The following is a 68,561-nucleotide window of genomic DNA, read 5'->3' on the forward strand; positions in this document are numbered from 1 at the left end:
CAGTTCAAATAAGAAATCAATTAAGATTTGAAATCTATTGCAATCCATTGAAAATATAATGGAAAATATACTCAATTTATGTTAATATAGGAAGGAAAGTGCTAGAAAGATAGAATCATAAATTAGAGAACAAGGAAGGCAAAGAAATAGACAAGCTGGAAATAATTTGGAAGAAGAGGGAATAGAAACTATGTGAAAAAGTTTCCAGAATTGAATTGAATTGCAAGTTTCCAGAAGAATGAAGGAAACCCTGCTTTATGACAATACAACATTATATTTTAGATTAATTAGTAAGCCTTTACATTTTTTATATTAATTTCATATCCGCTTTCAAATGTTTCAAGATTGTACAGTGTGAAAAACTGTTCATTATTTTTATCAACCATTTCCACTAGAATTCTTTAGAACTATAATTTTATTCTATCTAACCACTCAACCAATTTATCATGGTGATATACATAAATTTTAATACTTCTTTTTAAGAAAATTATAGGTAATAATATATATTGACTGAAAAAGACTCCATCTTATTTTAAATTATAAACAGTTTTAATAATTGTAATTACTAGGACATTACCTTATTCCTTTTGCAGCCTATTTTTTTTTAACGCATTCTTAGTTTTCAAATAACTTTTTATGTTTCAGCTATTTCTTAGTTTAAATAATAAAATAAATATAAATAATATACCAAGTGTAAATATGGTTACCAAGTATAAATCTGGTTAATATGTATATTCAAGCACTATACATTCCTTGTATTTAATGTTATGTATAAGTAGAAATAGTTATTGCTTATTTTATAAGAATCTAAACCATTTATTGTAGATTGAAAATACAAAATAAATTTATTTCTAACAATAGCATTTTATGATACAATACTAAAAACAGAATTATTATCTTTCATTTTGATGTCATTTTAATGTAACACTAATATCCTAACACTTTTGTACATTCTATTACTTAGTAATTCTGAACGATTACTTTAAGAGCAAAATAGCTTTGCTCTATGTCTAAACTACTAAAGTATAAATTTTCTTTAGTAGAAAGTTATATTTCAGAGTCTTAACATCTAAAATTTGATACAAAAAAGAGAGAATTGTTTTTACAAAATACAATTTGCAATTTATCATAAAGATAGTAATGAAAGAGATAACAGTTATAAATATTACTAAAACGTATAAAAAAGAAGACCAGATTGAATTTAAAGAACCATCTCAAAGTCTGAAAGACTTTCACAAGAAATGAAAGGGGAAAAAGAATAATAATGTAGAAAATGACAAAACAGCTGCATGTAAATACTTCACACAATTAGCTTCAAAAATCCATCATGAAAATGAGGGAAAAACAGGGCTTAAAACAATGCACAGAGTAATAAGAAAAATGGATTTAATGAATTAAATGATGCAAAATCAAATGGCAAAAAGAAAGTTATAAATAAACGAAATAAATAGAAGAAAAGGGTCGTTTTTTGCCAAAGAGTTTGTTAAAAAATCTCAAGATTGATGGGAAGATATTACTTTGCTAACAAGAGAGAAATTTTTGGTTCATAAAGGAAAAGTATAATAGTATAGAGGCAAATAAATGAAGGTCTATAGTTAATAAAAGCAAAATCTACTTTAAGATACAAAGGAGGTTGTGCAATTGTGTGGGTATCCGTTTAGCCTATCAAAATTGGGAAATTTGTATTTATCAAAGACATTTAAGAACAAACTAGGTATCTCAGCCTTCTAGAAAACAATTGTTGGAAATGTTTAATTTATTATGCCATCGGGTATATGTAGTCATGTCCTCTACTGAGTCATAATTCCATCCAAGAACTGTATATACATCTCTGCCAAGTCTGTGTCTTTGTACTCCTCAAAATAAATTTTGTCCTGTTTCTAAGCACAAGTGAAGTCATTTCTTTAATTATTCCAATGTGTTACCAGAAATTACAGTGAAAACACTCAAAATAACCAATAGCAATATACTAAAAATTTTATAGGAATAAATGCGAATAACATAAGAATCCAAAATATATTCAAATTTTATCAACATAATGATCCTAAACAAGAAACAAGAATTATGCAGAAATATTTATACTACGATTGTTTGAAAGTCTTACATCCATTTCCAAATTTAAATCCTATAGAAAACACATAGGTCAAATTAGAAAAATGGAAATAAATTCCAAAATTGAATTGCAAATAAAGCTGAAAGAAGACTGCAGCTCTATTTCTTCAAAATATAAAAAAAAATTATTCTTAAGGTGCTTAAATGATGTAAGATTATTAATCCATTCACATTATATGACTACCTATAATTGCACATGTTCTATATAAATTATATGATGAGTTCAGCTTTATATTCAAATGAATGTAATTTCTTTCATAGCTCATAAATAACTCATAAATGTATTCTATAGCAATGTACAGACGTAAACCCTTCTCAGAACTATCTTTTCTCTGCATCTTACATGGTTTGCTTTAAGGAAAAATGATTTCATTTTCTTCATACCTTAAAAAGCAAGTTGCTTCTAGTACTACACATTCAAAGTTTCAGACAAAAATATTTATTAGTTGCTTTTATATAACATTTTAGGTATAGCTATGCTACTATCCTTCTTGCTAAGACATTTCTATCAGATTTCACAGGATACTACAAGGTATTTAAATGCATTACCATTGGGTTAAATCAAGAAAATTTGCAATAAAATTTTAAAATCATAATTTTTTATAAAATTTATGTACAAAATATTTATTTCCCAAAAAAATACTATATATTATCCTATTAGTGCCAGTCGTCCCAATATAAGGGTTTATATAAATTTTTTGTGAATTCTTCCTGTTATTGCTTAGTCTACATATACAAATGAAGTGGTATGTTGCTTCAATTTGTATTAGTTGAAGTACTTTAGTGTTTTATACATGTATGTTACATATGTATTTTGTGTTTAGTTACACAATTTTCATTTGTCAGTTTCTCTATCTGCATTAGTGGGCTATTGAGACAACTTTTTGTCTAAAATGTATTCTACCCCTAAATGTTATTGTTAGAAAAATTTGTTCTGAATTTCAAACTACTACTTTTTTATCAAATAAGTAACTTAGTATTTAAATTATTCTTACTTACATATAGCAATAAATGCAAGCAATGTATAGTGTCTGTAATTAATGTGAGTGACTGTATGTACATATGTATATACAGAAACGTTTACCATGTTCTAAATCACTTTTCGTGCAACGTATAACACTACAATTCTACATAAACTGTTTCACTAACCTTAAAACAATCGGTAGGTCTTCGTGCGTGTCCCCAGCAACAGAAATACATCAATCAACTTACGTTAAGCGTCTCGAAACGACTACGGCAGTTTCCAATTCAAATGCTTCGATGTAATAATCATAAACGTAACAGGTTTTGTACTAGATAGCTCTTAGCTCTAGATAGCTCTGTAACAGATACTTCACTATAGAAGAATACAGGGCGAAGAAGTACCTTGAAAAGAATGTTCTCATAAATTTTCGTTCTAATATCAATAAAAATTTTTCGCGGCAAATGTGAGAGAATCTTTTGTTCCTACCGGTTTTATTAACACCACCTTAAACTACACTTAACCTAGAGCGTAACCTACTTTACAGGATTAGTTGTTTACTTTACAAGGATTTACCCTAGGGATTTTGGTGCTATAGTTTGGTACTGTTGTATGGGAAGACTATCGCTATATTACCGTCACGGTTCAACATGAGTTTTATGCTTATTAATTTCTACTGGTTTTATATTATTTGCTATCAGTCGAAGTCGTTTGGAAATAACTCGTCGAACGTAAAACTTGCCCTTTCAGTATTATCGTTTCTGTCGTTCTGTTTTTCTCCTTGCATACGTATTCACTACTTTTTTTTTTTGCGCATTCATTCTTTACTTCCTGTTTACATTCTATTATACAATTTTTCTATGAAAACTCTATAATACTCCTTTTTTTAATGTTTATGTTATATGTGCTATATGTAGTGCGAGTGTGAGTACAAATATAAGTATTGGATGTAAATGATACGTGTATTTTGTTTAGTGGTACGCACAGCTGTTCTTTATGACGCAAACATGGATGCATCCTCTTCGCCCGTGGAGTGAAGATAAATTTGAAGCAATTTACTTCGTAAGCACGCCATAGGCGATGTCAATAAAAATTTGAGTTTGAGTTTGAGTTTTTTATTTTCCTATAATTATACACTATATGAACCTGTTTTTTTAAGTGGTATAAGTCCATTTTAGATTATATGGAGATATTTAAGGGTTTGTATTTGAATCCAGACAACCAGCGATTGTAGCGCCAATGACACCGGGTGGAACTCGGCTAACACTGTGCTAACACGGTGCTGCCTCTCAGTTCTCGTAACAGCACAGGGCTAGCACTGGAGCGACACTGCGTGTCACGGCACTATCAAAGCACGGCGATACAGCACAAAGGCGACACGGCGTGCCAATGACACTATCAGCTCACCATAGTGACACGCGTGGCAGTGGCGTAGGCTAATATATACCAATGAAGAAGCTGTTTGCATAAAAATTATAAACGAATATTAAAAATGACTAAACTAAGCAATTTATTTATTTCGATTCGAAAATAGATACACTGACACGAAAGAAAGATAGAAAAACTTCTTTTTTATTATTTTCTATAAACTATAACTTAATACAGCGATTTTTTCAGAAAAGTCGTTAATTACTTTATCGTAAAAATACATACACTTATTTTATAAATATTTTTTTCAACTCATCGTTAAAAATTCATGTAACAAAGGTATATTTTATATTTATATTTTATTTTTTATAATCCTTACAAACGATAAAACCATTTACCGCAAGAATATATGTACCAAAGGAAAACAAATAATTACGTTCAATATTTTCACTTGAAAATTGTGATACGCTAGTAAAGTAAACGTAACTTAATTAGTTCAACATTTTCTAAATAAATGTATCATTTATTACATTTCCTTAAACAATATGCTGCCATCGTATTTAATACTCTCTATTGGCATGAATTTTCCTGACGAATTGAAAAAATATATATGGCTCTCTCAGTAACCATAAATGTTGGCAAACAACTACCAAAACGTCTGTCAGTACTCGTATGCGGATATCTAAACTCTGACGTATTTAATTTGTACGGAATAACAGGTGGTTCCCCATTAACAAATGTGACGCCTACGCCAATGCAGAAAAAATTTTTGAATGGAACGATGACACGCGTGTCACGCTGGTGCTGGCGCAGTGTCATTCGCAGGCGTGCTACGCTGGTGACTAGAACGTGCTGCCACTGCGTGCCGGCATTTTAGCTAACAAATACGGACGCAGATGACTACGGATCTGCTGACACTCCTCGGAAGTGTCGCTACAGTGCCGGTATGGTGTCGCCACCATCTTATCTTGTGTTGTCTGGGAATGGTTTGAAATATATTGGTATGTTTTTTAAATATTAAAATGATTTAAGTTTACAATGCAATCGTTTTTAAAGTATTAGTTAAAAGAAATTTACACTTTTGATGATCTCGAATAGACTTACGTCATTTTCAAAGTCAACAAAATATGCAAATCATGCACTTATGAAATATTAAATATGGGATTTCAGTTGAATTGAACCAATCTTTTATTTATGAAACTCTTATTAAATATGTCAAAAAAAAAAAAAAAAAAATGAAATAGAAAGGTCTTATTTCAATATTTCTTCAGGTAATGCCATTTAAATTGCTTTAAGTACAACTTTATATTAATATGTGCCATTTTTTATTTTTGTCATTATGAGAATGTTTTTGAAAATAGTCATCATGTATTGGAAAATTGTTTCTAAATAAAAAGTTCATACCAGATTGCATTCTTTGTTACATTAACTAACTTTTATCAAAAATGGGCTTACACCACATTCAAAGACCCCAGCACCCAAAGCACCCTCCCTGATTTTTAAAACTTAGGATCTAATAGATTTAAAAAATCTAAAAGATCTTTAGAACAGGCAACGCACACAAAAAAAATAGAGAATCTAACATATCTTACATCTATGTATCACAGTAAACATGAAACATATCAGTCTTGCTTTAATATATAGTAGACTCCTCTAAGCGGGAGAAACGTACTGCGTAACAGAAAATCGCGTTATATGAGACATACATTATAGATGTACACTTTGTGTAGCTGGTACCCAAGAGTCTGAGATCGTCGAATGAGAGTCGAATTCCTCTATTTGAACGGGCAAAGTTTGCATTTACGAGCACGCGAAAAGTTGTACGTAAGCGTGTAGCTTGTAGCGAGAGAACGATTTGTATTAAAGTACGTTCTACCCGTTAACATGTTCGCTTAATTGATCCTTCCCCGAGCTCCCAGGGCGAGGAAACGCCGGAACCCCGTCACAGTTTGTATATGAAATGGATAAATAATACAAAAAGATTGTGTGTTATAGACTAATTTCAACTTGTGTAACTGTACACTTTTTATGTGATTAAAGTTGCCAAAGCAAGTGGTGCTTTCTACTATACTGTAGATATTTTACTGTACATCCCTCATTTCTCGATTTACCCTGTACTTATTAAATATGACTCCTTTCAAGTAATATGTAATCTTTGAGTTTTCCCATTTCTCAGTTTATATAATTAGAAAATTAATTACCAGTGTAAAATTTTAAAATTTTGTATACACTCATGTTCAAGATTAATCTTGAACTTGACTCTCTTCAATGGTACGATTTTCAGCAAAAAGCATGTCCATGAATTGATAGTACACAGCACTAGTGCAAAACTCCTCGATCTTGGTAAATGACGACTACAGACAATCGTGCCAGCTCAGATTTTCAGTCATCACATTTGTTGCATAGACATTGACAGCCATGTTTGTAATCCTTCTCCTTAACTAATAATATCTAAAACATAGCAACTCGCAGATTAAAGAATACAATTGCAAATGAATCATGCGTTAGCAAAACACAAATATCTTATTTAAGATATATATTATATATAGAACCCATTGTACTGATTAAAAATGGTCTTTTATATCCAATCCATCTTTGACCGAACAACGTGTTTAAATGCTCACTCTCACATTACGTATAATAAAATTAGGCTGACTCTTGATGAAATCTACCGTTGGCACTTAAATGGGGTACATTCAAAATACGGTTTATGAACACTGAAATAAGCATCGCATACGATGGAAGCAAGTAAGTTGATTATAACGCTAAAGAAAAAAACGTTTATATCTCAGAAAGTGTTAAACTCTTTCAACTATGTTTACTATGTTCTTTTTTACCGGGTACAGTCTGTTCTATATACCATGTAAATGTTGAATGATTTTTTTCTAACATCCTGTACAGAAATGATGGGTTGAAAAGTTAATAGGCAACGTGATTCGATAATAATAAAAATTGATCGATTAATTAGAAAAAGATAATTAAAATCCATGAAATACAATTTTAGTATTTAGAGAGATTTTAAAGGAATAACATTCCATTCACTTTTTTGGCTCGAAACATTGGCCGTCGACATATTCGGAGATCTTTCTCTGGCGTGCCATGATGTTCAATGCACACATATTTTTGCAGTACTTCACACGAGAAGATATAGAAACGAATTTTATTAGACAATTGAAAATAATATATATATTGTATACTTACTGTATATACATTTTCATCTCCTGTAGACTGTTAAGGATGACATCCAATTTTTCCATGATAGCGGGTGCGGATGTGTCTGTGTGATGTGCTTATGTGGATTGGCAGTTTGTAGAAATTGATACGCATGTTGATGTGTGAATTTGTGTAGTTGGAACTGTATGCGTTGCGTATGTCGGTGTGTACACTTGTATAGGAAGAACTGTATGCGTTGCGCATGTTGATGTGTGAATTTGTGTAGTTGGAACTGTATGCGTTGCGCATGTCAGTGTGTACATGTATGTGGTACGATGTGTGTGCGGTGATTGTGTACTTGTATTTTTGCAAAATTGCATTTGTTGAAACATATTGATGTCACTTTCAATATTCAATTCTATGTTCCTTGTCCTTTTTTTCCGTGGCACTTCGTCCTCCGAATCAGTTGTGAGATAGCGCGTCGGTTTTGCTACTATACGTTTTCTTCGCTCCATGCTGCTTCACTGATTTCCAAATTTTAACTGACGGGTGATCGCATTCCTCTTGATCGCGTAAGGCATTTTTTGTTTATTCACCTCCCTCTACATTGTACGGCAACCTATCCCTGATGCCGGAAAAGATGGCTAAGGAATATCTCAATTGTCACTCTATCTGCGCGCCAGATTGCGTTTTTTGAAGGGTCTTACGCTTCTACCGAGGGATGTTTATGTGAAAGACACATATAAATAAGGGGCCTTAAAAAAGAAATCCAAAGAGGTCCTCAAGAGCAGGCACTTAAAAACGAGTAAGACGTTTTTGAAAATGTAAGCAAACACGTTAGTTTGTTACTAAAGAATTATTATAGAATTAAATTTACAATAGGCTTGTAGGTTGTCTCAGTAATTCTTAGAAAGAATAGCTGTTCTTGCATGGCAATCGCGCGGTCCTCCTTCCATAATGGAGCGCAGCAGAGAAGGGCCTAATTTATCGTTTTCCCTTTTCTTCAGCTTGGCTCGAAGGTGACGAAAACCAGGCGTGTTGGATGATTTAAATTCACAGGAATTAAATTTACAGACTATTTATAATTTAAATGCAATTCCGTGCATGGGATTATCACAGAATAAAACGAAAATATTGTAGTTTTGACATTAAACCTACTACGATCGGTCTAATGACCATTTTCTAAATTTCGATTACAATTTCCTACAGAAAATGTAATTGATTCACCGATGCACCAGCTCGAGCTTTTATCTTAAATCGTCGGGGACATATTATACGTCTTACCGACTTTGCTCCAAATGCAAAGTAAGTGATGTACGTCCGAAAGGTAGATATATTTTCACTGGTGTACACCATTCTCTCAGAAATGATGAGATGTACGTTAGATGTCTTGATGAAGACCATCGCAAAGAAGGTCAAAGTCCATTATCTTTGATACCGTTTGAATGGTATCACAAGTATCTTTCGAATACGTGCATGGTGTAATGAAAAAATTATTATCAGCCTGGATAGACTGCAAATATTCTCATTCTTCCAAATTATCAAGTAAAGATATTCGGATAATATCCAGTAGGTTAATGAGATTAAAAAAATACTGCCCCTCTGATTTTACAAGGCGTCCCAGGGAAATCGAAATCTTTTCTAAATTTAAAACTACCGAATTCTGGAAATTTCTTCTATATACAGGACCATTTGTTACACATGGCCTGTGAAGTAATAATTTGTACAAACATTTCCTTTTTCTTCATGCCTCGATGATTTTAATTTTACCCATATTATTAGGGAGTTTATGCAGAACTAGCTCTGCAGAGATTTGTTATTAGAAGTGAACTTTACTATGGCTGTCTCTTCAATAGTTATAATGTTCATGGTCTACTTCATTTACCCAATGATGCAAGACACTTAAGTAATTTAGGTTCTTTTTCTGTTTTGCCCTATAAAAGCAATATGTCTCTCTTTAAAAAGTATTGCAGCAAGCCACATTTGCCACTTCCGCAAATTTTCAATAGAAAGATGGATGAAGAGCAGCATGGTACAAGACACAACCAGGATGTTAATTCTTCATTCATTCGTGTATCTCATCCATTTGGTAATGGTACTCATGGTCTTCGGTTCCAAAAGATACAATTTGCTAATATATCGTTAGGTATAGATACACGCGACAATTGTCGCATTTTATATGACGGTCGTATCTGCATCATACAAGATATTTACCATCATAATAATACTGCCACATTAGTTGCAAAAAGATTTGTGGAAACCACTGACTTTTATAACGTTGTGTGGCGGCACTCGCCACTAGAGGGACAGCACCGTTTACACTTTCCTGAAAGTACCCGATGACCCATCCTTTCCAATATATAGAAGTTCTGAACTGTCCCTAATATCCCAGCGTCTAAGGCAGGGCCTGCTAGGTAGCCTTACTGATGAGTCCACTAGCAGGCCCAGGACAAAACGTTCTTCCTCTCTCTTTTCCTTCCTTCCTTCTTTCTTCCTCCATCTTTACAGCAAACCGAAGCAGTGCAGCCGCTTCAGTTGGTATATTGTCTTCGGCGCTCGATATATATAAATGCAGTACACTTTGCACTGAAACATTCTTCATTCAGCCGCAAGAAGTACATGCAAAATGTTATAGAATGCTTCTACAGGTCACCGAAAATTTTTTTCTTCATAGTAGTCGCCATAATTTGTAGCTGGTTTCTATTGAGTGATGTATAGTATAATATTTGTTTATCGTGTATCCTCCATATTAATTTCTTTTTAGTAGCTTTTGTTGCTGTATTCTTTTTACAGGCCTTTATGGCATTCAGAACGTGGTCTATATATGCGTAGACAGGACTTTATCATAGACAGGAGCAACCAGGTGTACAAGAAGGAATTACATTTTACGTGAAGTATTATACTTTCATATTTTTCACTATTTTGTCGCAAAATATGTATATTACCAGTTGTTCCTTACTGACATTGGAATTAAAATATTTTCTCCTTTTTTCCAGCACTTTCTGCAATGGAAGAACAAAAGAGAGAACCGTACAAGACATAATACAAGGGCAAAGAGCAGGGACTTGGAAAGAAGAATTGCAAAGCAGGATGGAAATGAAAGAAGGAATTGAAGTGAATTTTCTTCATTCCATGTACTTTATATATATATATATATTTTATAATTTTTACAGACCGTAAAGCCGTGTATCGCGAGAATATATGTATCAAAAGAAAGTCATAAATGTATTGTACATTAGAATAGTAAAGGTATTGTATATTATGTTCAGTGTTTTCATCTGAAAGTTGTAATACAATAGTAAAATAAATATATATAGTTTATTCTATACATTAAATTATTTACTATACATAGATTGTTTCCATAACTCAGTTGATTATTTCATAAATATAAATATATCATTCATTGAATTTGCTTAAATAACATGCTATCATCGTATTTAATATACCCTCTATTGCATGAATTTGTAACGATGAGTTGAAATAAATATTTATAAAAGAAGTTTATATATTTTTACGATAAAGTAATTAACGACTTTGCGAAAAAAATCGCTGTATCGAGTTATAAATTATAGTAAATAATAAAAAGAAGTTTTTATATGTTTGTTTCGTGTCAGTATATCTATTTTAGAATCAAAATGAATAAACTGGTTAGTTTAGTCATTTTTAATATTCGTTTATAATTTTTATGGAAACAACTTCCTCATTAATAAATATCAGCCTATGCCACTGCCACGCGTGTCACTATGGTGAGCTGATAGTGTCATTGCCACGGCGGAGTAGCCCCTGTGCTAAACTGAGTAGCAGCACTGTGCTAGCACAGTGCTTCGTTCCACCCGGTGTCACTCGTGTACCAATCGCTGGTTGTCTGGGATGTTTTCTATTTTCAAATTTTTGATATTCGCTATATAGATGATAGAAACCGATAATATGAAAAGTTTTAATACTTCTTTTAGTAGCGTAAGTGCAAAGTTTAAGATTCTTTATATTTTCGAATTGCCAAGTTTCCTTGTAAATTGGAAACGTCTAACATATTTAATATTAAAAACCTTTTCAATAAAAAATAAAACTTTTCCAAAACCGTAAACCCTCCTATAATATAGGTTGACTGTATACTAAATTTATAAAAACAGTTGTATATAAAATAATTCTGGCAAAAATTAGAGAGGACATCCAAGTGTAAAGGTTTAACAGTACCAGCAGTTCAAGTCAAAAACCATTTTTCCACTGTTGTAACTTACTGCCTTTCATAGTAACATATACATGTGTATCATTAACTTATTTTTGAAAATAAATATCATATAGTATTCTTAATATTTTATACTATTCTATTTATTATCTCTTTCAAGTTCTTCTCCACGTAACAAATAGAAAAAGTGTGCTACCGTAACGAGAAACGAGAATTTAATACTGTAAGTAGAAATGTGGACCCATAGATTGTTGGCCCAGGAAGATGAAGCTTGAACTTGAGGTACAACGAAAAACTTTTGTTACTCCGCTAACGTTATTAACATTTGATTTATTTAGCAAGCGTAACTTTGCACTCGCAACCAACGTTCTTGTACTATTAGTACTTAATAAAGAACCTTAAATATTTAGTGGAACATTGAATATAAACACTTAGAACTTTAAATATAAGTGTACAAGACCTTGTTGTACTGAATACTTTTATCCAAACTTATTGTTATACTGAATACTTGTACTGTAACTCGTGTTATACTAAAACTTGTTGTAATTCACGTCACTTTATACAATTTACATATCTTTTTTTTTTTATTTAAAACTGGCAGGAATATTAATTCTAGTGATTCAAAGTGGCAAGTTGAATGATGAAATATTCCTCTTTCTCTCTAGGACTTTTCGAACAAACCAATATTAAGATATTCATAATCGACTGCATAATGAATTTTTTAGAAAGTATTGGTTCAAAATGGAGGATATATAATTTAATAAAATGTTTATGTACTCTATAAAAACTATATTTCATTTTCATAAAAAAAAACCGAAATGATTTTCTAAACAGACCAATGTTAAGGTGTCCATAATTGGTTGCATATCCCTTGTATTTATTGTATCCTTTTATTATTTCCTTTGATCCTTTTGCGTCGACCAAATATTTTTACTGGTCAGTATTTTAATCCCTTTGGTCGGTATTTAATTTATGCAGAAGGATTGAAAATATAAGCGTTATTTGTGAAAGGATAATTGGGATTTGCGAAAGGATGAATGCAATTTGAAGGAGAATAAATTTCATTCGAGAAACAAATCGGGGGGGGGGGGGGGGGATATATAATGTACAAATGGGGAGATTTGATTTGCAAGAAAATTATAATTAAAAAAATTATTAAATTGCCAAACGATGAATTTGATTTTCAAAGGATAAATTTAATTTGTAGAAAAATGTATTTGTTTATGTATATTTAATGTAATGTACTGTAATATAAATATAATAAAAAGATGTATTTAATTTACAAAAAACTGTATTTAACTTGTCAAAAGATGAATTGCATTTGTAAAAGCATGAATTTATTTTGCAAACGGACGAATTTGTTTGCAGAAGGATGAACGCGATTTGTAAAAGGATGAATTTAAGTTGCAGAAGGATGAATGTGATTTCTAAAAGGTAAATGTAATTTCCAAAGAATGAATTTAATTTGCAAGAGGAATTTCTATTTGCAAAAGAATAAATTTGATTTGCAAAAGGACGAATTTGATTGATTGTAAAGAATGAGTTCAATTTGCAAAAGAATAAATTTGATTTGCGAAAGGGTGAACGAGATTTGTAAGAAGGTGATTGCCACCTTCAAACGGTAAATTAAATTTGCAAAAAACTCTATTTAATTCACAAGAAACTATATCTGAGTCGCACAGGTATGAATTCAACTTGCGAAAGGATGAAACTGTTTCATTAAACGTATAAATTCGCAGATATTAAATTTGAATCGCAAAAGAATGAATATAATCCATAAAAAATTCTATTTGACTCGCACAAAGACGATAGACTTTTAATATACCTGCATTATATCACGTAGTAATGATATAATGACTTAGGCAACCTAATGGGTACATTTATAAGTAATATTTTAGTAATATTTTTAGTAAAATCTTTTTCTAAAGCAATAATATTTTTATAAGTATTAATATTTTTTTAAGTCATGAAATCCATTTTCAAGTAATAATATATTTTCTTTAACTAGTAATATTTTTTTTATGTAGTAATATTTCCTTACTTAAGGAATACCATATTTCTTCGGTAATAATCATTCATATAAGTAACGATACTACTTTTTCCCAAGTAATGGTATTCTGCTTTAAGCAATTATATATTTTTTTCAAGTAGCAATCATTTTTTTAAAGTAATAGTACTTATTTCTCGTGTAATGATATTATCTTCCCCGCAATAATATTTTCTTTCAGCTGTAATATTACTTCTTGACCTAACTCGATATTTCTTAAGTAATGTTATCCTTTTTTGAGCAATAATATATTTTTTCAAATTAGTAATAATTTTTTTGTAAGTAACAGTATTTGTTTTCGGGCAATGACATCCTTTCTCCGGTAATAATATTTTTTTTTATGTTGTAGTAATACTTTTTAACCTAACTCGACATTTCTTAAGTAATGTTATCCTCTTTTAAGCAATAATATATTTCTCTTGACTAGTAGTAATTTTTTTTGACGTAACAATATTTATTTTCTGTCTATTGGTATCCTCTTTCCCGTAATATCATTTTTTTTCAGTTGTAATATTAGTTTTTGACCTAACTCGATTTTTCTTAAGTAATGTTATACTTTTTTGAGCAATAATATATTTTTTTCAAGTTAGTAATACTTTTTTTTTTTTTAAGTGACAGTATTTGTTTTCGGGCAATGATATCCTTTCTCCCGTAATAACATTTTTTTTCAGTTGTAATATTACTTTTTGACCTAACTCGACATAGTAATTTTTTTTGACGTAACAATATTTATTTTCTGTCTATTGGTATCCTCTTTCCCGTAATATCATTTTTTTTCAGTTGTAATATTAGTTTTTGACCTAACTCGATTTTTCTTAAGTAATGTTATCCTTTTTTGAGCAATAATATATTTTTTTCAAATTAGTAATAATTTTTTTCTAAGTAATAGTATTTTTTTTCGGGCAATGATATCCTTTCTCTCGTAATATTTTTTTTATGTTGTAGTAATACTTTTTAACCTAACTCGACGTTTCTTGAGTAATGTTATACTCTTTTAAGCAATAATATATTTCTCTTGACTAGTAGTAATTTTTTTTGACGTAACAATATTTATTTTCTGTCTATTGGTATCCTCTTTCCCGTAATCTCATTTTTTTTCAGTTGCAATATTACTTTTTAACCTAACTCGACGTTTCTTAAGTAATGTTATACTCTTTTAAGCAATAATATATTTCTCTTGAGTAGTAATAATTTTTTTTGACGTAACAATATTTATTTTCTGTCTATTGGTATCCTCTTTCCCGTAATATCATTTTTTTTCAGTTGTAATATTACTTTTTGACCTAACTCGATTTTTCTTAAGTAATGTTATACTTTTTTGAGCAATAATATATTTTTTTCAAGTTAGTAATACTTTTTTTTTAAGTGACAGTATTTGTTTTCGGGCAATGATATCCTTTCTCCCGTAATAACATTTTTTTTCAGTTGTAATATTACTTTTCGACCTAACTCGATATTTCTTAAGTAATGTTATCCTTTTTTGAGCAATAATATATTTTTTTCAAGTTAGTAATACTTTTTTTTTAAGTGACAGTATTTGTTTTCGGGCAATGATATCCTTTCTCTCGTAATATTTTTTTTATGTTGTAGTATTAATTTTTAACCTAACTCGACGTTTCTTGAGTAATGTTATACTCTTTTAAGCAATAATATATTTCTCTTGAGTAGTAATAATTTTTTTTGACGTAACAATATTTATTTTCTGTCTATTGGTATCCTTTTTCCCGTAATATCATTTTTTTTCAGTTGTAATATTAGTTTTTGACCTAACTCGAAATTTCTTTCTCGTTTTCGTCCAGAGTTCCCGGTTATGGATTGTACGTGAGCGCGGGGGTCATAGGAATGGATACCGATGGAGCGGAACAGGGTGATTTGTGGGAGCAAGAGGTTCAATATTTAGCGAGCCGCAATAGCGTAAAATTAGTCAGTATTTAGCGAGCAGCAACGGAGTGTACATCGAACAGTATAGTGAAAAGCTATTGAGTATAGTGGGAGTTAAAGTTAGGAAGTACAGAGCGTTTAGTGACTAAAACTATTTGTTGACAATATACATAGTTATTTATTAACAACAGTGAAGGTTCATTTGTTCTTCTAACACCAGTGAAAGATTTTCCTACCAATTTTTGGTGCTGATCCGAGATTGTGAAATTTTTCCTACATTAACTACATACATTGAATCGAACCTATATATTTATAAAACTGGTTATCATTATCATCAACAAAGCATAACAATATCTGGTAACACTAGAATAGCCTTGTGGAATGTTAACGGCTTGCATTAACGCAAACGAGAAGTAGAATTAATCCTAAATGCAGATGTAATGAATAGGGATATCATATACATATAATGATCGCGGTAATCGCTATGAGCCGCTTACTGCAGGCGAGTCATTTAATCCATCAAATTTTCTGGTTAGCTCTATGAAACTAGTTGTAGATGCAATATAGTAAAAAAAAATAAAAAGTAAATTACATACATACAATGTGTGGAAAGCAAATCCGCGTATGGTATAACACATAGTACATGTAACCCTGCGCTTTATACTTATGGCAATTTCATTTATTTTATAGATGGAACAGTCCGAACAGAACCAACGCATGCTTCAGACGAAGTCTATAGGAGATAAAATTGAGAATTTTATTATGAAGCAAGTGATGGTCCAACAACCGTCGACTAGTTCCGCTAATAACAACGCAGCTGTTACTTACCAATCACTTATGGGTAAACGAGTAAGCGTAGCTATGACCAATGTAAAGAAACAGAAGACGGTCATAGATAGAATCATTACGGATAAATTAGAATGAAATTCTGAAAAAAATGGAAGAAATTGCATTGTCATACATAAAACAATCGATATTATCTGTATAAAAAAAAAAAAAATATATATATATATATATATATATATATATATATATATATATATATACAGTGCTGGACAAAAGTATTGGCACAGCATGATTGTTATGATAAAAATGCTTATAACTATGAAACAAATTGTTAAAAAGGAAAAATTTGTTTACACGTTTATTTATTTATTATTCTAGATTATTATTTAACAGAAACAGTAATATAAATAAAGTGATATGCGAAATAATAACAAAAACATATTTATTGAGCGTTTTAAGCATGGACAAAAGTATTGGCACATTATACAAAATTTAGTGTAGTTGTATCTCTCCGAAAAAAATCCGATTGTCACTTGATGGTATAGGTAGGGGATTCCCTGATAGTCATTTTTTCTAACAGTCATCCTTAAGTTCAGTCGATTAGCAACATAGGAAATATAACAAGCAACAATGTCAAGAAGAGGGAAAGAAACTACAAGTGAAGAGAGAAAAATAATATTAAATTTGCACAAAATGCGAAAATCTTATAGTGAAATAGCAAAAAGTGTTAATAGAAGTCGATTCACTATTAGAAGTGTCGTAAAACGATTTGAGAATCAATCAGATTTCAAAAGTAGGAATCGAAGTGGACGTCCCTCAAAGTTAACAGTTAGAGAAAAACGGAAAATTGTAAAGGAAGTGAAAATAAATTGTAAATTAAACTCATCACAACTTAGAGCAAAGTTAAATGAAGAAAATAAAAAAGAAGTAAGTTCGAAAACTATACGGAGAGTGTTAAAAGATGCGGGATATTCTGCGTGTGTCGCAAGAAGGAAACCATACATATCCAAGAAGAATCGGAAGATGAGAAAAGAATTTGCAAAAGAATTTATAAAAAAGGATCCCACATTCTGGAATAACGTATTATTTTCAGATGAAACTAAATTTAATATATTTAAATCAGATGGCAGAGTATTAGTTTGGAGAAAGCCAAATACGGAAATGGATCCACAACATTTACAAGCCACTGTGAAACATGGAGGAGGTGGAGTCATGGTATGGGGTTCCATTGCAGCGTCTGGGGTTGGCGAATTAGTATTCATAGATGAGATTATGGACAAATATGTATATTTAAATATATTAAAGGAAAATTTATTTAAAAGTGCTAATAAATTAAATCTCCCGCGTGATTTTTATTTTCAACAAGACCATGATCCAAAACATACTGCCTATATTGTACGACAATGGATCGTTTACAATACCGCACATACATTAAATACCCCACCCCAGAGTCCAGACATGAATCCCATCGAACATGTTTGGAATGAATTAGAAAAAAAAATTAGAAAATATAATATAACAAACAAAAACCAATTAAAAGCTATTATTTTACAAGAATGGAACAATATAGAGCCGGATTTTACAAAAAAATTGGTAACTTCAATGCCAAAACGATTGAAGGAAGTTATCATGAGGAATGGAGGGCCAACCAAATATTAATTTTTAATTTCTAAGTACTTTCAATCATTTGTGCCAATACTTTTGTCCATGCTTAAAACGCTCAATAAATATGTTTTTGTTATTATTTCGCATATCACTTTATTTATATTACTGTTTCTGTTAAATAATAATCTAGAATAATAAATAAATAAACGTGTAAACAAATTTTTCCTTTTTAACAATTTGTTTCATAGTTATAAGCATTTTTATCATAACAATCATGCTGTGCCAATACTTTTGTCCAGCACTGTATATATATATATATATATATATATATATATATATATATATATATATATTCCGAGGCTCTGGAAATAGATGCTATTCGTATCAACAAACGGAAATTCAGAAATAAATTTGTTGCAATTGATTCAAATAATATGGAAAAAGTTTAAGGAGACGATAGTTCAAAATACAGAATATAAATATTTGGGCTATTTGAGCTTTATCGAAGAACTGCTGAACCGAAGCAAAAGACAACGAATCATCAAAGCTAACAGTAGCAAATCTATTACAGCCCTTAAGAATAATGAACTAAGAGACAAAAACAAAGAAGAGTGATGTTACAACTAACTCTGGAATGCATAAACGAAATCGAAATTGCAAACATCGCTGTTGAATTTTCAAAAGAAGCGTTAAAGTGCTTTCTTGCCACATATTCAGGGTTTATCATGCTTAACGATTTAATAGAAGATTTAATAGATTGAAACGAATGAAAAACGTGACAGAAGTAATACCCCATTGCCGCCTGATGGTATACTATTGGAATATACCAAAGATTTGGAATCGTTTCCCAGCAAGATCAGTCGTGCCGACAAAGCCGACATACAAGCTTTACACATCATCGTGCAACGTGAAATTAAATTACTCTATGACCATTTACTACGAGCTGAAAAACATTAGACACCGTATGCCAGACTGATAAAAAAAATGTTGACGATGTCAATTACGTCAAAATTCAAGTGTCGAAATTCAAACGAACGGTTGTACTCGTCACGCGTTGCGTTATACTGGTACACGATGGTCGTCAATTTGTTATCTTACTGTTAACCATCGAGAAGGATATGTAGCGGCTAGCAGTATGGTACAATAGAAGACCTTTCGCTACAAACGGCTAGCACGGTTTAGGGTATGCGCAGCAATAAAGCCATTTTTGAGGAACCGTTTTAAACTTTTAACATTTTCCAGACATGCAGTAATTAACTTTCTCTAACGGCCTCGATGGCACATGCGGAAGCTATAAACCGGGGATTTCCGAAGGGCCCACTGCCCGTGGCCAGGCTACCCTTGGTCACCCGGCGCAGGTATTAGGCCCAGCGGAAATCTCGCTACATAACCAAATATGGTAACATACAAAGTAAGCCCCCACCAGAAACACCACCACTCTCCTCTAAGAAGGCGGTGGCTTAAGATAGGGAATATCCAATCAACAGGCGCGAGGTATGTAACGCGCCTACGAGGAAAATAGGAAAACTGCAAGACAGAAGTCTCCGCAGAGAATTCCTCGAGAAAACAAGTAATAAAAAAGCTCTTCAAAAGATTCTTGACTTCTACACTTTGTTCGTAACCTCCTGAACACGCATACATAGTACACATATTCCTTCAAGACAGTCAAAATCCTCTGTTACAAACTGCTGATTCGCCCCATATTAACATACGCAAGCCAGATCTGGTTTAACATAAACGCAAACACCGCGGAAAAACTTAGAAAATTCGACAGAAGATGCCTAAGAGCGTGCTTGAACATGTACCGATCGGCTAAAACAAACTATACCAAATACATAAACAACAAAATCCTATACGAACACGCAAAAATTGAAAGAATAGACATCTTTATAATCAGACTAATCAGAAATCACTGGGCAAACATCCCACTCATTACAGAGAACAGCCTTATATACAGCTCCACCTATCCAAATCCACTTTACTACGATAGAATTATACTTACAGGACTATCCCCACCACAGGCATTCATACATCTGGACAGCTTAGAACTAATACAAAACAGAAACAACCTACCCCTAATATACCATTACAACAGAAAAATCAGCGACAAATCAATAAAATACGACAAAAACATTCCTCACACGCACAAAGATTTACGGTTCGTAAGCAGGCTCACAAGTTACGACACAAAAACAAACACAGATCCAACGCTAAAAAATATTGGTGGCTCCAATAAAAGGACCATCTCATTAGTCTACCTCGGCTAATCTCAATTAACACACAGCTCTACACAAAAACATATGTAATCGACCTTTTGTACGACTCCCGTGCTGAAATCTACAAAAAAAAAAATCCCAAGAAACCCTTACCAAACAGGTCACAACCAACAGATAGAAAATAAGCGGCATTAAGTGCAATTACGAAATCCCAAGTTACCGATCAGATTACGAGTGCTTTAGACCAACAAAGCCATTAATCTAGTTGTAAGTTATAGATAGGGAACTGTTGTGCGTTTCTGTTTATTGTACTCATTGTAAATACTGTTAATTTTGGCACAATAAACGCATTATTAAAAAAAAAAAAAAAAAAAACGCATAACTCACCGGTTCTCGTCCGATCACCGAAGTTAAGATGCGTTGGGCGTGGATAGTACTTAGATGGGTGACCGCTTGGGAACTCCACGTGTTGTTGGCTTACACCTTTTTTTTTCTTGCCTCTTATTACATTTTTGTCCGTTCTGAGAATTATTTTCTCTGCGATTTCCTCTGTTTTCGGTATCGAAGGGCGAAAAGGTGTTAGAAGCGTTCGCTGCGTCCACGACAAAGAGGCACGCCAGCATTGGTGCACTAATTTTATTTCATCCCTTCGTCTTGTACCTGACTGAAAAGGATTCGCGTTCTGCCGCGATCCACTCGAAACCAGGAGAACGTCACAAGTGCGCGCAACAAGGAGACAACGCACCACAAACAACACGTTGGCAGCTTTACATAACAAAAGCAACATCTGTAGCTTCACATTCGTCAACGATCATACCACGCATAACTCACCGGTTCTCGTCCGATCATCGAATTTAAGATGCGTTGGGCGTGGATAGTACTTAGATGGGTGACCGCTTTTGAACTCCACGTGTTGTTGGCTTACACCTTTTTTTTTCTTGCCTCTTATTACATTTTTGTCCGTTCTGAGAATTATTTTCTCTGCGATTTCCTCTGTTTTCGGTATCAAAGGGCGAAAAGGTGTTAGAAGCGTTCGCTGCGTCCACGACAAAGAGGCACGCCAGCGTTGGCGCACTAATTTTATTTCATCGCTTCGTCTTGTACCTGACTGAAAAGGATTCGCGTCCTGCCGTGATCCACTCGAAACCAGGAGAACGTCACAAGTGCGCGCAACAAGGAGACAACGCACCACAAACAACACGTTGGCAGCTTTACATAACAAAAGCAACATCTGTAGCTTCACATTCGTCAACGATCATACCACGCATAACTCACCGGTTCTCGTCCGATCACCGAAGTTAAGATGCGTTGGGCGTGGATAGTACTTAGATGGGTGACCGCTTGGGAACTCCACGTGTTGTTGGCTTACACCTTTTTTTTTCTTGCCTCTTATTACATTTTTGTCCGTTCTGAGAATTATTTTATCTGCGATTTCCTCTGTTTTCGGTATCGAAGGGCGAAAAGGTGTTAGAAGCGTTCGCTGCGTCCACGACAAAGAGGCACGCCAGCATTGGCGCACTAATTTTGTTTCATCGCTTCGTCTTGTACCTGACTGAAAAGGATTCGCGTCCTGCCGTGATCCACTCGAAACCAGGAGAACGTCACAAGTGCGCGCAACAAGGAGACAACGCACCACAAACAACACGTTGGCAGCTTTACATAACAAAAGCAACATCTGCAGCTTCACCATCGTCAACGATCATACCACGCATAACTCACCGGTTCTCGTCCGATCACCGAAGTTAAGATGCGTTGGGCGTGGATAGTACTTAGATGGGTGACCGCTTTTGAACTCCACGTGTTGTTGGCTTACACCTTTTTTTTTCTTGCCTCTTATTACATTTTTGTCCGTTCTGAGAATTATTTTCTCTGCGATTTCCTCTGTTTTCGGTATCAAAGGGCGAAAAGGTGTTAGAAGCGTTCGCTGCGTCCACGACAAAGAGGCACGCCAGCGTTGGCGCACTAATTTTATTTCATCGCTTCGTCTTGTACCTGACTGAAAAGGATTCGCGTCCTGCCGTGATCCACTCGAAACCAGGAGAACGTCACAAGTGCGCGCAACAAGGAGACAACGCACCACAAACAACACGTTGGCAGCTTTACATAACAAAAGCAACATCTGTAGCTTCACATTCGTCAACGATCATACCACGCATAACTCACCGGTTCTCGTCCGATCACCGAAGTTAAGATGCGTTGGGCGTGGATAGTACTTAGATGGGTGACCGCTTGGGAACTCCACGTGTTGTTGGCTTACACCTTTTTTTTTCTTGCCTCTTATTACATTTTTGTCCGTTCTGAGAATTATTTTCTCTGCGATTTCCTCTGTTTTCGGTATCGAAGGGCGAAAAGGTGTTAGAAGCGTTCGCTGCGTCCACGACAAAGAGGAACGTCGGCATTGGCGCACTAATTTTATTTCATCGCTTCGTCTTGTACCTGACTGAAAAGGATACGCGTCCTGCCGTGATCCACTCGAAACCAGAAGAACGTCACAAGTGCGCGCAACAAGGAGACAACGCACCACAAACAACACGTTGGCAGCTTTACATAACAAAAGCAACATCTGTAGCTTCACATTCGTCAACGATCATACCACGCATAACTCACCGGTTCTCGTCCGATCACCGAAGTTAAGATGCGTTGGGCGTGGATAGTACTTAGATGGGTGACCGCTTGGGAACTCCACGTGTTGTTGGCTTACACCTTTTTTTTTCTTGCCTCTTATTACATTTTTGTCCGTTCTGAGAATTATTTTCTCTGCGATTTCCTCTGTTTTCGGTATCGAAGGGCGAAAAGGTGTTAGAAGCGTTCGCTGCGTCCACGACAAAGAGGCACGCCAGCATTGGTGCACTAATTTTATTTCATCCCTTCGTCTTGTACCTGACTGAAAAGGATTCGCGTTCTGCCGCGATCCACTCGAAACCAGGAGAACGTCACAAGTGCGCGCAACAAGGAGACAACGCACCACAAACAACACGTTGGCAGCTTTACATAACAAAAGCAACATCTGTAGCTTCACATTCGTCAACGATCATACCACGCATAACTCACCGGTTCTCGTCCGATCATCGAATTTAAGATGCGTTGGGCGTGGATAGTACTTAGATGGGTGACCGCTTTTGAACTCCACGTGTTGTTGGCTTACACCTTTTTTTTTCTTGCCTCTTATTACATTTTTGTCCGTTCTGAGAATTATTTTCTCTGCGATTTCCTCTGTTTTCGGTATCGAAGGGCGAAAAGGTGTTAGAAGCGTTCGCTGCGTCCACGACAAAGAGGCACGCCAGCATTGGTGCACTAATTTTATTTCATCCCTTCGTCTTGTACCTGACTGAAAAGGATTCGCGTTCTGCCGCGATCCACTCGAAACCAGGAGAACGTCACAAGTGCGCGCAACAAGGAGACAACGCACCACAAACAACACGTTGGCAGCTTTACATAACAAAAGCAACATCTGTAGCTTCACATTCGTCAACGATCATACCACGCATAACTCACCGGTTCTCGTCCGATCATCGAATTTAAGATGCGTTGGGCGTGGATAGTACTTAGATGGGTGACCGCTTTTGAACTCCACGTGTTGTTGGCTTACACCTTTTTTTTTCTTGCCTCTTATTACATTTTTGTCCGTTCTGAGAATTATTTTCTCTGCGATTTCCTCTGTTTTCGGTATCAAAGGGCGAAAAGGTGTTAGAAGCGTTCGCTGCGTCCACGACAAAGAGGCACGCCAGCGTTGGCGCACTAATTTTATTTCATCGCTTCGTCTTGTACCTGACTGAAAAGGATTCGCGTCCTGCCGTGATCCACTCGAAACCAGGAGAACGTCACAAGTGCGCGCAACAAGGAGACAACGCACCACAAACAACACGTTGGCAGCTTTACATAACAAAAGCAACATCTGTAGCTTCACATTCGTCAACGATCATACCACGCATAACTCACCGGTTCTCGTCCGATCACCGAAGTTAAGATGCGTTGGGCGTGGATAGTACTTAGATGGGTGACCGCTTGGGAACTCCACGTGTTGTTGGCTTACACCTTTTTTTTTCTTGCCTCTTATTACATTTTTGTCCGTTCTGAGAATTATTTTCTCTGCGATTTCCTCTGTTTTCGGTATCGAAGGGCGAAAAGGTGTTAGAAGCGTTCGCTGCGTCCACGACAAAGAGGCACGCCAGCATTGGCGCACTAATTTTGTTTCATCGCTTCGTCTTGTACCTGACTGAAAAGGATTCGCGTCCTGCCGTGATCCACTCGAAACCAGGAGAACGTCACAAGTGCGCGCAACAAGGAGACAACGCACCACAAACAACACGTTGGCAGCTTTACATAACAAAAGCAACATCTGCAGCTTCACCATCGTCAACGATCATACCACGCATAACTCACCGGTTCTCGTCCGATCACCGAAGTTAAGATGCGTTGGGCGTGGATAGTACTTAGATGGGTGACCGCTTTTGAACTCCACGTGTTGTTGGCTTACACCTTTTTTTTTCTTGCCTCTTATTACATTTTTGTCCGTTCTGAGAATTATTTTCTCTGCGATTTCCTCTGTTTTCGGTATCAAAGGGCGAAAAGGTGTTAGAAGCGTTCGCTGCGTCCACGACAAAGAGGCACGCCAGCGTTGGCGCACTAATTTTATTTCATCGCTTCGTCTTGTACCTGACTGAAAAGGATTCGCGTCCTGCCGTGATCCACTCGAAACCAGGAGAACGTCACAAGTGCGCGCAACAAGGAGACAACGCACCACAAACAACACGTTGGCAGCTTTACATAACAAAAGCAACATCTGTAGCTTCACATTCGTCAACGATCATACCACGCATAACTCACCGGTTCTCGTCCGATCACCGAAGTTAAGATGCGTTGGGCGTGGATAGTACTTAGATGGGTGACCGCTTGGGAACTCCACGTGTTGTTGGCTTACACCTTTTTTTTTCTTGCCTCTTATTACATTTTTGTCCGTTCTGAGAATTATTTTCTCTGCGATTTCCTCTGTTTTCGGTATCGAAGGGCGAAAAGGTGTTAGAAGCGTTCGCTGCGTCCACGACAAAGAGGAACGTCGGCATTGGCGCACTAATTTTATTTCATCGCTTCGTCTTGTACCTGACTGAAAAGGATACGCGTCCTGCCGTGATCCACTCGAAACCAGAAGAACGTCACAAGTGCGCGCAACAAGGAGACAACGCACCACAAACAACACGTTGGCAGCTTTACATAACAAAAGCAACATCTGTAGCTTCACATTCGTCAACGATCATACCACGCATAACTCACCGGTTCTCGTCCGATCACCGAAGTTAAGATGCGTTGGGCGTGGATAGTACTTAGATGGGTGACCGCTTGGGAACTCCACGTGTTGTTGGCTTACACCTTTTTTTTTCTTGCCTCTTATTACATTTTTGTCCGTTCTGAGAATTATTTTCTCTGCGATTTCCTCTGTTTTCGGTATCGAAGGGCGAAAAGGTGTTAGAAGCGTTCGCTGCGTCCACGACAAAGAGGCACGCCAGCATTGGTGCACTAATTTTATTTCATCCCTTCGTCTTGTACCTGACTGAAAAGGATTCGCGTTCTGCCGCGATCCACTCGAAACCAGGAGAACGTCACAAGTGCGCGCAACAAGGAGACAACGCACCACAAACAACACGTTGGCAGCTTTACATAACAAAAGCAACATCTGTAGCTTCACATTCGTCAACGATCATACCACGCATAACTCACCGGTTCTCGTCCGATCATCGAATTTAAGATGCGTTGGGCGTGGATAGTACTTAGATGGGTGACCGCTTTTGAACTCCACGTGTTGTTGGCTTACACCTTTTTTTTTCTTGCCTCTTATTACATTTTTGTCCGTTCTGAGAATTATTTTCTCTGCGATTTCCTCTGTTTTCGGTATCGAAGGGCGAAAAGGTGTTAGAAGCGTTCGCTGCGTCCACGACAAAGAGGCACGCCAGCATTGGTGCACTAATTTTATTTCATCCCTTCGTCTTGTACCTGACTGAAAAGGATTCGCGTTCTGCCGCGATCCACTCGAAACCAGGAGAACGTCACAAGTGCGCGCAACAAGGAGACAACGCACCACAAACAACACGTTGGCAGCTTTACATAACAAAAGCAACATCTGTAGCTTCACATTCGTCAACGATCATACCACGCATAACTCACCGGTTCTCGTCCGATCATCGAATTTAAGATGCGTTGGGCGTGGATAGTACTTAGATGGGTGACCGCTTTTGAACTCCACGTGTTGTTGGCTTACACCTTTTTTTTTCTTGCCTCTTATTACATTTTTGTCCGTTCTGAGAATTATTTTCTCTGCGATTTCCTCTGTTTTCGGTATCAAAGGGCGAAAAGGTGTTAGAAGCGTTCGCTGCGTCCACGACAAAGAGGCACGCCAGCGTTGGCGCACTAATTTTATTTCATCGCTTCGTCTTGTACCTGACTGAAAAGGATTCGCGTCCTGCCGTGATCCACTCGAAACCAGGAGAACGTCACAAGTGCGCGCAACAAGGAGACAACGCACCACAAACAACACGTTGGCAGCTTTACATAACAAAAGCAACATCTGTAGCTTCACATTCGTCAACGATCATACCACGCATAACTCACCGGTTCTCGTCCGATCACCGAAGTTAAGATGCGTTGGGCGTGGATAGTACTTAGATGGGTGACCGCTTGGGAACTCCACGTGTTGTTGGCTTACACCTTTTTTTTTCTTGCCTCTTATTACATTTTTGTCCGTTCTGAGAATTATTTTCTCTGCGATTTCCTCTGTTTTCGGTATCGAAGGGCGAAAAGGTGTTAGAAGCGTTCGCTGCGTCCACGACAAAGAGGCACGCCAGCATTGGCGCACTAATTTTGTTTCATCGCTTCGTCTTGTACCTGACTGAAAAGGATTCGCGTCCTGCCGTGATCCACTCGAAACCAGGAGAACGTCACAAGTGCGCGCAACAAGGAGACAACGCACCACAAACAACACGTTGGCAGCTTTACATAACAAAAGCAACATCTGTAGCTTCACATTCGTCAACGATCATACCACGCATAACTCACCGGTTCTCGTCCGATCACCGAAGTTAAGATGCGTTGGGCGTGGATAGTACTTAGATGGGTGACCGCTTGGGAACTCCACGTGTTGTTGGCTTACACCTTTTTTTTTCTTGCCTCTTATTACATTTTTGTCCGTTCTGAGAATTATTTTCTCTGCGATTTCCTCTGTTTTCGGTATCGAAGGGCGAAAAGGTGTTAGAAGCGTTCGCTGCGTCCACGACAAAGAGGAACGTCGGCATTGGCGCACTAATTTTATTTCATCGCTTCGTCTTGTACCTGACTGAAAAGGATACGCGTCCTGCCGTGATCCACTCGAAACCAGGAGAACGTCACAAGTGCGCGCAACAAGGAGACAACGCACCACAAACAACACGTTGGCAGCTTTACATAACAAAAGCAACATCTGTAGCTTCACCTTCGTCAACGATCATACCACGCATAACTCACCGGTTCTCGTCCGATCACCGAAGTTAAGATGCGTTGGGCGTGGATAGTACTTAGATGGGTGACCGCTTGGGAACTCCACGTGTTGTTGGCTTACACCTTTTTTTTTCTTGCCTCTTATTACCTTTTTGTCCGTTCTGAGAATTATTTTCTCTGCGATTTCCTCTGTTTTCGGTATCAAAGGGCGAAAAGGGGTTAGCAGCGTTCGCTGCGTCCACGACAAAGAGGCACGCCAGCATTGGCGCACTAATTTTATTTCATCGCTTCGTCTTGTACCTGACTGAAAAGCATTCGCGTCCTGCCGTGATCCACTCGAAACCAGGAGAACGTCACAAGTGCGCGCAACAAGGAGACAACGCACCACAAACAACACGTTGGCAGCTTTACATAACAAAAGCAACATCTGTAGCTTCACCTTCGTCAACGATCATACCACGCATAACTCACCGGTTCTCGTCCGATCACCGAAGTTAAGATGCGTTGGGCGTGGATAGTACTTAGATGGGTGACCGCTTGGGAACTCCACGTGTTGTTGGCTTACACCTTTTTTTTTCTTGCCTCTTATTACCTTTTTGTCCGTTCTGAGAATTATTTTCTCTGCGATTTCCTCTGTTTTCGGTATCAAAGGGCGAAAAGGGGTTAGCAGCGTTCGCTGCGTCCACGACAAAGAGGCACGCCAGCATTGGCGCACTAATTTTATTTCATCGCTTCGTCTTGTACCTGACTGAAAAGCATTCGCGTCCTGCCGTGATCCACTCGAAACCAGGAGAACGTCACAAGTGCGCGCAACAAGGAGACAACGCACCACAAACAACACGTTGGCAGCTTTACATAACAAAAGCAACATCTGTAGCTTCACCTTCGTCAACGATCATACCACGCATAACTCACCGGTTCTCGTCCGATCACCGAAGTTAAGATGCGTTGGGCGTGGATAGTACTTAGATGGGTGACCGCTTGGGAACTCGACGTGTTGTTGGCTTACACCTTTTTTTTTCTTGCCTCTTATTACCTTTTTGTCCGTTCTGAGAATTATTTTCTCTGCGATTTCCTCTGTTTTCGGTATCGAAGGGCGAAAAGGGGTTAGCAGCGTTCGCTGCGTCCACGACAAAGAGGCACGCCAGCATTGGCGCACTAATTTTATTTCATCGCTTCGTCTTGTACCTGACTGAAAAGCATTCGCGTCCTGCCGTGATCCACTCGAAACCAGGAGAACGTCACAAGTGCGCGCAACAAGGAGACAACGCACCACAAACAACACGTTGGCAGCTTTACATAACAAAAGCAACATCTGTAGCTTCACCTTCGTCAACGATCATACCACGCATAACTCACCGGTTCTCGTCCGATCACCGAAGTTAAGATGCGTTGGGCGTGGATAGTACTTAGATGGGTGACCGCTTGGGAACTCCACGTGTTGTTGGCTTACACCTTTTTTTTTCTTGCCTCTTATTACCTTTTTGTCCGTTCTGAGAATTATTTTCTCTGCGATTTCCTCTGTTTTCGGTATCGAAGGGCGAAAAGGGGTTAGCAGCGTTCGCTGCGTCCACGACAAAGAGGCACGCCAGCATTGGCGCACTAATTTTATTTCATCGCTTCGTCTTGTACCTGACTGAAAAGCATTCGCGTCCTGCCGTGATCCACTCGAAACCAGGAGAACGTCACAAGTGCGCGCAACAAGGAGACAACGCACCACAAACAACACGTTGGCAGCTTTACATAACAAAAGCAACATCTGTAGCTTCACCTTCGTCAACGATCATACCACGCATAACTCACCGGTTCTCGTCCGATCACCGAAGTTAAGATGCGTTGGGCGTGGATAGTACTTAGATGGGTGACCGCTTGGGAACTCGACGTGTTGTTGGCTTACACCTTTTTTTTTCTTGCCTCTTATTACCTTTTTGTCCGTTCTGAGAATTATTTTCTCTGCGATTTCCTCTGTTTTCGGTATCGAAGGGCGAAAAGGGGTTAGCAGCGTTCGCTGCGTCCACGACAAAGAGGCACGCCAGCATTGGCGCACTAATTTTATTTCATCGCTTCGTCTTGTACCTGACTGAAAAGCATTCGCGTCCTGCCGTGATCCACTCGAAACCAGGAGAACGTCACAAGTGCGCGCAACAAGGAGACAACGCACCACAAACAACACGTTGGCAGCTTTACATAACAAAAGCAACATCTGTAGCTTCACCTTCGTCAACGATCATACCACGCATAACTCACCGGTTCTCGTCCGATCACCGAAGTTAAGATGCGTTGGGCGTGGATAGTACTTAGATGGGTGACCGCTTGGGAACTCCACGTGTTGTTGGCTTACACCTTTTTTTTTCTTGCCTCTTATTACCTTTTTGTCCGTTCTGAGAATTATTTTCTCTGCGATTTCCTCTGTTTTCGGTATCAAAGGGCGAAAAGGGGTTAGCAGCGTTCGCTGCGTCCACGACAAAGAGGCACGCCAGCATTGGCGCACTAATTTTATTTCATCGCTTCGTCTTGTACCTGACTGAAAAGCATTCGCGTCCTGCCGTGATCCACTCGAAACCAGGAGAACGTCACAAGTGCGCGCAACAAGGAGACAACGCACCACAAACAACACGTTGGCAGCTTTACATAACAAAAGCAACATCTGTAGCTTCACCTTCGTCAACGATCATACCACGCATAACTCACCGGTTCTCGTCCGATCACCGAAGTTAAGATGCGTTGGGCGTGGATAGTACTTAGATGGGTGACCGCTTGGGAACTCCACGTGTTGTTGGCTTACACCTTTTTTTTTCTTGCCTCTTATTACCTTTTTGTCCGTTCTGAGAATTATTTTCTCTGCGATTTCCTCTGTTTTCGGTATCAAAGGGCGAAAAGGGGTTAGCAGCGTTCGCTGCGTCCACGACAAAGAGGCACGCCAGCATTGGCGCACTAATTTTATTTCATCGCTTCGTCTTGTACCTGACTGAAAAGCATTCGCGTCCTGCCGTGATCCACTCGAAACCAGGAGAACGTCACAAGTGCGCGCAACAAGGAGACAACGCACCACAAACAACACGTTGGCAGCTTTACATAACAAAAGCAACATCTGTAGCTTCACCTTCGTCAACGATCATACCACGCATAACTCACCGGTTCTCGTCCGATCACCGAAGTTAAGATGCGTTGGGCGTGGATAGTACTTAGATGGGTGACCGCTTGGGAACTCGACGTGTTGTTGGCTTACACCTTTTTTTTTCTTGCCTCTTATTACCTTTTTGTCCGTTCTGAGAATTATTTTCTCTGCGATTTCCTCTGTTTTCGGTATCGAAGGGCGAAAAGGGGTTAGCAGCGTTCGCTGCGTCCACGACAAAGAGGCACGCCAGCATTGGCGCACTAATTTTATTTCATCGCTTCGTCTTGTACCTGACTGAAAAGCATTCGCGTCCTGCCGTGATCCACTCGAAACCAGGAGAACGTCACAAGTGCGCGCAACAAGGAGACAACGCACCACAAACAACACGTTGGCAGCTTTACATAACAAAAGCAACATCTGTAGCTTCACCTTCGTCAACGATCATACCACGCATAACTCACCGGTTCTCGTCCGATCACCGAAGTTAAGATGCGTTGGGCGTGGATAGTACTTAGATGGGTGACCGCTTGGGAACTCCACGTGTTGTTGGCTTACACCTTTTTTTTTCTTGCCTCTTATTACCTTTTTGTCCGTTCTGAGAATTATTTTCTCTGCGATTTCCTCTGTTTTCGGTATCGAAGGGCGAAAAGGGGTTAGCAGCGTTCGCTGCGTCCACGACAAAGAGGCACGCCAGCATTGGCGCACTAATTTTATTTCATCGCTTCGTCTTGTACCTGACTGAAAAGCATTCGCGTCCTGCCGTGATCCACTCGAAACCAGGAGAACGTCACAAGTGCGCGCAACAAGGAGACAACGCACCACAAACAACACGTTGGCAGCTTTACATAACAAAAGCAACATCTGTAGCTTCACCTTCGTCAACGATCATACCACGCATAACTCACCGGTTCTCGTCCGATCACCGAAGTTAAGATGCGTTGGGCGTGGATAGTACTTAGATGGGTGACCGCTTGGGAACTCCACGTGTTGTTGGCTTACACCTTTTTTTTTCTTGCCTCTTATTACCTTTTTGTCCGTTCTGAGAATTATTTTCTCTGCGATTTCCTCTGTTTTCGGTATCAAAGGGCGAAAAGGGGTTAGCAGCGTTCGCTGCGTCCACGACAAAGAGGCACGCCAGCATTGGCGCACTAATTTTATTTCATCGCTTCGTCTTGTACCTGACTGAAAAGCATTCGCGTCCTGCCGTGATCCACTCGAAACCAGGAGAACGTCACAAGTGCGCGCAACAAGGAGACAACGCACCACAAACAACACGTTGGCAGCTTTACATAACAAAAGCAACATCTGTAGCTTCACCTTCGTCAACGATCATACCACGCATAACTCACCGGTTCTCGTCCGATCACCGAAGTTAAGATGCGTTGGGCGTGGATAGTACTTAGATGGGTGACCGCTTGGGAACTCCACGTGTTGTTGGCTTACACCTTTTTTTTTCTTGCCTCTTATTACCTTTTTGTCCGTTCTGAGAATTATTTTCTCTGCGATTTCCTCTGTTTTCGGTATCAAAGGGCGAAAAGGGGTTAGCAGCGTTCGCTGCGTCCACGACAAAGAGGCACGCCAGCATTGGCGCACTAATTTTATTTCATCGCTTCGTCTTGTACCTGACTGAAAAGCATTCGCGTCCTGCCGTGATCCACTCGAAACCAGGAGAACGTCACAAGTGCGCGCAACAAGGAGACAACGCACCACAAACAACACGTTGGCAGCTTTACATAACAAAAGCAACATCTGTAGCTTCACCTTCGTCAACGATCATACCACGCATAACTCACCGGTTCTCGTCCGATCACCGAAGTTAAGATGCGTTGGGCGTGGATAGTACTTAGATGGGTGACCGCTTGGGAACTCGACGTGTTGTTGGCTTACACCTTTTTTTTTCTTGCCTCTTATTACCTTTTTGTCCGTTCTGAGAATTATTTTCTCTGCGATTTCCTCTGTTTTCGGTATCGAAGGGCGAAAAGGGGTTAGCAGCGTTCGCTGCGTCCACGACAAAGAGGCACGCCAGCATTGGCGCACTAATTTTATTTCATCGCTTCGTCTTGTACCTGACTGAAAAGCATTCGCGTCCTGCCGTGATCCACTCGAAACCAGGAGAACGTCACAAGTGCGCGCAACAAGGAGACAACGCACCACAAACAACACGTTGGCAGCTTTACATAACAAAAGCAACATCTGTAGCTTCACCTTCGTCAACGATCATACCACGCATAACTCACCGGTTCTCGTCCGATCACCGAAGTTAAGATGCGTTGGGCGTGGATAGTACTTAGATGGGTGACCGCTTGGGAACTCCACGTGTTGTTGGCTTACACCTTTTTTTTTCTTGCCTCTTATTACCTTTTTGTCCGTTCTGAGAATTATTTTCTCTGCGATTTCCTCTGTTTTCGGTATCGAAGGGCGAAAAGGGGTTAGCAGCGTTCGCTGCGTCCACGACAAAGAGGCACGCCAGCATTGGCGCACTAATTTTATTTCATCGCTTCGTCTTGTACCTGACTGAAAAGCATTCGCGTCCTGCCGTGATCCACTCGAAACCAGGAGAACGTCACAAGTGCGCGCAACAAGGAGACAACGCACCACAAACAACACGTTGGCAGCTTTACATAACAAAAGCAACATCTGTAGCTTCACCTTCGTCAACGATCATACCACGCATAACTCACCGGTTCTCGTCCGATCACCGAAGTTAAGATGCGTTGGGCGTGGATAGTACTTAGATGGGTGACCGCTTGGGAACTCGACGTGTTGTTGGCTTACACCTTTTTTTTTCTTGCCTCTTATTACCTTTTTGTCCGTTCTGAGAATTATTTTCTCTGCGATTTCCTCTGTTTTCGGTATCGAAGGGCGAAAAGGGGTTAGCAGCGTTCGCTGCGTCCACGACAAAGAGGCACGCCAGCATTGGCGCACTAATTTTATTTCATCGCTTCGTCTTGTACCTGACTGAAAAGCATTCGCGTCCTGCCGTGATCCACTCGAAACCAGGAGAACGTCACAAGTGCGCGCAACAAGGAGACAACGCACCACAAACAACACGTTGGCAGCTTTACATAACAAAAGCAACATCTGTAGCTTCACCTTCGTCAACGATCATACCACGCATAACTCACCGGTTCTCGTCCGATCACCGAAGTTAAGATGCGTTGGGCGTGGATAGTACTTAGATGGGTGACCGCTTGGGAACTCCACGTGTTGTTGGCTTACACCTTTTTTTTTCTTGCCTCTTATTACCTTTTTGTCCGTTCTGAGAATTATTTTCTCTGCGATTTCCTCTGTTTTCGGTATCAAAGGGCGAAAAGGGGTTAGCAGCGTTCGCTGCGTCCACGACAAAGAGGCACGCCAGCATTGGCGCACTAATTTTATTTCATCGCTTCGTCTTGTACCTGACTGAAAAGCATTCGCGTCCTGCCGTGATCCACTCGAAACCAGGAGAACGTCACAAGTGCGCGCAACAAGGAGACAACGCACCACAAACAACACGTTGGCAGCTTTACATAACAAAAGCAACATCTGTAGCTTCACCTTCGTCAACGATCATACCACGCATAACTCACCGGTTCTCGTCCGATCACCGAAGTTAAGATGCGTTGGGCGTGGATAGTACTTAGATGGGTGACCGCTTGGGAACTCCACGTGTTGTTGGCTTACACCTTTTTTTTTCTTGCCTCTTATTACCTTTTTGTCCGTTCTGAGAATTATTTTCTCTGCGATTTCCTCTGTTTTCGGTATCAAAGGGCGAAAAGGGGTTAGCAGCGTTCGCTGCGTCCACGACAAAGAGGCACGCCAGCATTGGCGCACTAATTTTATTTCATCGCTTCGTCTTGTACCTGACTGAAAAGCATTCGCGTCCTGCCGTGATCCACTCGAAACCAGGAGAACGTCACAAGTGCGCGCAACAAGGAGACAACGCACCACAAACAACACGTTGGCAGCTTTACATAACAAAAGCAACATCTGTAGCTTCACCTTCGTCAACGATCATACCACGCATAACTCACCGGTTCTCGTCCGATCACCGAAGTTAAGATGCGTTGGGCGTGGATAGTACTTAGATGGGTGACCGCTTGGGAACTCGACGTGTTGTTGGCTTACACCTTTTTTTTTCTTGCCTCTTATTACCTTTTTGTCCGTTCTGAGAATTATTTTCTCTGCGATTTCCTCTGTTTTCGGTATCGAAGGGCGAAAAGGGGTTAGCAGCGTTCGCTGCGTCCACGACAAAGAGGCACGCCAGCATTGGCGCACTAATTTTATTTCATCGCTTCGTCTTGTACCTGACTGAAAAGCATTCGCGTCCTGCCGTGATCCACTCGAAACCAGGAGAACGTCACAAGTGCGCGCAACAAGGAGACAACGCACCACAAACAACACGTTGGCAGCTTTACATAACAAAAGCAACATCTGTAGCTTCACCTTCGTCAACGATCATACCACGCATAACTCACCGGTTCTCGTCCGATCACCGAAGTTAAGATGCGTTGGGCGTGGATAGTACTTAGATGGGTGACCGCTTGGGAACTCCACGTGTTGTTGGCTTACACCTTTTTTTTTCTTGCCTCTTATTACCTTTTTGTCCGTTCTGAGAATTATTTTCTCTGCGATTTCCTCTGTTTTCGGTATCGAAGGGCGAAAAGGGGTTAGCAGCGTTCGCTGCGTCCACGACAAAGAGGCACGCCAGCATTGGCGCACTAATTTTATTTCATCGCTTCGTCTTGTACCTGACTGAAAAGCATTCGCGTCCTGCCGTGATCCACTCGAAACCAGGAGAACGTCACAAGTGCGCGCAACAAGGAGACAACGCACCACAAACAACACGTTGGCAGCTTTACATAACAAAAGCAACATCTGTAGCTTCACCTTCGTCAACGATCATACCACGCATAACTCACCGGTTCTCGTCCGATCACCGAAGTTAAGATGCGTTGGGCGTGGATAGTACTTAGATGGGTGACCGCTTGGGAACTCCACGTGTTGTTGGCTTACACCTTTTTTTTTCTTGCCTCTTATTACCTTTTTGTCCGTTCTGAGAATTATTTTCTCTGCGATTTCCTCTGTTTTCGGTATCAAAGGGCGAAAAGGGGTTAGCAGCGTTCGCTGCGTCCACGACAAAGAGGCACGCCAGCATTGGCGCACTAATTTTATTTCATCGCTTCGTCTTGTACCTGACTGAAAAGCATTCGCGTCCTGCCGTGATCCACTCGAAACCAGGAGAACGTCACAAGTGCGCGCAACAAGGAGACAACGCACCACAAACAACACGTTGGCAGCTTTACATAACAAAAGCAACATCTGTAGCTTCACCTTCGTCAACGATCATACCACGCATAACTCACCGGTTCTCGTCCGATCACCGAAGTTAAGATGCGTTGGGCGTGGATAGTACTTAGATGGGTGACCGCTTGGGAACTCGACGTGTTGTTGGCTTACACCTTTTTTTTTCTTGCCTCTTATTACCTTTTTGTCCGTTCTGAGAATTATTTTCTCTGCGATTTCCTCTGTTTTCGGTATCGAAGGGCGAAAAGGGGTTAGCAGCGTTCGCTGCGTCCACGACAAAGAGGCACGCCAGCATTGGCGCACTAATTTTATTTCATCGCTTCGTCTTGTACCTGACTGAAAAGCATTCGCGTCCTGCCGTGATCCACTCGAAACCAGGAGAACGTCACAAGTGCGCGCAACAAGGAGACAACGCACCACAAACAACACGTTGGCAGCTTTACATAACAAAAGCAACATCTGTAGCTTCACCTTCGTCAACGATCATACCACGCATAACTCACCGGTTCTCGTCCGATCACCGAAGTTAAGATGCGTTGGGCGTGGATAGTACTTAGATGGGTGACCGCTTGGGAACTCCACGTGTTGTTGGCTTACACCTTTTTTTTTCTTGCCTCTTATTACCTTTTTGTCCGTTCTGAGAATTATTTTCTCTGCGATTTCCTCTGTTTTCGGTATCAAAGGGCGAAAAGGGGTTAGCAGCGTTCGCTGCGTCCACGACAAAGAGGCACGCCAGCATTGGCGCACTAATTTTATTTCATCGCTTCGTCTTGTACCTGACTGAAAAGCATTCGCGTCCTGCCGTGATCCACTCGAAACCAGGAGAACGTCACAAGTGCGCGCAACAAGGAGACAACGCACCACAAACAACACGTTGGCAGCTTTACATAACAAAAGCAACATCTGTAGCTTCACCTTCGTCAACGATCATACCACGCATAACTCACCGGTTCTCGTCCGATCACCGAAGTTAAGATGCGTTGGGCGTGGATAGTACTTAGATGGGTGACCGCTTGGGAACTCGACGTGTTGTTGGCTTACACCTTTTTTTTTCTTGCCTCTTATTACCTTTTTGTCCGTTCTGAGAATTATTTTCTCTGCGATTTCCTCTGTTTTCGGTATCGAAGGGCGAAAAGGGGTTAGCAGCGTTCGCTGCGTCCACGACAAAGAGGCACGCCAGCATTGGCGCACTAATTTTATTTCATCGCTTCGTCTTGTACCTGACTGAAAAGCATTCGCGTCCTGCCGTGATCCACTCGAAACCAGGAGAACGTCACAAGTGCGCGCAACAAGGAGACAACGCACCACAAACAACACGTTGGCAGCTTTACATAACAAAAGCAACATCTGTAGCTTCACCTTCGTCAACGATCATACCACGCATAACTCACCGGTTCTCGTCCGATCACCGAAGTTAAGATGCGTTGGGCGTGGATAGTACTTAGATGGGTGACCGCTTGGGAACTCCACGTGTTGTTGGCTTACACCTTTTTTTTTCTTGCCTCTTATTACCTTTTTGTCCGTTCTGAGAATTATTTTCTCTGCGATTTCCTCTGTTTTCGGTATCGAAGGGCGAAAAGGGGTTAGCAGCGTTCGCTGCGTCCACGACAAAGAGGCACGCCAGCATTGGCGCACTAATTTTATTTCATCGCTTCGTCTTGTACCTGACTGAAAAGCATTCGCGTCCTGCCGTGATCCACTCGAAACCAGGAGAACGTCACAAGTGCGCGCAACAAGGAGACAACGCACCACAAACAACACGTTGGCAGCTTTACATAACAAAAGCAACATCTGTAGCTTCACCTTCGTCAACGATCATACCACGCATAACTCACCGGTTCTCGTCCGATCACCGAAGTTAAGATGCGTTGGGCGTGGATAGTACTTAGATGGGTGACCGCTTGGGAACTCCACGTGTTGTTGGCTTACACCTTTTTTTTTCTTGCCTCTTATTACCTTTTTGTCCGTTCTGAGAATTATTTTCTCTGCGATTTCCTCTGTTTTCGGTATCAAAGGGCGAAAAGGGGTTAGCAGCGTTCGCTGCGTCCACGACAAAGAGGCACGCCAGCATTGGCGCACTAATTTTATTTCATCGCTTCGTCTTGTACCTGACTGAAAAGCATTCGCGTCCTGCCGTGATCCACTCGAAACCAGGAGAACGTCACAAGTGCGCGCAACAAGGAGACAACGCACCACAAACAACACGTTGGCAGCTTTACATAACAAAAGCAACATCTGTAGCTTCACCTTCGTCAACGATCATACCACGCATAACTCACCGGTTCTCGTCCGATCACCGAAGTTAAGATGCGTTGGGCGTGGATAGTACTTAGATGGGTGACCGCTTGGGAACTCGACGTGTTGTTGGCTTACACCTTTTTTTTTCTTGCCTCTTATTACCTTTTTGTCCGTTCTGAGAATTATTTTCTCTGCGATTTCCTCTGTTTTCGGTATCGAAGGGCGAAAAGGGGTTAGCAGCGTTCGCTGCGTCCACGACAAAGAGGCACGCCAGCATTGGCGCACTAATTTTATTTCATCGCTTCGTCTTGTACCTGACTGAAAAGCATTCGCGTCCTGCCGTGATCCACTCGAAACCAGGAGAACGTCACAAGTGCGCGCAACAAGGAGACAACGCACCACAAACAACACGTTGGCAGCTTTACATAACAAAAGCAACATCTGTAGCTTCACCTTCGTCAACGATCATACCACGCATAACTCACCGGTTCTCGTCCGATCACCGAAGTTAAGATGCGTTGGGCGTGGATAGTACTTAGATGGGTGACCGCTTGGGAACTCCACGTGTTGTTGGCTTACACCTTTTTTTTTCTTGCCTCTTATTACCTTTTTGTCCGTTCTGAGAATTATTTTCTCTGCGATTTCCTCTGTTTTCGGTATCGAAGGGCGAAAAGGGGTTAGCAGCGTTCGCTGCGTCCACGACAAAGAGGCACGCCAGCATTGGCGCACTAATTTTATTTCATCGCTTCGTCTTGTACCTGACTGAAAAGCATTCGCGTCCTGCCGTGATCCACTCGAAACCAGGAGAACGTCACAAGTGCGCGCAACAAGGAGACAACGCACCACAAACAACACGTTGGCAGCTTTACATAACAAAAGCAACATCTGTAGCTTCACCTTCGTCAACGATCATACCACGCGTCAGTCCGGTCCCAACCCTCGTAGGGTACGGACATCCCTTGCGAGGGACTGATAAAACTACCTGCGACCAAGTGCCTTAGACCGCACGGAAAACCACGCCGCGAACGCACGCGAAACAACGAACCCGCAACATTCGTGTCAACTTAGTATCAATCAAGTGGTATCAGTGTCAGTGTCAGTGTCACATAAACGTGACCAAATATACTTCTCAAACTCAAGATGCGGGACTCCAGGTCCTGGACCCATTAACCACGAGGAGGTCGACCGCCGGAACTAAAACCAAAATACACATTATACCACCGAGTCAAGCAAAGGAAATTATGAAGCAGGTGAAGCAAGCCTCCCTAAATTCAAAAACACGCCCCAAAAAACAAACAAGGCCAGATACCGAATCCGAAATGGATACAGACTCTAAAGTGGCAAACGTGCCGACATCGAACTCCTTCGCGTTATTGTCAAACGCGCCAGAGTCCCCGCCTGAACCTCCAACGAAGGAGAGAACCCCGCCTATAGTTCTAAACGGAACCCCAGCGGATATCAATGTATTTATCAGTGAACTAACTAAAATAACCAAGAAGTTTCAACTGAAGTACACTGGAAGAACCACCCAGATACACACCACTACCCCAAAGGACCACCAACAAGTTGCAGCAATGCTAAAGCAGAAAAATATCGAATTCCATACGTACGGGCTCAAATCTGAGCTCAAGAGGAAGTATGTAATCAGAGGCCTCCCGTCCACCTTCCAACCATGCGATATCCAAAAGGACATTGAAAGCCAACCCATGACCATGACCGTGAAACCCATCACCATCCACCAGATGACGAAAACACTGGAGGATGGTACTAGAAAACCGCTCCCACTTTTCATACTACTCACCCGATCAGACATAACGCTAAACCACCTAAGGACTGTAAGCTCAGTCCTTTACCATAAGTGTACATACGAAAAGTACCTACAAAGAGCATCAATCACACAGTGCTACAGATGCCAACATTTTGGACACTCCAGCGCGCACTGCAACCTAAAACAAAGGTGCGTCAGATGCGGTAAGGACCATGACGCAAAGCAATGCGATCGCGCAAGCACCCAAATTAGGTGCGCAAACTGTAACCAGCAACACGTTGCCAGCTACAGGCAATGCCCAGCGAGGCAAAATTATGTAGAAAAAAAATCCAGCAGACCCACGGGCCCGCACAACCCGGCAATCGCCCATCCTCTTCAACAATATAGAAGAAGGACGGACAACTTCTCCTACGCGGAAGCAGCTAGGAACCAGATGCGCACCCCGCACCAACCAGTCAACCCTCCGCCTGCCGTAAACCCTCCGAAACCAACCAGGCAAGACCCCCCGCGACCTCCGCCTGGACACCCATCGGAGCTCCAAGGACTATTCGAGGAACTAAACAGCAGGTATAGATAAAGCAAAGGCCATTCTGAAATACAGCCACATTTTCGAGCAGAGCGATCCCTAAACGAACCCAACCCCCTACACTAATGATTTACAACCTACAAGGCATCCGCAAACATGCACTCGACCTCCAACACATACTACACACAAACGACACTGACCTGGCAGTTATAACCGAAACCTTATTCTACCCATCCTCAAAACTAACCATCAAAGGATACAATATAATCAGATTCGATCGCCCTACACATGGCGGGGGCGTTGCACTTTTAATAAAAAAACAAATCGCACACCTACAATCCACCCCCCCACCCACCAAAAACAAATCAATAGAAACAGTATCGGCCAAAATTAAAATCAACAATCGCACAATCACACTAATAGGCATCTACAACCCCCCGACCTCCCACCTCACCACACAAGACCTCCGAACACTACTGGGAAACACCCCTACCATCCTGGCAGGTGACTTCAATGCCAGACACCAACTCTGGCACTGTAAGACTAAAAATCGCAATGGATCAGCCATCTGCGATCTCATCACAAATCACCCAATCACCATCTCCGCCCCCACCCACCCCACTTACATCCCCTCCACCCCAAATCGCTCCCCAAGCACCATAGACTTCATCATAACAAATAAAAAGCACATAGTAACAAACCCTCGCACCATCACCGCTGGCCCCTCCGATCACGTACCTGTCATATACGACCTACCGGCCATCCCTCCCCCCCTCACTGTCGCACTCACCAGGCCAGACTATAGCCGCGTAAAATGGTCAGAATACAAAACATTCATAAACGAAGCCATTCCAAACGCCAAACCCATACTCCACTGTCCTGAAGATATTGAGCACGAAGCATCCCGCTTTACCAATATCATCTCCGAAGCCGCAAAACACACAATCCCGCACAAACAGATCCGAATACACCAACCAAAACTGCCGGCTTACATCATCGACCTAATCAGGAGGAAGAATCGGTTAAGGGCACTCTGGCAAACCCACAGAACCAATGGACTCAAAACAGTTCTAAACCGGTACAGCAAAAAAGTAACGCATCTCCTCACCACCTGGCGTAATACTAACTTGTTGCACTAGCTTGATGAATCTGGAGATATTGTTTCTATAAACACCTTTTTAATGTTTGTAGCCTCCGTTGCGTCTTCTATTGACTCTGTCTCTTCGAATTTGACTACAAGTTACAATATTGTGTAGTTAGAAGGTCCATATGGTAGTGAAATATTGTCGAAAGTTTCTCCGAGTAGAAACAATGCTTCCTCTGTTTCTCGACTGAGAAGTTACAATCTTTATCCTTTTTACAGATTGAGGTGTTAGATTAAGGCAATTACTGCCTTGTCGTCAAATAGGTCCAAAGAACATTCCATGAATCACGAATACAACTCCCAAAGTGATTAACCAATGAATTCAGCACGAACTGGGCGATCCCAGATCGGGCGATCCCGATTCTTTATCTCTTCTGAACACAGTGTGATATCAATCACCGATGACCCGTTCCACCTCCTACATGTCGGCTTGTCCCATTCGTTCATACATACTAAGCTACATTCACTCATTATCTCTGTAATTATCCTGCCTCTTACATCTGATTTACTTGACCACGCGTAGTCCGTTGCGTTAAAGTCACCCAAAATAATTATGTTCCTCCCACCTCTAGATATTAGGCTCCTTACCCTATCCCAGTACCCCATAAACTCCTTTCTGCTGCAGTTTGGCGAGCAATACCCTACCAAATAAGCCATATCTTCCACCTGTACCACTATTATTCCCTTTTCTTGCTCTAGCACCTTAACCTTTAACCCAACTTCCTTATTAACTAACACTGCCGCTTTATTGTCTGCGCTCCTAAACCATATTCCCGCTCCTTCAGTTGCTGTTTCCGTTATACATACAATCCCTATCTTCTTGTGTACCGTATGGGTCATTAATAGCTCCTGTGCTGCCCTGCTGTTATTTACATTCGTCAGGATGACTTTATATCTCTCTGTCTCCATAATTGTAACTTCCCATGATTTCTTCCATGATACTCCTTACCTCCCGCAGGTTCCTTAGCGCTCCTACGGATTCCCTATCAATGTCTATATCATTGTTTGAGTCATTCATTTCCTCTGTTCTTTTCTCTTTCGTGATTCCCTTCTTTTCTTCTTTGTCCTCTATGATTTTCCTTTCATCATTCCTTTTGTTAATGTGAATTTCCTTCCTGCATTGTGTATTGATGTGACCCCACATCCCACATCTCCCACATCTGTATATTGAATTGGGCAATATCCTAACCCTATTCTTCGTTCAGCCTATCCTTATGCCTTCTCCTTCTTGCAGTATCGTCGCTATCCTATCTGAAAGCCTGACGAACGCGACTTTTTCCTGCCATGGCTCAGTTATGATTCTTTGCACGACTATCTGTTCCTCCTCCTCATCTTCACATTCCACGCTCTTCCTTATTGCTTCCACTATGTCATTCTTTTCAATTAAGGGATCTAAGCCTCTTATTTTGGCCGTCACCCTATTCCCTAGGACCCTTATGGTCTTGTTGTCCTCCGCATCCATGGATTCCCACCCATTTTTAATCGAGTATACTTTCTATGATATTTTTTTTGTTTCTTGTTTTTCCTTTTTATAGACACAAATATTTAAGGTGTTTTACTGTTAGTTTATTGATATATTTTAGGCTGGAGTCATCCAGTCTAATGTTTTTGTCATATGCTATTCTTTTGTTGAAATATTTTCTGTTGTATAAGCAGATTAGTGATTGATTGGATGGGATTTGGATAAGGCCTTTTTGGTCTAGGTGTATGAAGGATTCAGGGGGTTGTGACCTGTTTGGATGGTTTTCATATGGTATTGAGGGTTTGGATAGGATTGCGAGTATATATGGCTGTTAGTTTCTCTTAAGTGTTTGTTAGCTCAGTGTTTTTTTATGGTTTTTATAATGTATAAGTCTAGTCGTATTATTTTTGCTTTACTGTACAGTTTGATGTTGCTTATTGTTTTTATGTACTTGGATTCGGGTGCTTTGTACATGGTGATGCATATTCTAAGGCACTTTCTTTCGAATAGTCGGGAGTTATTCTATTTGGTTTGCGCTGATGTTGAACCACATTTGGCAGCCGTAAGTGAGGATTGGTCGGATTAGGAACTTGTAACAGAGTATCTTGACTTTTTTGTTCATGTATTTAGAGTGGAATAGGCGTTTATTGATCAGATATGCGCATTTTGCTTTTTGTAAGTGTGTTGTGATGTGATGGTTGTAGTTTAGATTGAAGTCTAAGTGTACGCCTAAGTATCGTACTGCGTTTTCGTGGGAGATTTCTATGGCTAGGTTTTGGTTGTCTGTTATTCTGAATTTTGTGGCATATTCCTTTATGTTGTGACTTGTGTAGGAGATGCTTCAGATACTCGGTTTGAATAGGATAGTTGGATTTGACAAAAGTATCTTGGAGTTGCGATTGTTTTTTCACATTCGCCTGGGTTATGTTTTTGGTCGCATTTAACGCATCTATATTCTAAGTTAGTGATGTATGATATCTCATACAACAATTGCCAAGATGCATGCCTGGTTTTTTAGAATAATTATCCCAATATTATCTTGTTTAATGTCTTTTGCCAGGTTCATTTCTCTGAGAGCAGATGTTGCGATCCTTCTATTCTTACCTGCCAGCAGTTAAAGCATTTCATTCGAACGTGTTTATTATTATTACTAATTACTTTTATACTATTTAAAAGTAGTAATGACTAACACAAAAAATTTGTCTGGTTTTTACTTCCAACAAAGACTTTACACCATGTTCTTTAGAATTAGTTCTGGTTGACGAACTTAAAATGTCAAATAATTTATCAAAATGATCAATGAATTCTACTGTTCGCCGACTTCATTTGGAAGTAAACGGTTAAGCAGTAGTGTGTACATACCTGCAGCTACATGGTTACCAAATACTTGTACAGCATATTTGACTTTAATTTTGAAAAAGTTATTCATTGTTTGCTATCTCGGTTATAAAATTGAACAATATGCGAGCACGAAGCAATTTTATCATTAATTTCAAAATTATGTTTTAATCAATTGTTTCGTGTAGCTTTTATTAAGTGTAGCGTGTCAAACATATAAATCATATTCTGTTCATTAACCGAAAAAGTGGAATTTTGGATGGATATTCCTAAATCACGGGACAACTGTACAAAATTAGAGACGCCATGCACTGTAATTAGTGCATGCACTATAGAATGAACTGAGAAGCGCCATCGCATTGTATAGAACACTAGAACTCGTTTATTTTGACACCTAGACACTTAGAAGCGCCACCCTGTTGCATCGATCTGTAGAAATTACATATTTTGTAGTATAGAAGCTGATAAACAGTATTTTGGTGTATAGAAATTTACAATGTATTTACTTTGAAACATTGAACTGAGAAGCGCCAACGCGTTGTATACAACTTTAGAACCCAATTACTTAGAAGTGCCATTGTGCACCATAAGCACCGTAACATGTTATTAGGACATGCAGACTCCACGAAACAAAAGTAAATTGGCATTTTCCAATTACTTGCAATACTACTTGTCATTATAAGTAAATCATTCTTTGCAGTTTTGGATGTCTGGTAAGCTCTACAATTTTCGAAGCCAATTATTTCATCATGTGATACATTATAGAATAAGTGAGTCTTGAAATTAATTTCATCTGCACATAATAAGCAGTGATGCTCTAAGTATAAGTGAACAAGAATTGCCGCGCGTTGCGCAAAATCTTAATATATAATTTAAAATATGGGAGCTCTAAAGATGGAACAATAAAAATTGGACGCTTTAGGGATTAAGCATTCACGCTAGTTCTTTTTGGTTTGTTGGCTCGGTTCAATATTCGTCTTATTGCTCGCACTCGTGCTGTGGAAGTGTTTGGATGAGGTGTCCTCTTCTTCCAAGATCTTTGGGTGTTCTTAATGGGCTGGACTGTGCGTTTCGATATTGGTCTGTAGCTAGTTCTCTCATGAGGGGACTGATGACACTTAAATCTTGCTGAAAGATGCGATTGTTACTTTCTACGCCACATTTTCACTGGCCACCCAAAGGATCTCCTCGTTAGGTCACTCTTCGTTAAGGACTGTCCTTCTGCATTCTGTGGCCTAGTCTTGACGTTGCTAAAGTCATTGGGATTGTATTGATTGGCCTCTGTGGGTCATCAATCATCTGAGCTTCTGGTGTTTCTCTTTCAAAGCGTCCTTGTCGTTGTGCAGTGCTTCTTGGTTCAGAGGTCTTCCTGTAGAGTGCTTCCTCTCTTTTCAAGGATTTTTCCTTGATCATCTCCGAGTTGTTGCAGACCTCTTCTAGAGTGTCTTCTCAAACCGTTCTCATTTGTTTTTTGTGTTGAATCTTGCTTCTAGTCGCGTTTTGGTATAGAATTAGGGCTAGGAAAAATGTTAGCATTAAGAGGCGAATTCCCTCCAATGTTCAGTTCTCTGAATCTAAGTTAAATACTGTCATGTGGAATGGTGTAGATAAGATGCCATTAGATCTGAGCATTTTTCTAGCTCTCAGTGTTTCTCTATGAGGACCTGGATCTGCATTGTCAGATAGAGTTCTGATATCAAAGTTAGGTCAAGGTGAATCTCGTTGAAGTGTTCAGTTTTGTCTTCTTCAGTTGGGCTGTCCTATAGTCACGTTAATTTAGATCAAGGCTATTACATCCAATACTACCACTACTACATTATCTCCTTCGTTTACAACCATAGAATGTCTTCTTAGGCCTCGATCATCCGAATCCGTTTAGGCAAGGTCCCAGAGAGATTGCAAGGAAACGTGCGTGGCCCTTTTCGGCCGCTCATGTCACACCCACATGTCACCCACAGTTTAAGAAACTTTGATCTAATCCATGGAAAATCCTTGAGTGTTGGAGAATTCCAACAGGTTTTCAAGTGCTACGTCAGGTGGTATATTGCCCTAATTAATTGAGTTTTGAGCTGCATTGAGGTTCAACCGACTCTTGTTCTCCTAATTTATATAAACATAAACATACACGACATGAATTGAATCTTGGAATTTATATTTGAATGTTTCTCGATGTAGTAGTACATTTTCTGTTTGAACTGGATGTCCTTTTAAAAACTGAAATTGATTTTAAGATATACAGGATGTGCCATGATATGTGTATCATTTGGATGCAATCATTGAAGTAATGCTTTGCACTCGACTCCCTTTCGGACGTTGGCAATAGAAACTATTGCTAAAATTGCAATATTTTGATAGAAAATTTGAAAATGGAGTGTATTGCTAAAATTAGAAAATTGAAAGTAAAATTAGAAAACTGGAACTATTGCAATATTTTCTAAAATAACAATATTTTAACAATAGGTTCTATTTATTCCAAAATAGTAATATTTTAGGAATAGCTTCCGTTTTTTAATTTTCTATTACTGGGTGACATTAACAATAAAATCTATTACTAAAATAGCAATGTTTTAATAAAAAAAATTAGAAACTAGAAAATTAGAAAATAAAAGCTATTGCTAAAATTAGGCAATAGAAATTAAAATTTGGAAATATAAACTATTACTGAACTGCTGCTAAAATAGTAATATTTTAATAACGAAAAATTAGAAAATAGAAACTATTGCAAAATTATTGCTATTATATATAAAATAGCAATATTTTAATTATTATAAGATCTATAGAGACTCAAATAATCCCATCGTGTTACATGGATTGAAAAATGTACTTATTATTACATTTCGAGCTCTAAAAATGTTCCACCATGCATCAAAAGCTGGAACATTTTTAATCCCACTGTGCTCCAAAGAGTCAACTCTGACAAGTGCTCTAAAAAATTAGGTTTATCTCATGTTTTTTTTAAAAACAAATTCTTATATTTTTTAACTGATGCTTTATTGAAAGAAGTGGAAAACTAACTCAGATCGCCAGAATTTAATATCGCAATAATACGTCTACGTTTTTGTAGACCTAATTACGTCTTTATTACCATTACAATCGAAACTCTCCATTTTTATCGAAGCTTTTTGTCATTGCCCAGAAAAATACCTCAAGAAATTCCTCGCAAATATGAACTTACGATGCTAACGACTTAACAAAATTGCAGGAACGAAAATTGGTGTTTTACATGTTACATATTAGTGCGCTAAGTATCGCGACTGTTTAACGTCAGGGTTTCTTGAAATTTTTAATATGAGGAGACCATAATATTTACGAACATTTGTTCTGGGACCTCATAAACATTGCTGGCAAATATTTTTTGCAATTCTAGCCGTAAGATAATGTGAAAATTTTCAATGAAAATCATTTTTAGCTACTCCAATTGGGCTCCCGACCCACGGTTTAAGAAACTCTGATCTAACGATTATAAAATGAACGCTTGATCGGAAAAACAATTGTTTGCAAATAAGGAAAATCGTTTTACATAAAAATAACCTAGAACTATGGCTACTTTTCTATTTGTCCGTAATTGCTCGACTGCTGTTATTGAATGGTGACTATTAGTATAAAAAAAGGCGTCGATACGACTCTAATTCTCGAACATGTAATGCAGTAATAAAACTGCACTTTGAAGCATGTACCCTCAGCAAGAATAATTAAAGGAATTATATCAAGAGCACGTGCAACTGGAATTTCCTTTAAGAAGAAGTCCTTCTTCTACTATGCATTATTGAAGCTGTGTTAGAAGTAATAATAACCAGTTCCTAAATTGATATAAGAAGAATTGTATTAGCAGCAAGAGTTCACTGAAAAATACAGAATCTTGCAATCACATTTTCATTGCTGTAGTGCAAATTATTGCATAGTCTGTGAAAGTAAAGAAGTAAAGAAGAAGAAAGTGATGAAAGAAGAAGAAGAAGAAAGTCAAGTCTGAAGTAAAGAAGTAATGAAAAGAAGAAGAATAAAGTGAAGTGTAAAGTAAAGAAGAAAAGTAGAAAGACAACAGGAATACGATATTGTATTTGGACAAAGGAGAAGATTATAGGAGATCTGTTGTTTTTTAAAAAGTTTTTGTTCTCCAATGAAGAACTACTGAATAATCCACATACACAATACAGAATAATCCTCGTTGGATGAGAGTAGTGGATGAATAAAGTAGTTTGAAGTCTTAATACGTACTATTTGGAATTTTTAACGATCAAATTATTGATCTGTATTTCTTCGAGTTATATTCAAGGTTTTTGTGTGGAATAAGCTGCCATATATTGAAAAATGTTAATTTAAGCCATTTTTAGAATGAATGGTTAGAAAACTTAATGGTGCTTTGAGGCGTACGGAAGGAAGAACATCGCTCGACTTCTCGCTCTCAATTTTAATATATAAATCAACAATAACAATAGTGATAATAGGATAAAACATTTCTTATCGCGGGAGCGGTGCTGTGGCTACAATTCTTTCGCGTCACTATACGCGACTGTATGGGAAGCTCTAAACGAACACAGAGCTCTCGATGAACTCCAAACTCTGAACGAATTCACGATTCTTAACGAATGAACGAACTGCTCTGAACAAACTTAGTGTTCTAAACGAACTGCCGCGAGAGCGAAAATGTCACCCCTTAAAAACGCGTACAGCAAAGAATGGAAAAACCAAGAACGAAAAGGATGGATGCGCGGATGAGAAAAGTGACCGCTTCCACGAAAATGCAAGAAACGGAAATTGGTCATAAATAAAAAAAGGTCAAGGATCTACCGTACACGACTGGGCAATGCTCAGTCGCGATGAATTCTTGAGGAAAACAATTGCGTGGCTTGAAGGATCGGCACAAACCAGACGGATGTCGGAATTAGGATAGCGCGTGGACCTGGTCGCCAAGTGCTATAATCCGCGGTGACCAGATCTGCGCTGAGTCTTGGAAACGCAATGTGATTTAAACCGAAAATTTACGACTCTAAAAATCACGGAATCGTGGCCGCTACAGTTTCATCCTATTATGAATATACACATTATTTTATTAACAGTAAGAGGATGTTTAAACAATGTAACAATAAGAAGATGTATAAACAATATTTCCAGTTCGATTGATTGGACGTGGATACCCTCTAAAATACCTGAAATAGAGAATTGTGTAAATCAGAATTGCTATAATTTTATTATGAATGAAAAGGAGAAAAGAAACTGTAATATGCAATACAGTTTTGAAAATTCGCGTCATTATTTCGTGGGCAGCTTGTACGTCGACTGGCTTCGTTTGGCTTCGACTAACTTCGTCCGACTTCGATTGAAGGAGGACAGAGATATAAAGCGCTGGAGGTGAAAGAGAGAAAGAAGAGGAGCGCATGCGTAGTAGCCTGTCTATCGACTATAAGAACTGTTGAAGGTGAGAACAGGAAAGAAGGGGAGTACATGCATAGTCACTTCTCTATCGAGTCAAAGGACTGCTGATAAGGACTACTCGAGATTGGAGCAAGAAAGAAGAGAAGCGCATGCGTAGTAACCTTCCTATCGAGTAGAAGCATTGCTGAGGGTGTGAGAGGGGAAGGAGCAACACGCATGCGTAGTAACCTTCCTATCGAGTTCGAGGTGCGACATAACTTTTTGTTTAAAGTATCATGAACAAATATATTAATAAAAGCAGCTGATGCACAGGTCATTATATATAAGAACAGAAACAATTGCACTTGCGTTCAGCCGTTCGTTTCACAATAACTTAGAGCAATATTTCGGAATTTTAAGTGAATATTTTGAAATTACACGATTGATGAACAAATTGATCGTTATCTGTTTTAAAGCTTTTTTCGTTCTTGCGATTTTTTATCATTTCAAGTACGTGTATTAAACTTGCTAATACGAAGATGGAAATATTGCATTTAAGAAACACGAGTATAACTTTAAAATATTGAACGTAAAGATTTTTCTTTCTCAGTGGTATTCTCATGAAGAATTATAATGATATCGTGGGATACTCTGTATATCAAAGCTTAGTACTAAATCATTATCATCATGCGATGATATATTTAATATCAGTTGAGCATGCTAGCGGTTAAGGTTATATCTACCATTGGTAGCTGTTTACTTTAACAACTTCTCACAATTTCTGCTATTTTAACTACTTTTTGTTTGAAGAACTTTACCGTATTATTGTAAGGAGAAATTAGTCGGAGGAACCCAATTGTAGGACTCTAGTTTGGATAGTTCCTGGGGAATAGAGTACAACATTTATCAGAAGACTTCATCTGAGCTATGGGGAAAACTAGCTGGTATATGGTTGAGGGTGAGTGAGTCAAGGTAAAAAGATCAGCGAACAAGTAAAAGACAGAGGACAGGATTAGTAAGCGAATATAAGATGATAAAAGAATTGGAATTTAGGAACTATGATTAACCCTTTGTACTCCGAATACTAGCTACTCAGTGCTACTTTGTCTATTTTTTAGAATTTTCGAAAGTTCGATAACATTTGAAGCAAACCCCAATATGCACTGCAGGCTGATATTGCGCATGCTTGATATTATTAATTGAGCTTTTTGTGCTAATGGTGCCTTTTCTGCTTGATAAATCGGCTTCGATGGGTTGTTAGTTGTAACTGTTAGTTGTAACTGGTCGCGAAGCGTTGCCTTGAAAACTGGTTTTCACTGATTGTCTCAGTAATTGGTTGGAAAGGCGTTGCCATTCTCTTCTTTCTCCTCGAAGGTAGCGTTCTATGTCTATCGCCTTTTTCTTCGGCTTCCAACAGTGTGGTAGGCCTAATTGACAGTAATATTCTGCCAATGTTTCTGTCTAAATCACGGATGTAGATTGTTGGAGCTTTGGAGTTCAATATTTCAAGCGTTATACGTATTGTTAATGGTTGTGGATATTTGTTACCGATTGCATTTGTCAGTTTGTTGTATATGCGTCTGAATCTGATGTTAAATAATTGGAAACTCCCGTTCCTATCTTGTTTTAAATCGTACAGCTGTTCCTGGTACTCATTCGAGGTGATCTGAGTGGCGACGTTTGTCCGTAGAGCGTCATATACAATCACCGTAAGTAGAAATCGGAAAGTTGCGTATACCTTGTGCTGCTTTTCCTATTATCTTCTCTACTTTGATTGTTTTTAGTAAGAGATCCTTTTCGTTGCATCTGTTTCTCATGTCTCGAACCTCTTCGATAAAGTCTCCAACTCCAACATCATCGTCTCGGTTAAGAGTTGGAATGTATCGCACTGCGTCTTTTGCTCTTAGCATAGTGACTGGTGCTGGTAATTCGTCTTCTTCGTCCTCTTACGTAGGTAGCGGTAGTTCGAATACTGGAGTAGGCTGTTGTCTTACAGCTGTCAGAAAGCCCACCAACAACGTTGCCGCGTCGTAAAATATGGTTCGATATCCTCTTACGACGTGAATTGCGATTCTGCGCTACGCACTTCGCAGGATTTGTAAGCTTCTTTTCCCCATGCTAATCGCGTTGCTCCACACCGGGGCTCCATAAAGCGCGATGCTTCTGATAACACCGGCGTAAAGTTTTCTTACTTTCTCGTCTGGACCGTTTATGTTTGGCACGATACGACTTAAATAATTAGCCGCAGCATCCAATCGGACGGCCTGACGAGCGAAATGGCGATCAAAGGCCCATTTATAGTCGAGGTGCGCCGTGATAACACATGTCGCTTCCGACTTTGACTTTCGTTGGACCAATGGTAACCATTTCGTTGCCTTCACGCGGATTTCTTCTTTTCCCCTCGAAACAGAGGATTTCCGTCTACTCCGGCACCATCTGAAGCCCCAGTTCTTTCATCTTTTTGACGGCAGATAGTTTGTTTACGGCTCGTCTTAACCGCCAATACCAGAGTATCAGCCGCGTAACACGTGAGATGAACTCCTAACAGCATTGGCAATTTTAAAACCGCGTTATAACCGATATTCCACAAGAGGGGACCGAGAACGGACCCCTGTGGAACTCCGCGGCTTATATTCTTCTTGACGAAGCCGTTGCGATTCTCGAAGGTCGCTCGCTCGCTCAGGCAATTTTCCACGACCCTTCGCAAGTATCGTGGAAATCTGTGATCTTCGAGCGCTTTTCGAATCGCTTTCCACTCGAGGGAGTTGAAGGCGTTCTTTATATCTAAAGAAATCGCTACTGCGACTCCCCCTTCTTTGATCGCATTCTCCGCGAGACATTTTACTTTTTGTATCGCGTCGATAGTCGATCTTCCTTCTCTGAAGCCATATTGGTTTTCATCTAGATCTGGTCCGACTCGCGATAGATGCTGGACGAGACGGTCGTGAACTATTCTTTCGAATAATTTTCCGAATTCGTCTATACGCGGACGGAGAATCTTCGGGCTTTCCTGGCTTCTTGAGGAGGACCAATCTGCCGGTTTTCCAACTTGTGGGCAGCATCCCGGTCTTCAAGCACGTCGAGAAGAATTTCCGAAGTCTTGTGCCGAGGATGCTGTTCGCCATGGACCACGCACGGCCTGGAATTCCGTCTGGACCGGGCGCGGTATTCTTCTTTGTCATACGCTTTATGGCGCGGAACATTTCCTCTTCCGAAACTACGAATTCCTGCGACCAGATGTTCGGGTCATTCATCGATGTATTGATCGTTGAATTTTGTATTCTGGCGCCGATGTTGGATCTTCCGACGGGAAGAGCGTGTCGACGACCCTTTCCAGGAGCGAAGTTTCCATAGTTTCCGTCACTGGGGGCGTCTATGGTCGTAATTTATTCATTACTATCTTGTAAGGGCGCCCCCACGGGTCCTCGCGCAGCGTTTGAAGAGGCCCGTCCCAGGCTCGTGCTTTCGATGTTTAAATCGCAGCTTGCAGCTCTATTTTCTTTCCTTTGTAGATGTCGTACAGCTGCTGTCTTCTTTCCGGAATGGAATTTCGCCGTCTCCGGTATCTCGTGTAATTTCTTCGTGCGATCGTCGTATCCGCACGGAGTCTCGAGATTTCGTCATTCTACCAATAGACGGGATTACGAGGAGGATTAGATTTTAATTTCGGCATGCTTGCGTTGCATGCCGAGGTCAACGTCCTCGTAAACCATTCGGCCTCGCTCTCGACTGTGGCCTCTTCGGTCGGTTCGTCTGGCCAGGTAGTCGCGAGGGTCACTGCCATAAAAGCATCCTCGTCCATGCGTTTCAGCGACCATTTATTTTGATTTTTGGTCGTTGATCTTCTTTCTTGAATCTTCGATACGCTGATCCTTATATAAAGATGATCCGATAAGGTCTCAGTCGTATCTACAATCCATTTCGTGACTCTACGAGCTGCGGCGCCATTCGCGAACGAGAGGTCGACCTTACTCTCGCCCTGTTGACACACGCATGTACTGGCGTTTCTGTGGTTTAAAAGCTTTAAATTTGAGGAAGCTGCTCAGTCCATCGTAGAGTGGCCGCGTTGATTCGTTCTTGATGAGTTCCAAAGCATTGAGTGCGCGTTCAAATCTCCCAAGACGAACGTTGGTAGGTGGGCGTGGCGTCTTACCACCCCTCCCACTTCATCCAGAAGCTGGTCAAAATTTTGCAATGACCAGCTCGGCGGCGCGTATAATCCCACGACAACGCAATCCGTCCACGAAACAGCGACAAATCCCCGCCCTCGCGCGATGAGCGAGATTGGCCGGATGCGTGTCGGCGTCGCCTGGATAATCGCGACCTTTTTCTCGTCGTCCCCGATCCACGATGGTTTTTGCAGGATCGAGTACGGTTCAGCAACAACGGCTAACTCAATTTCCCCGCCTTGCAAGCTTTCGATTAACAAATCTTGTGCTCTTGCGGCGTGGTTTAAGTTAGCCTGGAGAATTTTCGCTTTAAGGTTGAATTTTAAGCGATCTCCATCGCCTCTTCGCGACTCGTGGTCGCTTTAGAAGCCTCGCGCGTTGCTTCTGTCTCTTTCTTTTCGACGGCGACCTTTTTCGCGCCGTCCTTTTTCTTCTCGACGGTCGCCTGTCCTTGTTTGGCGGCCGTCTTGGAAGGTGGGACCCTTCCTCCGTCCTTCTTTACAGGCAGGGCTGGCTTGCACGCTTTGGCGCCCACACAGTGATCGGCTTGTCTGCCCGCTTTTTGGCACATCGGACACGTCGGAATTTTCTCCTCGCATTCCGACGATCGATGGCCTACTTTACCGCTCCTGTAGCAGGCGTTGCGGCGGTCCTCGGCGGCTGTGCACTTTGCGAGCACATGCCCGATCTCCCAACATTTGAAGCAGATTAACTGCTTCTTTTCCAGTGCTTCGATTTTCACCGAGGTCCAATCTACGCGCACTTTTCCCTCTTTCAGGATTTTCTTCGCTGCCGCTACCGGGCATTGCACGAAGATGTGCCCCATTCCGTTAAAGCCGATTTTTTTTCGGCCCTGAACGGATATCTTTCTTCTGGCAGCCTCCTGCTGCCGCGATCGCCTCGACGACTTCGTTCGCCGAGAGGGAATCTTCTATTCGGTAGACCCTCATGTCAACCTTCTTGCAGGGGCGTGTCACTTTGACTTCGCCCCCGGCGAATAATTCTTGCAGCTTTTCTGCGAGAATGTCCGCTTTTTCTTCTCGTTTCCCCCCCGTGATTTCCAGCACGAGGGCTCCAGTGGGGGCTTTTTTCGCCCTCACCTCTTCGATTCCGATGTCCGACAGCTTAATATTCTTTTTGGCTGTCGATAGGACATCGGCGTGCGTCGCTTTGCTTCCGATTGGAAGCGCGAGCGAGACCGCGGCCGTCGACGGATTCTTCGGAATCTTAACGGCCTCTTTCTTCGCTGTTTCTTTCTTTGGGGCCGTTTTTGCGGTTTCTGCGCCCTTCTGCGCGTTCACCGCCTTTTTCGGCGCCTCCTTTTTGTTTTCTGCGGCCTTTTTGGCCTTCCTGCCGAGGACTTTCGTCCACGGCGTTTCTTCCGCGGTTTTTGCCACCGCAGTGTCCTTCTTGGGATCCTTTTGCGCATTTTTCGCCTCCTCCTTGGCGATTTGCGCGTCCTGGATCGCATTCATGCGCTGCTGCACGAATGATTCTTCTTTACGACCGGTTTTCTCGGTCAATTTCCCTGGTTTCTGTGGCGGATCTGCCTTTCCGCTTTTCACCGGGGCTTTGTCAGGCTTTTTCGCCTGCTTTTCCCCTTCATCCTGGGAGGTTGGAGGCGACTTTCCGGCGCGAGAAAGTCGCGTGCGGGCTCCTTCGCTTTTTGGGCGAATCGCGCTTCCGCCTGTACCCAGAAGACGCTCAATTCGGTTCTAACCAGCTTGCTGAGCTGCTCCATGATGCAGCTCAGCATCCCCTCTGATAACGCGTCAGTGGTCGCGAGGGGTTTCTTTCGCTTCTCCTGTCGGGGAATTCCGGATTTTCCCCGGCTGAGTAGCACGGGGGAAGTGTCTCTCGTCGCTCTTTCTTCGAAAGCGGCGAGGCGCGCTTTTAACTGCGCGTTTTCTTCCTCGAGTTCGCGTAGCTTGTTCCTAACGCGAACTCCTTCTTCATCTTCGCCATCGACCGTCTGTCTTGTCCTCTGGACAGCTTCGGTCGTGGCTCCTCGCAGGATTCGCGCCGCAATTCTCATTTGGCGCTTGATCGCGCCGTTCAATTGCGTACTCTTCGCTGCCGCCATCTCCACCTGATTCGCGGCTTTGAGAGCTATCGCCGCTAAATCAGGCGTCGGCATAAGTCGAGCCTCCTCATCGTACTCCTCTTGTGGAGGAACTGGATTTGATGACCGCCCTGCGGGCGGCGGAACGCAGTCTCCGTATAAAATCTCTCTTTCGAGAGCACGTTCCTCGTCTTTTTTTTTGCTCTAAACGAGCATTCCTCTTCGCCTGAACGAGGCCGATGTAGTCTCCCGTGGTCAGGGGACGCCCCTTCTTCTTTCTATAGATGATCGACGTCTCTATTCTTCTATGACTCTCCTCTTCGTTGTTTTCTTCGTGGCCACGCATGTCTGCCTCGTTGTTCGCACGAACCACGAAGAATCATCTGAAAAAGGGCCACTTGGGCCTTCCCCCCCCGTCCCCAATCGTCGCGGTCGCGATTTCGCGCGAGGCCATGCTTGGAATTCCAAGCAAGGCGTCGCGCGATTTTATATTTGGCGAGTCGGTCGCGCACTCGATTTTCTCCCGAGAGAAAATATCGATTCGCGCACTGCACTGACACGCGCGCGTGGAAAAAACCGCACTTTCCACGGATTATTCGGTCGCACTGCGTGTCCTTGTCGCTCGTACACGGCGGTCGATTGTCTCTCCTTTACTATTGCACGGTTGGCCGACTATAGTTCTGTCTCTTTCACACTACGGCGCAACCGGCTCTCTCTCTCTCTCTCTCTCTCTCACACACACACACACACACACACACACGCACACAAACACACACACACACTGGCTGTCTCAGGCACAGAGGCTGTCTCTCTCGCGCTCGTAGCAACGGTTATACGGAAAAGTTTCTTTTACTCCCGTTGCAGTTGCGCCTGCACTCGCCGATGGATGGCGTTACCGTCGATTCCTATCTGCGAGCGTTTTTCAGTCTTTTTTCGTTGTTTTAACCCTTTCAGAGGGTTAAAACAGCGTCTCTAGTAGTCCACGGATAGTTCCTCGGCACTGGGAGGATGTAAACCCGTTCAAAAGGGGCGAGAGAAGCCGCTCTAATCGCAAAATGCGATGGCGTGGCGTACGTGCCACGCCCGCGAATCAAGATGGCGGCGGCGACGCCCTCGCTTCTCTCGGCTCTTTTTCGCAGATTTATCACCCTTTCACACACTTTTCACCGTCACTCGCGTGAATAACAGTTCTTATATTGTCTTTGGAAGCGACTATGGTCGCTTTCCAGCGCTCGAACGCGGTGAATTCGACGAACTCACACACTCGCGCGCACGCCACGTGGCAGGGAGACGCGTACACGTATTTCCCGTAAAAACCACAAAATTATCGCTAATTGCTCCTGGATTTCACTCCGGGAGCTTCCGCGATCCACCACGGAAGACGTAAAACCAAAGTTTCACGTCTTTTTCGACACAAGTCGCGTCTTTGTGTATAGCGTTTACGGAGCGCTCGAAAACCCCACCTAACCTAACCTTTTTTTTCCTCGCATCAGGAATGCTGGATCCGGCAGATGCCATATCATCAACACTCCCGCCCTGGCCACTCACCTCCTGAGTAGAAAAAAAAAACGCGAGCGCTCCAATAAAAGGTTAACGAAAAGCTGTTTCTAGGCTCAAATAAACCAATTAAATCGACTAGGATTCAACTGAGTTGAGTTAGAAACCGCCTGGTGGTAGTTAGTTAGTTGGTAGTTAGGTGGTAGTCGTTAAAACATTTTAAACATAATTGAGGTGACTGTGGACACTCTGGACAATACGTTATTGTCTTTCACACATTTTTTTTGCGTCATGGCGTTCGAGAGTTTCCCTCTGTTTTGCATAGCACCGAACGCACATTCTTCTAATAGATTTGCCCTGAGGATTTTTGCGAATTTGTAGGCGGTGAGATGCTTTCTTTACTGCTTGGGGTCTTGCGTTTTCGGATTCCAACCACTCCCGAACTATAAGCTCTCGGAATTTTCTTATTTGTATATTCCGGTTCGTTGCTTTTTGATAAACAACGTGTGCATTCACTAGAGAAGTACCTATTAGGAAATGAATTGCTAGTTTCCGATACCATTTTATGCTCTTTCGAATTGTCGTTGCATATGATGCCATTTGGTCACTTCTGTCAATGCCAGACTTTCCAGTATTGTAAGCTATGACTGCTAAAGGTTTTATTTTTGGAGGACGTCCGCGAAGAGTGGACGAGTTCGAAACTGATACCATAATAGGTGCATGTTTCGATGATAATATTCTGACGTCACGGACATCTCTCCATTTCAGCACTACAATGCCATTATCGTCCTCCCGTGATATTATTTCACCTCTCTTCAGTGGGTGAAGCATAACAGCTTTTGGCATAAATTTCCTATTATGGCGTACCGTTCCGACAACATGGGTTTTAAAATTTAACAATTTTACTGCTAATTCGTAGCTAGTATAGAAATTGTCGATAAACAAAGTTCGCCCTTCGTTCAACAGCTTGTTTATGAGTTCGAAGCAAACGTTTTCGGCCATGCCAACTCGCTGGATTCCGCTGGAATCGCGTCCAGCATATATTTTAGTGGACCACGTATATCCTTCTGTAGAATACAATTTGAAGAGTTTTATCCCATATTTGTGTGATTTTGTCGGTATGTACTGCCTGAATATGAGCCTTCCTCTCCAAGGAACCATAGTCTCATCAACTACAATTTCTGCGCCGGGTAAGAATATTTGTTGTTAATTATTTGTAAGTATCTCCACTAATGGCAACACTTTCCCAAGTCGATTATTACACTGTATGGCTTCGTTGTTTGCGAAATGTAAATTCGACAACAATAATTCGAATCGATTGCGAGACATTTTACTTCGAGGAAACGGAAAATTATAAAGAGAATCCGTTGACCAATATTTAGTTAATGGAACTTTCACTAAACCCATCCAAAGCAACAGTCCAAGAAATATTTTGATCTCTTCGGAATTTGTAGGTTTCCATCTGTTCATTCGAGCGTGTTCGCTGCTTGTATTGTGATCTAATTTGTTTTCTGCATACCTGTTTGTTTCTTTCACCATAAGGTCTATCACTTGTTCATTCAGGAAGTGAGAAAGGGCTTCACCCGCTGTAATATTGGAAGGTAGTTCCACAAGAAGTCCACTTTTCCCGGTGAATTCGAATGATTTTTGTTTTCCGGTGAACTCCTTCCACTGGATATTGTCAGATGAACCGACAGTATCAATCTGTTCATCCTCTTCCTCTACAGCCAGGTATTAGTTCTTCAAAATCTTCACTCTCATACAAATCCTCATTTTCCGAGCTTGAACTTGACACAACAATATTTCTAACTTTTCTTGGAAACCTGAATACTTCTTCGTCACTATTCGGCTCACTTTCATCTACACTTTTGCGCTGTCTAACGAACATTTTAGGGATCAAGAAGTAAATAAAAATGTCAAAAATATGCAAAAAGTACTGTTTGACTGACTGATTTGAAGAAACTGAAAGTTCTGAGACAACTAAAGGTTCTGAGGAGACTGAAAGTTCTAGTGTAAATGCTATGAGATCTGTCATAGTGAATTTTGTCCGGAACGCTGATCGCATTCCCCACTTCGAGGCCCTTTATACTTTGTAAGCACTTTCTACAAAGTTATCTTCTAATACTCTTTCAAAAAAATAAACTGTGGTTATATTTATACGACGCATTGCATTGTATCGCTCTTCCTTATCGTGCTGTTTACACTCCCGGATTTGGGCCCCGGGAGAAACTCCACCGATTTACGCTGGGCGTTCAATGTATTAAGACTTAGAATGTGTTCTAAAATGTTATTTGTGTTTTGTACGACTAAGGTTATTCTATATGATTTCAAACGGTTGATTAGATAAGAAATTGTTTATCCGTAATCAAACAGCCTAGCTATTGCTAAGGTAAAATTCAGAATGTTTTTTGTATAGCATTGCGCAAAGGTTATTCTATCCTATTTTTAGATTTGCTTTCCTTTTTCTTCCTTTCTCATCCTTGAGTATTATGTTGCCCCGCGTTCGTGGCATCGCACACAATAGGCGCAGCCGTGCGGTCTCAAGAAGGCGAACGCCTACCAGGGACGCGGGGCACTTTGCGCTCACAGGAGTGGTGGGCAGCGTTATTTATCTATTTGCCCACCGTCCGGCGGGTTACCTAACCTAACCTAGCCCAACCTATCCTTTATTTTCACGCTGGGAAATCCTCATGGCTACCATGGATTTCTTTGGAAATCCGTGGTTATGTCGGACTATTCGGAACCCGGTGCCGGAAGGGATCACAAGGGCATACGCGACTGATTATGTCGGACTCTTACCGACTAAAACCCCGCTATGGTCATCCTCGCACTTGACAGTAGAAAGCGGGGAACTCTTTCGAACACTTACAGCCTTCCGCCTCGTGTCTGGATTAAGGAACTCCTGCACTTATCTCTTAAACCAGAGTATTAACCGTATTCCCAAAAAAACCACGTCGCACAATCACTGCATTCGGAGCGCTTAAGAACACGTCCGCACGCTATGGTTGTCCAAACGAAACTCCCCTTTACCTTCTTTGCAGCGCCTCTGCAGAGTCCCCCGGTAAGGCCTTGCCGCTTTTTCTTGTTTTCTGTCAGGGGGTTTCCCGATGTGCCGTCTGGCGACAGCTGTATGAGTGGTGGTATTATTCACCAAATACAAAGTCGTACTGCCCGTGATACCGCCCTAATTGGCGGTGGTCGGCCTAAGCCTTCATCCTTCCTCTCCTAGCTTCCAGTCCTTCTTCTTTCGCCCCTTTATTGTGCAAGTAAGACTCATCCGCTTAGCTCTCCTAGCATATTCTTCATCCTACCCTCTATCCATAACAGGTGCTTACTTAAACGTCTCAGCCTTATACGCCGGGATCTAAGAGCTCTACAAACCATGCGTGTTGCCCATTTCTTAATACCTCCTCTTCCCATACCTGGGCTCCACTCTTTCCGTCGGTGTGCGGTGTTCCCATTCCTCGCTCATACATCCGGTATACACGCGGAGAATCATCCTTTTGCGTAGTATTCTTAGGATCGGTCCACATCCTGCTCTACATCCTTTCTCCTCTCTACCTTCGCTCACTAATTTCCTCTTGTAGTTGCTGATCATCCGAAGGGTGCTTCAAGTCCTACAGACTAGCTGGGTCTGGAATCGTAACTGGACTTATTGGCAGCGCAGGTAGCACCGGAGCCACTTCCACGAAGTCAGAGTGACTGTCCCTTACCAAGGTAGATTTTCCTAGACCCCATGTAGAGGCTAATTGGATAATAATTCTTTCACGTTCCGATTCACTTAATTTCCATCCCAATCGATCAAACCGATCCATCCATCCCCCTAGGTCTCTTTTAACCGACCTCATCTCCTTCTTTATTTCCATGGTGTTTAACTACCCGTCAGAGGCCTCCGCTATCCACGCACCGAGCCTATTTTTGGCGTCTACTCCACACCCACCTAGGGCGGTGGATGTTACAGCGTATGCGGTGACCCTCTTCCTGTCTGGACCCTCACATCCGTCTGGTGATGCAGTGCGCAGCCATAGCAGGTGACTTAAGTTGAAATATAAACGCTCTCCCGGAGTGAGAGGAAATGCCTATACCGGGTTCCTAAACCTGATGTTTTCAAAACTGCGGGGCAGGTACCCGGTTACCTCACCTTCCTGATAACTCTCCTAGCAATTCTACTCTCCCTCTAGATATGCACATCTTCAGAGGATGCACTTCGTACCCCACCCCTGGTAGCAGTTGATGAGTGTCTGAATGAAGTCCAAATTTTGAGTAGCAAAAACCACAGCATTCCCCTTGCGTAAAAGTGCTCAACGGTAACTTTATTCCCTAGGATTGCCTCCGGAACTCGTTTAATAGCCCTGAAGCTACATATGGTAAGGATCGTGTCAAATACTGCTGTCCACCGCCAGCCGGAAGGTAGCCCGTTTCGCCAGATGAATCGTCTGTCCCCAATATCGAACAGCAGACATACTCACAACGCTTCGAAGACCTCATTGAACTCTGTGTTTTGTACAGCTTTACTTATATACCGTCTCATTTCCACCAAGACAACGCGAATCGACTCCTTACTCTGATGTTGATCAAATCATGCTTGATCCAGGGGTACTTTGCGTAGGGACTTGTTCCTGACCGCATCTATGAGGTCGTAAACGATCTTCTCGTTCCCGTCCTCACCCCCAAAAAGGGTGCTTAACCGTTTGAGTGCCACGGAGCGATTTTGCGCTTCTCCTCTGTCTCTCGAACAGTACCAGCGCACTAGGCTGCGAAACCGATAACAGCGACATGCTCGGTTTTTGTAGATGCGCGACTGTACGGTTACCACTCCATTTTAGGTAAAAGTAATGAATGATACTAGTAAAAGAACGAATTTTAATTTCAGTTATAATATATAATATATAATATTTAATTAAAATACACAAATATGATTGTCAAACCATAATGCATGCAAACCTTTTTTACATTCTGCACAAATTAGTCCAGATCTTTTTATAGTACTGTTTTTTGTACTGCAAACTACGCAAGGCCTCAAGTTGCGTCCTGGTAGTTTTTCTAGTCCATATACCTTTTTACCCCTTATGTTTAATTCATTTTCCCTTGTACCTAACCATTCATGTTCTATTTCCGAAATAATATTCGATATATATTGAAGTCGTGACATTGCTTCTCTTCCCACAGTTTCCTTGTACAACAAATACGAATTTAAATTATATTCTTATATTATATGACGCAACCCAGATGCTGATAAATCTGTACTTACGCTCAGAAAGATGGCAGAACAACAACGAATTGAAACAATTACAGCTACTGTATAAATCTGAAAACAGCGCAATAGCGCTCCTTGGCATTCTTGGAGAGGGAATAAGACAAGCGCCATCGCGCCGCTTGGTACTTTTGAACGGGAAAACAGCAAAGACACGTGGCGCTCAAACGGTTAAGGTTGATCTGTACAAACTGACTTCCAGATAGCTTGATAACAAATTCATTTTCCGTTTGATCTCGTTACCGATTTTAACTACAGGTCTTATCTTACCTCCTTCACTCTTTTGCATTACATGTAAGACCTCACGGCTGGGTGTTCTCAGTTCCAGCTCTATCTGTTCGTCTTGTGTGTAGTATCCATCAACCCCTTTCCCTCGGGCACGTTGTGCCTTACGTTCCTCCATTTCTACTCCTCCTTCGTGCCTAATTGGAGTTCGCCGCAACTTCCTGCCGTTTTTCAATTTCCATTAAGTATTCTATCTGACCAACCGATGGAGGAACAAATTCTTCCCAGGCGATACCTGGAAGGTCAACAAGTTCTTGAGCGACTTGGAAGACCATTCCAGCCAGGGGTACTCTAACCCTTAAAATCCGAAGCAGCGGAAGCAGCTGCCGTGGTGCATACGTTAGCACACCACTCAACTGGCCGTCTTGATGTTTGGCAAGCACAGGTGTGACGATACCGTCACTCGTCTTGACGTTGCCGATGCACTTAAGATACATGGCTAAGGGCAGGGGTAGCGAAGTCACCATATTGTTGATATCCTTCAGCTCTTCAGCTGTATAATACCATCGTCCCAGAAGATCTTCATCAGGTTTATCAATATGGGCCCTATGCGCGAAAGCAAGTTTAGCTTCTGAGATGATCAGCATAGCCTTCGCAAAGATTTGCCTATTTCCATGCACGTTCAAGGCCTGGAATGGACGCGTCCCAATGGCCTCTATGGCATCCCAAGTACGCGTGATTAGCTCGTGTTGTTGGCGAAATGCGATGGGAACGGTCGTTGGATGACGTTCCTTATGGATTTCAAGAGCTGTGACAGCTGTGGGGTCACTTATCCCTAATCTCGCAAAGATGCCAGCTGTAATAGCTTTGTCGGTATCATCATTCTTCTTCAGATGAAAAGCATCAGTCCGTCTAGAACGAGATCCCGATCCAGTCTTCGTGGGTTTCTTCTTGGGCATTGTGTCCACAGAGTCGGTAGGCTCTGATTTCTTAATGTCGTTGGACTAACAATGAGATTTAGGCTCGGCTACTATCAGTCGAAATAAAAATTCTATCAGTTATTTTTTGTTTTATTTCTTTTATCTTCGGACAACCTCTATAGGATGCTGGATGTTCGTAACTTTTACAATTTATGCAAAAGGGGCGTATTTCCGCACCTTTTCGCCCTTCGATACCGAAAACAGAGGAAATCGCAGAGAAAATGATTCTCAGAACGGACAAAAATGTAATAAGAGGCAAGAAAAAAAAAGGTGTAAGCCAACAACACGTGGAGTTCCCAAGCGGTCACCCATCTAAGTACTATCCACGCCCAACGCACCTTAACTTCGGTGATCGGACGAGAACCGGTGAGTTATGCGTGGTATGATTTTTACCATTTACCATTTAAATGTCTTTATTAACTTAGATAATGTTACATGTAGTATACAATATTTTACCATGTATCTGGTGTTTACAATTGCGTTTCCTGTCCGGGGACATCTGACGCTTTACTTTATACATGGGTTAACTTTCGATGCTTGTTTTGATTGGTGTGGTTTAAGGTAGGTGGTTAGGGAAAATTGTGACAAAACCTATATACATGGGAGGTAGGGTTGGTCTTATTTACTATGGGGGGTGAGGAGGGGTGGGGGTACGTTAGTTACGGTTGGTTAGTTGGATCCCTTATTTTAGGTTAGTGGGTTAGTATTTATAATTACGGTTGTTTTTGGTACATATTTACATTTTTACATTGTTACTTATTTATACTATTTACATTGTTATCGGCTGCTTGGTGAGTGTTTGGGAACAAGCAAGCCAGCTTGTGGGTTAAGCGTGTGTAGGTGATCTGTGGGGGCGGCCCCATGTGGGTTTGCGGTTGGTTTGTATGTTTTTCATGTGTGGGTTTGGGTGGATTGGGAGCCTTGTGTTAAAGGTGGTGACTATTTTCATTATATGGTCCTGGAGTGTGGGTATGTTTAGGAGGCTGTGTATAACGGAGATGCGTGTGCGTCTTGGGATGTTGGCAGCTACTCGCAGGCATTTGTTTTGTGTGACTTGTAGTTTTTGTGTGTGGGTGGGTGCTGCTGTGTGCCATATTGGGCTAGCGTATGTGAGTACCGGGCGTATGAGGGTTTTGTATAGGAGGAGTTTCAGATTTATTGAGAGAGAGGACGATTTTAGGAGATTAAAGTATCGGGCTAGGATGCTATTTGCTTTGTTGGTGGATGCGGAGATGTGCTTTGCCCAGGTTAGTCTGGAGTCTATCAAGATTCCCAGGTATTTGACCGTTTTTTGTATGTCTATCGGGGTGTTGTGTATTTTTATTGTTTGTGGGATTTTATTCTTGTGTGTGATGAGGATGGCTTCAGTTTTTTCGGTGTTTGTTTTTAGTTTCCATTTGGTCGTTCGGCTGATGATGAGGTGGGCTGCGTTTTGGATGCGGTTGATGGCTTTTTTAGGGGATGTGCTGGCTGTGTATAACGCGATGTCGTCTGCGAATCCTGCGATGCGTACTTCTTTGGGCAGGTTGGTGAATGCGTGTGCTATGAATATGTTGAAGAGTGTCGGTGAAAGGACGGAGCCCTGTGGGACACCGGCGGGTATAAGGTGTGTGGTTGAAGTGGATTGGTTGACTTTGACTTTAATTTGGCGATTGGTGAGAAAGGAGTGAACAAGTTTAACTATTTGTAAGGGGATGTTGTATGTTAGGAGGTGGTGTGTCAGTCCTTCGATCCATACGGAGTCGAAGGCTTTTTCGGTGTCGAGGAGGATGAGAGCCACGGTTTCTTTTTTTGCCATGTGGGTCTTGAGGTCGTTTACGACCCTTGCGAGCTGATGGATTGTAGAATGTTTTTGGCGAAATCCGAATTGGGTTGACGGGATTATGTTGTTGCTTTCTAGGATGGGAGTGAGACGGTTGAGGATGATTCTTTCGGCGATTTTTGAGAGGCAGGGGAGGAGGCTGATTGGGCGGTAACTGGAGGGTTGCGAAGGGTTTTTGTTTGGTTTAGGGATGGGGATGACTGTGGCTAGTTTCCAGAGGGTAGGGAAATAGGAGTGCGTGAAGATGGCATTAATTAGGTAGTTTAAGCGTACTATTGCTTTTTTTGGTAGATTTTTGATGAGGATGTTATGTATGTTATCTTGTCCAGGTGCTTTATTGTTTTTCAGTTTTCTAATGATGGCGGAGATTTCTTTAGGGGATGAGAGCTTGATTTGAGGAGTTTCGACGGCGGGAGTTTGTTTTCCAAGTGTTTTTTTTAACGGCTGCGTTTATTTGTTGTGTGAATGAGCGATTTCCATTTTTGAGGGTATTGAGGTGTATGTTGTGGTAGTGCGCTGCCAAGGTGTCTGCTTTTTCTAGGTCTGTGTATGCTGGGGGGTTGGTGGTAGTGAGCGGTGCGACTGTTTTATGGTTGGTCATGTTGAAGAATTTGGTCACTTTCCAGAAACTATTGTCGCTTAGGTTTAATGTTTTTAGTTTACTATCCCAGTTAGTATTACGCCAGGTGGTGAGGAGATGCGTTACTTTTTTGCTGTACCGGTTTAGAACTGTTTTGAGTCCTTTGGTTCTGTGGGTTTGCCAGAGTGCCCTTAACCGATTCTTCCTCCTGATTAGGTCGATGATGTAAGCCTACAGTTTTGGTTGGTGTATTCGGATCTGTTTGTGCGGGATTGTGTGTTTTGCGGCTTCGGAGATGATATTGGTAAAGCGGGATGCTTCGTGCTCAATATCTTCAGGACAGTGGAGTATGGGTTTGGCGTTTGGAATGGCTTCGTTTATGAATGTTTTGTATTCTGACCATTTTACGCGGCTATAGTCTGGCCTGGTGAGTGCGACAGTGAGGGGGGGAGGGATGGCCGGTAGGTCGTATATGACAGGTACGTGATCGGAGGGGCCAGCGGTGATGGTGCGAGGGTTTGTTACTATGTGCTTTTTATTTGTTATGATGAAGTCTATGGTGCTTGGGGAGCGATTTGGGGTGGAGGGGATGTAAGTGGGGTGGGTGGGGGCGGAGATGGTGATTGGGTGATTTGTGATGAGATCGCAGATGGCTGAACCATTGCGATTTTTAGTCTTACAGTGCCAGAGTTGATGTCTGGCATTGAAGTCACCTGCCAGGATGGTAGGGGTATTTCCCAGTAGCGTTCGGTGGTCTTGTGTGGTGAGGTGGGAGGTCGGGGGGTTGTAGATGCCTATTAGTGTGATTGTGCGATTGTTGATTTTAATTTTGGCCGATACTGTTTCTATTGATTTGTTTTTGGTGGGTGGGGGGGTGGATTGTAGGTGTGAGATTTGTTTTTTTATTAAAAGTGCAACGCCCCCGCCATGTGTAGGGCGATCGAATCTGATTATATTATATCCTTTAATGGTTAGTTTTGAGGATGGGTAGAGTAAGGTTTCGGTTATAACTGCCAGGTCAGTGTCGTTTGTATGTAGTATGTGTTGGAGCTCGAGTGCATGTTTGCGGATGCCTTGTAGGTTGTAAATCATTAGTGTAGGGGGTTGGGTTCGTTTAGGGATCGTTCTGTTCGAAAATGTGGCTGTATTTCAGAATGGCCTTTGCTTTATCTATACCTGAGCTGGCTTGCTTGTACTCGCTGATGAATGCTTTGATTTGCGAAATGAGTTGGGTGATGTTCAAGCTGTTTAGTTCCTCGAATAGTCCTTGGAGCTCCGATGGGTGTCCAGGCGGAGGTCGCGGGGGGTCTTGCCTGGTTGGTTTCGGAGGGTTTACGGCAGGCGGAGGGTTGACTGGTTGGTGCGCGGTGCGCATCTGGTTCCTAGCTGCTTCCGCGTAGGAGAAGTTGTCCGTCCTTCTTCTATATTGTTGAAGAGGATGGGCGATTGCCGGGTTGTGCGGGCCCGTGGGTCTGCTGGATTTTTTTTCTGCGTAATTTTGCCTCGCTGGGCATTGCCTGTAGCTGGCAACGTGTTGCTGGTTACAGTTTGCGCATCTAATTTGGGTGCTTGTGCGGTCGCATTGCTTTGCGTCATGGTCCTTACCGCATCTGACGCACCTTTGTTTTAGGTTGCAGTGCGCGCTGGAGTGTCCAAAATGCTGGCATCTGTAGCATTGCGTGATAGATGCTCTTTGTAGATACTTTTCGTATGTACACTTATGGTAAAGGACTGAGCTTACAGTCCTTAGGTGGTTTAGTGTTATCTCTGATGGGGTGAGTAGTATGAAGAGTGGGAGCGGTTTTTTAGTGCCATCCTCCAGTGTTTTCGTCATCTGGTGGATGGTGATGGGTTTGCCGAGTTGGCTTTCGATGTCCTTTTGGATATCGCATGGTTGGAAGGTGGACGGGAGGCCTCTGATTACATACTTCCTCTTGAGCTCAGATTTGAGCCCGTATGTA

General features: G+C 41.2%; 37 non-coding genes and 6 pseudogenes across 37 annotated transcripts; 42 read left to right on the forward strand and 1 right to left on the reverse strand.

The window, feature by feature from the left end:
* Positions 1–20,674: 20,674 nt before the first annotated feature.
* On the forward strand, positions 20,675–20,793 carry LOC143432030 (5S ribosomal RNA; annotated as a pseudogene).
* Positions 20,794–21,118: 325 nt separating this feature from the next.
* On the forward strand, positions 21,119–21,237 carry LOC143432001 (5S ribosomal RNA; annotated as a pseudogene).
* Positions 21,238–21,562: 325 nt separating this feature from the next.
* On the forward strand, positions 21,563–21,681 carry LOC143431895 (5S ribosomal RNA). Its single transcript, XR_013102744.1, has one exon. It is a non-coding gene; the product is annotated as a 5S ribosomal RNA (ribosomal RNA).
* A 325-nt stretch (positions 21,682–22,006) lies between these two features.
* Positions 22,007–22,125, forward strand: LOC143431979 (5S ribosomal RNA). The gene has a single exon (XR_013102825.1). It is a non-coding gene; the product is annotated as a 5S ribosomal RNA (ribosomal RNA).
* A 325-nt stretch (positions 22,126–22,450) lies between these two features.
* Positions 22,451–22,569, forward strand: LOC143432009 (5S ribosomal RNA). Its single transcript, XR_013102848.1, has one exon. It is a non-coding gene; the product is annotated as a 5S ribosomal RNA (ribosomal RNA).
* Positions 22,570–22,894: 325 nt separating this feature from the next.
* On the forward strand, positions 22,895–23,013 carry LOC143432045 (5S ribosomal RNA). Its single transcript, XR_013102860.1, has one exon. It is a non-coding gene; the product is annotated as a 5S ribosomal RNA (ribosomal RNA).
* A 325-nt stretch (positions 23,014–23,338) lies between these two features.
* Positions 23,339–23,457, forward strand: LOC143432002 (5S ribosomal RNA; annotated as a pseudogene).
* A 325-nt stretch (positions 23,458–23,782) lies between these two features.
* Positions 23,783–23,901, forward strand: LOC143432004 (5S ribosomal RNA; annotated as a pseudogene).
* Positions 23,902–24,226: 325 nt separating this feature from the next.
* On the forward strand, positions 24,227–24,345 carry LOC143432056 (5S ribosomal RNA). Its single transcript, XR_013102871.1, has one exon. It is a non-coding gene; the product is annotated as a 5S ribosomal RNA (ribosomal RNA).
* Positions 24,346–24,670: 325 nt separating this feature from the next.
* LOC143431980 (5S ribosomal RNA) lies at positions 24,671–24,789 on the forward strand. The gene has a single exon (XR_013102826.1). It is a non-coding gene; the product is annotated as a 5S ribosomal RNA (ribosomal RNA).
* A 325-nt stretch (positions 24,790–25,114) lies between these two features.
* LOC143432068 (5S ribosomal RNA) lies at positions 25,115–25,233 on the forward strand. Its single transcript, XR_013102882.1, has one exon. It is a non-coding gene; the product is annotated as a 5S ribosomal RNA (ribosomal RNA).
* A 325-nt stretch (positions 25,234–25,558) lies between these two features.
* On the forward strand, positions 25,559–25,677 carry LOC143431901 (5S ribosomal RNA). Its single transcript, XR_013102750.1, has one exon. It is a non-coding gene; the product is annotated as a 5S ribosomal RNA (ribosomal RNA).
* Positions 25,678–26,002: 325 nt separating this feature from the next.
* Positions 26,003–26,121, forward strand: LOC143432005 (5S ribosomal RNA; annotated as a pseudogene).
* Positions 26,122–26,446: 325 nt separating this feature from the next.
* LOC143432006 (5S ribosomal RNA) lies at positions 26,447–26,565 on the forward strand (annotated as a pseudogene).
* A 325-nt stretch (positions 26,566–26,890) lies between these two features.
* Positions 26,891–27,009, forward strand: LOC143431913 (5S ribosomal RNA). Its single transcript, XR_013102761.1, has one exon. It is a non-coding gene; the product is annotated as a 5S ribosomal RNA (ribosomal RNA).
* A 325-nt stretch (positions 27,010–27,334) lies between these two features.
* On the forward strand, positions 27,335–27,453 carry LOC143431924 (5S ribosomal RNA). Its single transcript, XR_013102772.1, has one exon. It is a non-coding gene; the product is annotated as a 5S ribosomal RNA (ribosomal RNA).
* Positions 27,454–27,778: 325 nt separating this feature from the next.
* LOC143431935 (5S ribosomal RNA) lies at positions 27,779–27,897 on the forward strand. The gene has a single exon (XR_013102783.1). It is a non-coding gene; the product is annotated as a 5S ribosomal RNA (ribosomal RNA).
* Positions 27,898–28,222: 325 nt separating this feature from the next.
* LOC143431946 (5S ribosomal RNA) lies at positions 28,223–28,341 on the forward strand. The gene has a single exon (XR_013102794.1). It is a non-coding gene; the product is annotated as a 5S ribosomal RNA (ribosomal RNA).
* Positions 28,342–28,666: 325 nt separating this feature from the next.
* Positions 28,667–28,785, forward strand: LOC143431951 (5S ribosomal RNA). Its single transcript, XR_013102798.1, has one exon. It is a non-coding gene; the product is annotated as a 5S ribosomal RNA (ribosomal RNA).
* A 325-nt stretch (positions 28,786–29,110) lies between these two features.
* LOC143431958 (5S ribosomal RNA) lies at positions 29,111–29,229 on the forward strand. Its single transcript, XR_013102805.1, has one exon. It is a non-coding gene; the product is annotated as a 5S ribosomal RNA (ribosomal RNA).
* A 325-nt stretch (positions 29,230–29,554) lies between these two features.
* LOC143431952 (5S ribosomal RNA) lies at positions 29,555–29,673 on the forward strand. The gene has a single exon (XR_013102799.1). It is a non-coding gene; the product is annotated as a 5S ribosomal RNA (ribosomal RNA).
* Positions 29,674–29,998: 325 nt separating this feature from the next.
* LOC143431969 (5S ribosomal RNA) lies at positions 29,999–30,117 on the forward strand. The gene has a single exon (XR_013102816.1). It is a non-coding gene; the product is annotated as a 5S ribosomal RNA (ribosomal RNA).
* Positions 30,118–30,442: 325 nt separating this feature from the next.
* LOC143431981 (5S ribosomal RNA) lies at positions 30,443–30,561 on the forward strand. Its single transcript, XR_013102827.1, has one exon. It is a non-coding gene; the product is annotated as a 5S ribosomal RNA (ribosomal RNA).
* Positions 30,562–30,886: 325 nt separating this feature from the next.
* On the forward strand, positions 30,887–31,005 carry LOC143431953 (5S ribosomal RNA). Its single transcript, XR_013102800.1, has one exon. It is a non-coding gene; the product is annotated as a 5S ribosomal RNA (ribosomal RNA).
* Positions 31,006–31,330: 325 nt separating this feature from the next.
* On the forward strand, positions 31,331–31,449 carry LOC143431992 (5S ribosomal RNA). The gene has a single exon (XR_013102838.1). It is a non-coding gene; the product is annotated as a 5S ribosomal RNA (ribosomal RNA).
* A 325-nt stretch (positions 31,450–31,774) lies between these two features.
* LOC143432003 (5S ribosomal RNA) lies at positions 31,775–31,893 on the forward strand. Its single transcript, XR_013102847.1, has one exon. It is a non-coding gene; the product is annotated as a 5S ribosomal RNA (ribosomal RNA).
* Positions 31,894–32,218: 325 nt separating this feature from the next.
* LOC143432015 (5S ribosomal RNA) lies at positions 32,219–32,337 on the forward strand. The gene has a single exon (XR_013102849.1). It is a non-coding gene; the product is annotated as a 5S ribosomal RNA (ribosomal RNA).
* Positions 32,338–32,662: 325 nt separating this feature from the next.
* Positions 32,663–32,781, forward strand: LOC143431954 (5S ribosomal RNA). The gene has a single exon (XR_013102801.1). It is a non-coding gene; the product is annotated as a 5S ribosomal RNA (ribosomal RNA).
* A 325-nt stretch (positions 32,782–33,106) lies between these two features.
* On the forward strand, positions 33,107–33,225 carry LOC143432027 (5S ribosomal RNA). The gene has a single exon (XR_013102850.1). It is a non-coding gene; the product is annotated as a 5S ribosomal RNA (ribosomal RNA).
* A 325-nt stretch (positions 33,226–33,550) lies between these two features.
* On the forward strand, positions 33,551–33,669 carry LOC143431955 (5S ribosomal RNA). The gene has a single exon (XR_013102802.1). It is a non-coding gene; the product is annotated as a 5S ribosomal RNA (ribosomal RNA).
* Positions 33,670–33,994: 325 nt separating this feature from the next.
* On the forward strand, positions 33,995–34,113 carry LOC143432036 (5S ribosomal RNA). The gene has a single exon (XR_013102851.1). It is a non-coding gene; the product is annotated as a 5S ribosomal RNA (ribosomal RNA).
* Positions 34,114–34,438: 325 nt separating this feature from the next.
* On the forward strand, positions 34,439–34,557 carry LOC143432037 (5S ribosomal RNA). The gene has a single exon (XR_013102852.1). It is a non-coding gene; the product is annotated as a 5S ribosomal RNA (ribosomal RNA).
* A 325-nt stretch (positions 34,558–34,882) lies between these two features.
* On the forward strand, positions 34,883–35,001 carry LOC143431956 (5S ribosomal RNA). The gene has a single exon (XR_013102803.1). It is a non-coding gene; the product is annotated as a 5S ribosomal RNA (ribosomal RNA).
* A 325-nt stretch (positions 35,002–35,326) lies between these two features.
* Positions 35,327–35,445, forward strand: LOC143432039 (5S ribosomal RNA). The gene has a single exon (XR_013102854.1). It is a non-coding gene; the product is annotated as a 5S ribosomal RNA (ribosomal RNA).
* A 325-nt stretch (positions 35,446–35,770) lies between these two features.
* Positions 35,771–35,889, forward strand: LOC143432040 (5S ribosomal RNA). The gene has a single exon (XR_013102855.1). It is a non-coding gene; the product is annotated as a 5S ribosomal RNA (ribosomal RNA).
* A 325-nt stretch (positions 35,890–36,214) lies between these two features.
* LOC143431957 (5S ribosomal RNA) lies at positions 36,215–36,333 on the forward strand. The gene has a single exon (XR_013102804.1). It is a non-coding gene; the product is annotated as a 5S ribosomal RNA (ribosomal RNA).
* A 325-nt stretch (positions 36,334–36,658) lies between these two features.
* On the forward strand, positions 36,659–36,777 carry LOC143432041 (5S ribosomal RNA). Its single transcript, XR_013102856.1, has one exon. It is a non-coding gene; the product is annotated as a 5S ribosomal RNA (ribosomal RNA).
* Positions 36,778–37,102: 325 nt separating this feature from the next.
* Positions 37,103–37,221, forward strand: LOC143431959 (5S ribosomal RNA). The gene has a single exon (XR_013102806.1). It is a non-coding gene; the product is annotated as a 5S ribosomal RNA (ribosomal RNA).
* A 325-nt stretch (positions 37,222–37,546) lies between these two features.
* On the forward strand, positions 37,547–37,665 carry LOC143432042 (5S ribosomal RNA). Its single transcript, XR_013102857.1, has one exon. It is a non-coding gene; the product is annotated as a 5S ribosomal RNA (ribosomal RNA).
* Positions 37,666–37,990: 325 nt separating this feature from the next.
* On the forward strand, positions 37,991–38,109 carry LOC143432043 (5S ribosomal RNA). The gene has a single exon (XR_013102858.1). It is a non-coding gene; the product is annotated as a 5S ribosomal RNA (ribosomal RNA).
* Positions 38,110–38,434: 325 nt separating this feature from the next.
* On the forward strand, positions 38,435–38,553 carry LOC143431960 (5S ribosomal RNA). The gene has a single exon (XR_013102807.1). It is a non-coding gene; the product is annotated as a 5S ribosomal RNA (ribosomal RNA).
* Positions 38,554–38,878: 325 nt separating this feature from the next.
* Positions 38,879–38,997, forward strand: LOC143432044 (5S ribosomal RNA). Its single transcript, XR_013102859.1, has one exon. It is a non-coding gene; the product is annotated as a 5S ribosomal RNA (ribosomal RNA).
* Positions 38,998–64,473: 25,476 nt separating this feature from the next.
* LOC143431999 (5S ribosomal RNA) lies at positions 64,474–64,592 on the reverse strand. Its single transcript, XR_013102845.1, has one exon. It is a non-coding gene; the product is annotated as a 5S ribosomal RNA (ribosomal RNA).
* Between the last annotated feature and the right edge of the window lie 3,969 nt (positions 64,593–68,561).

The sequence above is a fragment of the Xylocopa sonorina genome, unplaced genomic scaffold (genome assembly GCF_050948175.1).
Source record: "Xylocopa sonorina isolate GNS202 unplaced genomic scaffold, iyXylSono1_principal scaffold0014, whole genome shotgun sequence".
NCBI classification, from domain to species: domain Eukaryota; kingdom Metazoa; phylum Arthropoda; class Insecta; order Hymenoptera; family Apidae; genus Xylocopa; species Xylocopa sonorina.